This window comes from Phocoena phocoena, chromosome 5 (assembly GCF_963924675.1).
Source record: "Phocoena phocoena chromosome 5, mPhoPho1.1, whole genome shotgun sequence".
Classification (NCBI taxonomy): Eukaryota; Metazoa; Chordata; class Mammalia; order Artiodactyla; family Phocoenidae; genus Phocoena; species Phocoena phocoena.
The window spans coordinates 6,960,795-7,023,240 of NC_089223.1; the positions used below are offsets into that span (position 1 = coordinate 6,960,795).

The 62,446-nt window shown below is 40.4% G+C and overlaps 2 protein-coding genes across 3 annotated transcripts; one reads left to right on the forward strand and one right to left on the reverse strand.

Moving 5' to 3' along the window:
* Nucleotides 1-21,916: 21,916 nt before the first annotated feature.
* Nucleotides 21,917-49,902, forward strand: NUDT9 (nudix hydrolase 9). 2 transcript variants are annotated; one of them, XM_065877706.1, is made up of 8 exons: nt 21,917-22,259; nt 27,674-27,913; nt 31,301-31,396; nt 34,929-35,015; nt 41,243-41,354; nt 42,992-43,138; nt 45,049-45,133; nt 49,388-49,902. In XM_065877706.1, the coding sequence occupies exons 1-8, from the start codon at nt 22,153-22,155 to the stop codon at nt 49,564-49,566; spliced, it is 1,053 nt and encodes a 350-aa protein (XP_065733778.1). In that variant the 5' UTR covers nt 21,917-22,152; the 3' UTR covers nt 49,567-49,902. The 2 variants fall into 2 exon arrangements, with proteins under 2 accessions (XP_065733778.1, XP_065733779.1); XM_065877707.1 differs by lacking the exon at nt 31,301-31,396 and having other exon boundaries at nt 22,153-22,259; nt 49,388-49,566.
* Nucleotides 49,903-51,418: 1,516 nt separating this feature from the next.
* Nucleotides 51,419-60,460, reverse strand: SCPPPQ1 (secretory calcium-binding phosphoprotein proline-glutamine rich 1). The gene is made up of 4 exons (XM_065878119.1): nt 60,404-60,460; nt 59,363-59,395; nt 59,193-59,270; nt 51,419-51,442 (listed from the first exon to the last, which is right to left on the reverse strand). Exons 1-4 carry the CDS (start codon nt 60,458-60,460, stop codon nt 51,419-51,421), a joined length of 192 nt encoding a protein of 63 aa, XP_065734191.1.
* Between the last annotated feature and the right edge of the window lie 1,986 nt (nt 60,461-62,446).

Here is a 62,446-nt window from a genome sequence, read left to right on the forward strand (position 1 = left end):
ATTTAAGTAAAACAGAGAAGCAGTGGGAATAATTAATCTTTCCACTAAATAGATCATGCATAATGGATTTCAAATCTTGAATGCCTTGTTTTAATTAACATTTAGTCTTATTATCTATTGTAACTGGAGATGGAGACACCTATAACATCCTATTTCGTGAACCCAATGTGTAAGTGCCAATGGCTTGATTTGATTTCAGTTTATTTCTCAGTGGCTCAGACTATCTATGCCTTCTCTTGGACATTTATGACAACATGTGCTATGACCATGGGGAATTTATGCAAAACCACAGTTCCAATGGTTAAGATGAGACATACCTCTTTGATGTCCATTTTATCTTCGGTAACAGACTAACATTATCGGGGGTACTATGTTTAAATTTAGTGTGATCCTACCAAATCAGCATCTAGCTTAGGGAGGCACAAAAGAGAATCTCCCCCTTTTAACTTTTTTGTTCTATCGATTCTTTTAGTAAATTGTAGATTTCCAATTAGGTCAAATTGTGGATCTCTGTTCTAGTTTTGTATCCTCCCCAGATTTCTTTCTTTTCTTTCTCTCTCTGTCTCCCTTTTTTTTTTTTTTTTTTTAAGGACCCCCTTAAGGGTGAGCTGATTCGCAAGTAAAAGTATAAATGCTCAAAGTGCATGCTTGTTTGGGGCATCAGAGCCAGCTGGAAGCCAAAAACAAACAAACAAAAAATAGAGGAGAAGCACCCTGAAAATGGATGATGGTGAACATCACCAAAAGCCTGCTCAGAATGCTAAATGTTAGGACCAGGTTGTATTGCCACGGTGGATCCCCACTCAAAATTTGGTTCAGTGTCAGGCATCCAATGATGCTACACATAGCAGAGGAATATGAAAATGTTTACTACTCTTATAATAAGATTTATGGGGAGGGAACGGTGGTTACCCGAGTAGATCCAAGGTAACTTGAGAGAGAAAGGAGACTAGCTTGGATTTTTGTTTGTTTGTTTGTTTTGGTGGTTACTGTGTGGGGCTGGTGTCAGGTTTCTGGCACTACTGGGGTCTCGCTTGCTTTGACATTGCCCCCTGCACCAAAGGAGGCGCTCTCAGGCTTTCGCATCATCTTTCCCAGGTGTGCGGAAAAGGAAGAGAGAACGGTGAGTCCTAAAGTCTGGATGGAGACATCACCTCTATCTTTCAAGGCTGTTTCCCATAATAAAAACATCCTGGGAAGCAGTCTGGATCAGGCGGTTTTTCGATCCCAGCACAGGCAGAAAAGCAAGAGGCCCTCTCAGGATTGTCTCCGCACAGCTGTGTCTTCTCTCCCAACCTGGGACTTGTAATGTGTTTAAGAACAGGTAAATGTGTGGTTATAGGAAATATGCAAATGTTCACACATTTATTGAAGCTGTGAAATTATAGTTTTACAGGCTCCAACGTCAGAATTCCAGAAACACTTTACAGTTAATCTCCGCGTCCCTGTTAGTTCCGACAACATCTCTACTGCTATGGAAACGACACCACCACCACCAAAATAGAAAACAAAATGAGAAACTTTCTTCATGGCTTTAAGTAAAATAAGCATTAACAAATAATGTCTCGGTGCTAGATGTACGGACAGGTGTAAATATTTTACCTAGTGTCCATAAATTTCAGGAAGAAAAGGAAGCAAAATCACTGATCATCCTTCGCATCCGATACAGAAAGAGAGATTTAGGACCTCAGAAAATTTATCGGTGAAAGAGTGGATGTGCGGGACCCGTCCTTCCAACTGCAGAAGGAAATCGCGCCCAACTCACAGTCGAGATACACACCGATCCCGCCAGCCTCCTCCTTCAGCTCCAGCGGAACGGCAGCGCCCGGCCCGCAGGCCTCAAAATCCCTTCGGAGTAGCCCCGCAGTCCGGAAGCGGCTCTATCCCTCCGGGGCGGAGTCTGCGCAGGCGCCGGTCCGGGGCGGAGTCTGCGCAGGCGCCCACGGCCCACGCTCCTGGGGGCGGAGTCTACGCAGGCGCCCACGGCCCACGCTCCTGGGGGCGGAGTCTGCGCAGACGCCCACGGCCCACGCAGCCCTGCCCACCCGCCCGTCCCAGTACAGCCGGCAGCTGGCGAAGGGCGGCAGGCGAAGACCCCTGGGCCTCGCGCAGCAGGCTCCGGGCAGAATCTCTACGCGCTTGCGGGGAAGAGCTGCCTGCTTCTCGCAGACGTCACCGACTTTCTGTCCTCGGACACGAGCAGGTTGGGGTGCGCCGTCTCGGGGTCCAGGGTGTCACGTCCTGCCGGAACGTCTGAATGATTTTCTGCAGAGCCGAGTGCGGCGGGGCGAGGCTGCAGCCTTCCCGCCTCAGCTGCAAGGAGCAGACGTCGGGGCACCTCAGACGCTCGCACCTGCCCAGGACGCCCCCGATGCCGCTCAGCAGCCTGGCTCCAGGCAGCACGCTTCTCTCCGTCACCTCGTGCAGGAGGCCCCGCAGCTCGCAGGTGTGGTCTGAGAAGGCGGTGATGTTGGCGCCCAGCTGCTTCCGGATGTGCTGCTCCTCCTGGACCAGCCTCGCCAGGACGGCCTCCTGCTCGCCGTCCACAGCCCGGCTCAGCTGCCGGAACTCCGAGGCCAGCTCCAGCCGCTGGCGCTGCACCAGCTCCCGCAGCTCCAGCAACTTTCTGTCCTGCGCGGCCACCAGGCTGTGGACATCTGCCCCCCGCCTCTCCAAAGGCTCCACGTGAGCGCCGAGCCTCTGCCGGTGGTCAGCCGCGGCCTCGCCCACCGGCCTCACCAAGTGGCCCTGGTGCCCGGGCGCACAGGGGACAGACACAGCACCTCCAGGTGTTCCTCGCAGAAGAGGCTCAGGACCTGGCGGTGCAGCTTGCACAGGCGCGGCTCCTCGCGCCTCCTCCTGTTGCTCCGGCTTCTCTGGAGCAGCCTGCCCACCCGGATCATCCTACCCAGCTGGGCGTTGCTCCTTACCTGCCGCTCCTGGCACGGTGGCGGCACGCGGGGCAGGGGAACCTGCCTTCCAGGTGAGCCCAGGACCGCTGGATGCAGGAGCGGCCGGAGTTGTTGTCACACACAGTGGTGCCGGGGTCTCTCAGGCCCTCCAGAAAGACCGGGCATCTGGCTTCCGCCTGGACTCCATCCAGGGCCGCGGCCACCGCCATCGGGGCAGCACTGAGGTGGGTTTCTTAGGAGGCCGGGCTGCAGGGTCTGTGTGCTGAGCCGCAGGCGCACCCTCGGGTTTCCCTATTTGCCGTCCTTGACGCTGAAATTTTACAGGCCCTGCAGGGCTCGGTGTGCAGCCAGGTGCCCAGAGGGGCTTCCTTCACTCCTGCAGCCGATCACAGAGCATCTGGGCGACTTGCTGCCCTCAGCAGCTGGAGGTTGTGAAACCAAGCTCAGCAACTCTCTGGGTCAGAAAGCAGACACAACTCCAAAGTTCCTTTTCCTTCCTGGGGCTAAGAAAATAATCCTTCCTGTGAAAAGGAAGTGCCCTGTGTCTTGAGAGACCCTAACTGCCACAGTGAGGCATCCTCTGATCCTTTCCTCCACCACGACCCACCTACACCCACACGGACCACAGGTTGATGGGACCAGGTCCTGGGGCTGTGGAAAGTGTGTGGGCTTGGGGACAAGAGCCAGGCCCTGGGTGAGAGTCCCCACTCAGTCACCTGCTATCTGGGGACCCGGGGAGAGTTGCATAACATCCCAATTCTAAGAGAATCTGGTTAAAGGATAAAACTTCCAGCTTCAATCACTTCAATCTTCTCAAAAATCTAATAAAAGAGTGGTATTTCTTAAACCACAGATATTTCTGACAGCGTTGAACTCATACATCAACATTTACTTTTCACTTAAGCTTCTCAACTACAGGATGTATTAAACTGTGTGCGTAAGTGGATGGGATTTGGGCTAGATGGAATTTGCTCTGGGCCCCCTCCCAAAACTGACTTTTCACATCAAGCGCAGAATGAGATTGAGATCAGTATTTCAATTTGAGTTGAAGCGGAGAAACACACACATATACAAATGTACTCCCTGACCACAGTGGTGGGCTACCAACTAGTGAGGATTTGTGAGGTCAAGACCCTGAGCAGAAGGTGTGGTGCTTCCCCTTAGGAGCCGCTGCTGATCCTCAAGGAGGCTGAGAGGCCGACTCTCAGGGATGAGAACTTAGAGTTCAGGGCACCCACAGAGGATGTGTCCTGCTAGACACTCCAGACTGTCCACTGGGATCAGCGAAGTGATCCCAAAGCTGGAAGTGAGCGTCTTTGGGCGGAGCGGGGAGGGGTGTCTATTGATTTGATCGTCTCCAGCCCTGATAGGTTTAAGACAATCTGTGAGTCCAGAGACCCCAGAATGAATTTCAAAGTGTTAAGATACAGCGTCTTGGAGCTATGTGGTGTCACTGGATCACCTATACACAGCTGGTGAGAGGTAAGTGGGCGTAACCACTTTTTTTTTTTTTTTTCTTTTGCGGTACGCTGGCCTCTCACTGCTTTGGCCTCTCCCGCCGCGGAGCACAGGCTCCGGATGCGCAGGCCCAGTGGCCACGGCTCACGGGCCCAGCCGCTCTGCGGCACGTGGGATCCTCCCGGACTGGGGCATGAACCTGCGCCCCCTGCATCGGCAGGCGGACCCCCAACCACTGCGCCACCAGGGAAGCCCCGGGCATAACCACTTTTGAAAACTATTTTGCATTATTAACTATCTTAGAACATACACTCAGTTATGTCACTCAGGCTGTGTAACCACCCAGAGTATAAACTAGAAGGGCTACAAACTGCACAAAACTACATTTACGGAGGATCAATGGAACACTTTCCACAAGTCCAAACTGGAAATAACCCCAAAGTTCCACAACATTAGAATGCGTAAATGAATTACCACCTATTCATACAGTGGGACATTAATCAGCATTGGGTGGGCACTAAGTACGCTTCACCCCAAACCTGAAATGAATCTCTAAGATGTAACATGGTGTGACAAAAAGCCGGGCACAAAAGAATACACACCGCGTGTGCCGGAAAAATGACTTCCTGGTGCTAGACCTCAGCATTAGTGCTTGTATTGGAGGAGGAGGGATGGGCTAGTGATTGGGAGGAAGGTGAGAAGGCTCTAGGGGTGCTGGTAACAATGTATTTCTTCATCTGGGTGGTGGTGCAGGGTTACAGGCTTAAGCAGTTTTCTGTGTGCATGTCTAATAAAAGCAAAAGTGACCATAAAACCACAGACTATAGAAATAAATTATAGAGAAATATGTTCAATCTGTTTGGCCGAGGAGGCAAAGTTTTGAAAATCAGAAAACCAAATGATTGCTTCAAGCATTTAATTAGCTTATATCAAGCACACATAATGAACAATCAGGATACAAAAATGGGTGAAGAAGATTAACAGATGGCCAATTATGAAGTCAAAGCAGATCATTTTTAATAATTCAGAGACATCAGTGTGAAAAACAAGAGAGATTGTTCTTTGGGCCTCGTCTGATTGGCAGAGCTCTGTAAAAGACCACAGACAGGGTAGTGGAGCCAGAAGGAGAGGAAGCCTGGTCGGGTGAGCGAGCAGAGACTCTGAGCCAGGCTGCCTGGGTTGCAATCCTGGCTCTTCCATCTATGGCCCTGTGACCTGTGACAGCTCAGAAAGGATTTACAGAGGAGGGGAAATGTGCCTAGCAGCAGGCCTGGCACGTGGAGGTTCTCATGGTACTCAACTAACAAAACCCCAGACTTGCCATGCTCAGGATGCTATGGTCGAAGAACACACCTTCTGTTGTCCCCACTGACAACCTGGCCCAAGCCCCTACATGTTCCCCTGGGTGCCTGCACCAGCCTCTGACCACCCAGCTCACCACCACCCGCTGGGCCCTTCCAGTCTCCTCCCACCCACGCCAGGATCTAATCACACCCTCTCCTGCAGGACTGCTGTTACCCGCACAGGAACTGCGTCCTTCCCTCAGCTCCAGCTTCCCCCAGCACCAAGCCCTCTGCAGCGCTCAACCTCCTGCCCTCTTCCTGCAGGTTCAGCCCGCTCTGGCCCCAGCGCCTTTGTACAAGCAGAGCCCTCACTTGTCTCCTGTGCTGCCCAGCTCAGAGCTCACTTGTCTCTTCCTCCACATCCCAGCTTCCCGACTCCATGAGGGCTCACCTCCCCCAACAAAATGTGCCAGAGCTGTAAGGACAGGATCAGGAACTCTTTCCACTCTGGCTGTTGTAAATGTACCCAGGTTTTGGAAATCTGCCTCCCTCCCACACGTGACTGTCAACTCCGTGTTATCCCGCCACGATGGCATCTCCAAATACCTCAGTCCCCGGCTAAGCTGTCGAATGACTAAAGCCCTGGCCAGGTTTCTGGTCTCCCTTAGGAGCTGAGTGACTTTGGGCAACTTACTTGTACTCTCTGTGTCTGCAAGCGGGCAGTGATGAAGTTGAGGAAGATCAAGTTCATACTGGGCCCCACAGCTCTAATCCCTCTCCTCCCCACCTACACACTGGTGATGGATTTAAAGTCATTTAAAAATCAAAGTGGACCAAGGTGGCCATTGTCGTCGTGGTTTCAAATACCTCCCCTCATCACTGAGAACTTGAGTTTTCGGAGATGGTTCAAACTCAAGGACACCACCAGCCGTTTTCAAGAGTGTCTGCTAACAGCTCTAGTGGCAACCTTGCGGTTTCACTATCACAGCCACCCACCAACTATGTAATCGTCTCGACCCCAGCCAACCCTTCCTTGCTTAACAAGCACCTTTACTTCTTGCCAGCTCCAGTCCTAATTCTTGGTAACCAATTTATGTAATCTTGAAAGTTTTCTGCCATTATAAGCCTTCCCCATCTTGTAGCCTGGGGATGACAGTTCAAGTGCATCTTCAATCCGGGTCTCCAGGGCTGCAGTTCTAACAGCCCCCAAATAAACATCTCCAATTCAATCAGGTCTGGGTTTCTGAAATTTTGTTTGACACCACAAACTGCCTCTGACAGAGACATCCCAGAGGGGGATCCCACAGTGGCTTCAGACCAGCGTCTTCTGTCGCAAAAGGTATCAGTCTCTCCACCCTTGGGCCCTGGACAGGGCGGGAACTGGGCATCGGCGCTCTCGGCAACATTTAGGTGACCTAGGACGAGGCCCGCTGAGGGGCTGGGAAACCTAATAAGGACGTGTCCTTACATGAGCCAAACCCAAGTCTGGATTCCCTTGGAGGGGGATCCCTAGGCTGGGCCCAGCGCAGGGGATCAGGAAGCCCCCAGTTGTGCCCCCTCCTGGATCCCCACTTATCTGGGGCTGCGGTTCTTTCCTGGTTCACAGGGCCGGGTCCTCAGGCTGCTCTCCCACCAGATAGTGTGGTCCAGGATGTGACCCGGGCTTATATACACCCCCAGGAGGAGGATGGAGCTATTGGGGTCCCACCCTAAAGACCGTGGCTCCTCCCCCTGGGGAGTGGGGTCCTGTGAGGGAAGAGGGTGTTCAGACCTGCTGCCCAGAAGGGAGCAGAGGGCAGGGGAGGGGAACGGAGGGGAGGGTCTACTCTGATTAGGTCAGGCACGGTTGGCCTCCACTGCACCTCTGTGATCTTCTCATGAGCCTCTCAAGGCCACTTAACCCCATCTTCACTGATAAGGAACTGAAATCTGAAAGGCTTCTTCCCTGGGGAGGTGTGATGCCAGACCCTCGGGCTCCCCTGCTCTTCCCAGGCACAATCTCTGGCACCCCGGGCATGTGGAGGGGCCTGCACCCCTCAGGTTCAGGGGTCTGGTTGAGTCCATCCTATGTTCCCTGCGCCCATAGATCAAGTGGGTCCCTAGTGCAGGGTTGGAGGGCCCCTCATCCCAGAGGGGGCAGTGTACACAGACCAGCTCCGGACCTGCCTGACACACAGAAGAAAAACTGTGCAAAGTCCCAGCCCAGGAGACAGGTGTGCTGATGATGGTTCAGGTTTCCAGCCTGAAAAGAGCGTCCAGTATGGTGTAGAATGAAGCAGGAACCCCAGGGCCAGGGGGCAGCGGTGCACACAGTACAGAGTCCTCTGAGCGTCTGCTGACTCTGCTCCCTGCTTCCTGCTTGTGCCCCACGGCTTCACCGCAGCAGAGATTAGAATGACCTCGCCCTTTCCAGTCCTCAGCCCTGGACTTTAGGCAGGTCACAGCCCTGGCCAAGACCAAGTTACCAGCATGTTTTTTCTCACATCAGTAATATTCTCCTTTGCATAAATAAAGTCTGCCCTGGAGAGTGGAAGTGGCAGTGATTGGAAGAGAAATGATGATTTTACTTTTTATCTGTTGTGATGAGAGCTAAGGGCTTAGTCACACCTTACAGGAAAGGAGAGAGAGTGTTGGCCTTACAAGTGCACCAAGCAGACAAAATCAATTGACAAGGTGTGCACTGGACCATGGTTTTGACGTATAAGATTTGCATATTCTAGAATTAATTAGCTAGTTAATGAGTACCACAGATATTTACTGAGCGCTTATTAATTAATAACTAGGACCATTATAGGAGATGGGAATACAGTAATGAACAACAGCAATTCCCCACACTGTCTTGTCTCAGCATCTCAGAAATGATTTTTCCCTTAATAGGTAAAATGTAACTCTTATTTTCCAGCAACCTTCTCTGCAGTTCAGAAAACTACTCATTTCCTACTGTCCACATCTCAGTAATGGAACTATCATTTGCCCAAGTGCAAATGCAGAAATCCTTGGAAGAATCTTTGAATTCTCATTCCTTAATCCCAACCAATCAGTCCAGCTGCAAGTCCTGTGGGCATTAGATTGAACCTATGTCACTGCATCCCACACCACTGTCCTAGGGCCCCTGCTCTGGCCCCTCCTCTGTAACCCTCCCCTTTAAGGCCACAGAATTCTAGCGGGAAAAGTTCTTGTTCACGTGACTCCTGGCAAGCAGGGAACTGGTATAAAATCACAGTTGATTCTTGTCAATCTCGTGGCCAAGAACAGAGTCAATAAGCACAGAAAAGTAAAGAAGAACTGAAGTCAAGTGACTTGACTTCCAGATCACTTATGAAATTTCTGAAAAGTGTCAACTGAGTGATAAGGTCTGATGTCCGACTGCTCTGAGTCCAAGTGTGAAGAGGAGACAGACATGGATTCTTCAAATCACCTATCCTAGGAGATTCAACTTCAAGGAACGATTGGCCCTTGAAGGCATTTCATCAGGATTCTGGTTTTCCCTACTAATATTCTGTTAGTCCTCTGTTTTCTAACCCATATGGTATGACAATGTCATTAACCAGCCCAACAGGGAGCTCATGACGAATACCTTTAGCCTTTGAGAATACACATACTGTCCTAGGGAGAATGTTGGCAGAAACGTGAATTTTAAAGGTGCTTTCGTGAGAACTCAGGTGGAAATGAGGAACGTGTGACTTGAAACTGGAAGAAAGGTGATTCTTGGTATATTGCGGGAGAAAAAGACGGCTGAATTGTGTCCTACAGCTGTGTGGAAAGCAGAACTTGAGAGGGAATCGCCTGGATATTTGGCTGAGATTTCCAAACAATGTGTTGAGGGTGTGGCCTGGTTCCTTCCTGCTGCTTACAGAAAAATGTGGGAGGAGGGAGATCGATTAAGGGGACCAGTCAGAAGATAAATAAGTAAATAAAATAAAATAAAAGCAGGATTTCATGATTTTGGAGATCCTCAGCCTATCCAGATTGCAAAAATAGCAGAAATTAGGAGAGTCGCTGTTAAGACAATGTGTGCTGGAGAGGAGACCAGGGTTTGGCGGCACCACGTTGCTAGGACAGATTTGAAATCCAGCAGAACCAATTTCATGAGCTTTCGAGGCCTGGCAGTAACCCTGTCTGGCTGGGGACCCCACCCTCTGGGTCCAGATAGTTTATACTTTATGGAAATATGGTTAATATACCCTGGTTAACTATTGATGACATTTGATCCACTGGGGAATGTGTTCTTTAACTAAACAGAGTGACAGAATTTTGTACATATCAGAACCACACAAAGCACGAAATACGTCTGTGTGTGTGACTCTGTGTTTCCGGTCGGGACGTACCTCCACCCACCTCTGGTCTTCAGCACGTCACTCCAGTCATTTATGTAGCTCCTAGATCCTCATCCACAGAAGCCTTTCTCAGTTAAGAGATTTTTCTTCTTTCATTCCATTGTGTTTAGACATCACACTCCGTGATTTTTTCTGACGAATCACCAAAATTTCATAATAATAATGCTTTATAATTCTCCTAATGAAAACTGTTTTAAGGCTTATTTTACTTAAAAGAAATATCTTCCATGAACTTATTGAACAACTGCTATCAAATTGAGCCAAAATTATTAACAGTTTCTATGTTTATGTATTTATAAGTTGTATTTGGAAAGTTTTATTTCTAGCCCTCAGTATTAATGTAAATTTCATGAGTGTCTAATTGGACTCAAGAATTGTGGTTAACATCATTTTTTTTTACCTCTTGATACATATACCTTTACAGCCCCCTTGAGATGAGTGGGGCTTTGCAATTTGTTTCAGAGAATACAATAAGAGAAAATGTGGGTCCCCTACTGGTGCTGGCTTTTAAGCCTCAGTGTGCCATTTTAAAGCTCCCTCTTGCTAACCTGAAACAAAGAGATGGCCAGATGTTTCTCCAGAAAAGACGGGTTGGTTCTCACAGAATTGCCGTTTGGGATCTGCCACCATGACAAGCCATGTGCAAGTCCCCAGCACAGATGGAGAGGAGAGCTCTTTTATAGACAGAAAGGACACTGGGAGGGCTGTAGCAAAGAGTTCAGGGTTTCTCACTGATCAAGTCCTTGCCAGGAAAGAAGAGGTGTCTTTCTGAAACCGTGGCTTTAATCTATTTCACCTGCTTTCACTGATCAAGGTCGTTTTAAGACTTGCATGTCCTCCACAAACAGTAAGATGTTGGCCCCAGTGATTTTCCAGGGACTTGGAGTCAGCAGTGTCTAGTTCGATCTGAGCCAGTTAAGACTGGATGGGACCATCCATCAACAGATGAATGGATAAAGAAGATGTGGTGTGTATATATACATACATACATACACACACACACACACACACACACACACACACACACACACACACACACACACAATGGAATATTACCCAGTCATAAAAAAGAATGAAATAATGGCATTTATAGCAGCATGATGGCCATCATCAAAAAGTCTACAAATAATAAATGTTGGAGAGAGTATGGAGAAAAGGGAAGCCTCCTATACTGTTGGTGGGAATGTAAATTGTTACAGCCACTATGAAGAACACAAGGGAGATTCTTTAAAAAACTAAAAATATGATCCAGGAATCTCACTCCTGGGCATATATCTGGACAAATCTATAGTTCTGAAGGATACATGCACCCTTCTGTTCATACCAGCACTATTCACAAGAGCCAGAACATGGAAGAAACCTAAATGTCCCTTGATAGATGAATGGATAAAGAAGATATGGTACATATAATACAGTGGAATACTACTCAGCCATAAAAAAGAATGAAATTATGCCATTTTCAACAACGTGGATGGACCTAGAGATTATCATACTAAGTGAGGTGAGTCAGGCAGAGAAAGACATATCACATGATATCACTCATATGTGGAATCTAAAGTGTGATACAAATGAGCTTATTTCCAAAACAGAAATAAACTCACTGACATAGAAAACATACTTATGTTTACTGCACGTTACATTGCGTGGGAAAGGAATAAATTAGGAGTTTGGTATTAGCATATACAAACTAGTGTATATAAAATAGAGAAGCAACAAGGACATACAGTATAGCACAGGGAACTATATTCAATATCCTGGAATAAACAATTATGGAAATGAATATGAAAAAGAATAAATATATATATTTCATATGTACATATATATACATATGAAAAATAATAAATATGACTGAATCACTTTGCTGTACACCAGAAACTATCAAAACACTCTAAATCAACTATACTTCAATGTATTTTTTTTAAAGCAATGCAGTTATTGTCCTGTTTCGGTGTGGATGACCTTCCATTCGGGAGAGGGGGTAAGGCTTTTATTTTCATTGTGGACACAAATTCCTGTCCTAAGGACTTGTGCACTGAATGGTGTCTAGCACCATCTGCTGGAAAGCTTTTGAACAACCGAACTGATATGAATAGATGAAAAATAATGCAGGGTGTGCAGTCCTCTACTGGCCACTGCAGCACGTGTCAGAGCTGAACGTTTCCAGCTCTACGTCTATACTGGAAGTGGTCTCTGCGCATATAGGTGAATGTCCATTATGCCTTTTAAACCACAACTGAGAGGAGAAGTGTTCTCTAACCACACCCCTGCCCCTTTTCTCACTTAACTTTGGGTCTTAGAAATTATCCCATATCCACACAAATATTTCAATTTGGGGGGGATCAACTGTGAGCAAAAAAACTTAAATGGAAAGTGTTGTATTCATGATGGGAAAAGACAGTTTTTGGAGAAAGGATATCCTTTCGCTAGATCAGCCTTTCCTCCGGTATTCTTTGCTCTCTCATTTTAAAATAAAAGCTACCCTTTATTGAGTACTTTACTATAGTTTAGACCTTCTGCTCTATGCTTTAGTCAAACTTCCCATGAAAACTTTATGAGAATTCTCTGTTGTAGGAAGAATTGTCTCCCATAGGCAAAAGTAGAAAGGGAGGCTTAGAGTGGTGATTTACTCGGGGCCACCCGGAGGGAATCTCACTTCTCTGGGCTGTGACAACAGCCTGTCTCTTTCAAAATACTTAGATCTGTACCTTTACTCCTCCTTGACGTGCTAATTCCTGATTTGAGAATATTCTCCCCAAAAAAGTCCCAAAAGAGGTAAAGCATGATTCGTAAGACTTCCATACAAGGAGGATTTATGGAAGGATGAGAGACAAGCCATGTGCGGGCGAAGCAGAATGAGCTTGAGCTTTGGGGTGATCTCAGTTATCTGCCAAATAAATCTAAGTCAAAAGTCACAGCGATGTTGTTAATAGTAAGTGTAGATGTATATTCTCCACGTTAACGGGCACAAATCAGTTACTCTGTAAGTTATATTAGCGTTAGATCAGCCTCCCAAAAAAGAGAAATGTTAGGGAATTAGTAGATTATAAAAAACTCAGAGGACAAAGAGACCTTAGCAAGTATTGACCCCAAAACCTTACTTCTAGCTTTCGTTTTCATTTTTTTTTAGGTATGTTATCAACTATACACTTATAGAAATGCCTAGAACTTTGGTATATTTTTGCTCGATATGTACACATCAAACGGTGTTAAAATCATTTCTAACGTTCTGATTTTGAGGAGTGAGAGTGGGTGCAAAGATGGGAAGGAGATTGTTCCGCATAATTTAATAATAATATATCTTCATTAGTTTACTGTACGAAGTAACTCATACAATATGGTAGGGTATAATATTTTTAAAAAGTGACTGTATCTGAGTCTGTTCCAACTCACCAATTCACTTAATTCCAGGAATCGATCTCTCAAGAAGCAAACACTCCTATTTTTCCACACTCTTTTTAAAAATAATTACAAACCTACAGAAAAATGAAACGAATGGTGAAATTGACACCTATATACCTATCCCTCCAACTGTCAAATGGACGTGTTGGCCACAGTGTATTATTTCTCTCCATATATCCATTTTGTTTATCCCTTAAATTGTTTTGCTAAGGCATTTGGGAGTTTCAGACACCTGCTAAATATTCAATTTTAACATCCTAAAACTGAGAATGTCTCCTACACAATATCATTACTGTAACGAAGGAATATGTTTTTAATTAATACGTAACATTCATTTCTCCAATCGCTGCAAAGCCATATTTAAATTTATTTTCAAAATTCAGATCTCGATTAATGTTCGTACATTATCATTTTGTTTCAGCTATTTTAATCTAGAAAAGTTTCCCTGACTCTTTTAAAAAATACATTTATCAAGGTATGATTGACAAGCAATAAAGTACAAACTAAGGTGCACAGTTTCATGGGGGCTGACATGAGTATAATGCATGAAAGCACCAGCATCATCAAGGCAATGAAAACACTCCTCACCCCCCATATTATCTTCAAATCTAGAACACTGCTCCTGTCCCTCCCCCTCTTTGTCTTTCAAGACATTGACTTTTAGGAAAACTTCAGGCCAGGTGTCTCCTGCAGTGTTCCCCATTCTAGATTTGCCTGTTTCCTCGTGATTCAATTCTGATTGAACATTTTTGTCCGGGACATCATCTGGGCGATGTAGAGTTCCTCCCACTGCATCCCATTAGGGGACGCACAATGTCAGTTTGGGCACTTGGTTCAAGTGGTGTCTGGGCCTGTCTCCATGAGAAAGGTCCCTTTCTCCTTCATCGTCACAGGCCAAGTGGTCTGTCCCTGATACCCAGCTCCCTAACAAAGCCTTTGACCACCAGTGAGGATTCCTTCTGGCTCAGTGGTGGCATTGTGGGTAGCAGATGGTGGTTCTCTAATTGTGCATGCCCACACTTCACTGCTGGCATCCTCTCTAAAGAAGACCTTTCCCTCCCTGACTCCCCCTCTGGCCTTTTTAAAGGTACCTCTTGGGCTCATGAATTCTTTTTTCTCCAATGTGTATAATCCCTTATCTTCTTTGCTGAGGTCCAGAGTGCTCTGTATTGGGCCTGTCGGGGCCTTTGCCCTGCCTCTGCATCCTTCTGGCGGGTCTTCACTAGTCTCCGAACACAGCTCTGCTGTCAGACGTGTGCTTTCAGTCTCGTTCTTTCCAACCATTTCTCCATGACACCCTACCTGCCTTTACTGGTGAAGGACATTGAAAAATCAAGATCTGGGGAGTAAAGCCTTTACAATGTTTGCTGTAAAACATTTGAGAATGTACATGTTAAGAACTATGAAGGATCTGAGATTTGCCTTAGTTCTGAGCTAACAAGTTAGCCTGCCCCTGTGTCCTGGATGCTGGCGGAACAGTATCATCTTGGATCAGACGCAAAGCGTGTTCTCACTTGGGGCAGCGCGGGCAGCGTGAGCTCCATGCTAGCGTCAGTTCCCCCGTCCTTTCATCGTGGATGGGCCTAGACGGACGCTGTGCACGCAGCAAATTTACAGCACAGCCGAGGAACCTCCAGGCCAGGACATCCCAAGCTTCTCTACTGGGCTGCAGGCAAACGGGCCCAGTCTCTGCCTCAAAGGGAGGCATCATCTTTATTATGTTGTACAGCAATCTCTCCTCCCACTGCTCTGGAGGGTGATGGTATAGAGATTTTCCTAAGCAGTTCCTCACGCAAGCATCCTTGAAAAGAGAGTCCAGAACTCAAAGGCAGTCAGTGCCTCTGCTCGCAGGATGTTCAAACACTCAAGAGACTGATGGAGAAAACTCTCGTAATATTGAACAGACCGAGAAGAAGCGTTGCAGTAGGAACTGAGACTATTCTGTGTGCTTGGAAACCTGGGTCTCTGATGACATTATTAAGAAAAATTCGGGGAAGTGGGAGGTGGAGGTGTGGAGAAGGTACAGGGAGGACCCCTCTGCAAGCAGGGCCTGCCCAGGGTCTCAAATGTGCTGTCCAGACCAGCAGCATCAGAACCATGCACACATTTATTCAACCTACTGATTCTTAAGCCCCACTTCCAACCTACTGAGCAGAAATTCACAGGGTGGGGTGGGGAGTCAAGAAATCAATCCACGTTACAAAAAGCCGACCAGGTGATCCCAGTGCACCCTAACATTTGAGAATCATTCCTCTGTAAGTTGCACTTGAAAGAAACTAGTATATGTCACCACTATATAAATGTTTTTGACCTAAAAAATTATTCTGAGCAGAAAGCAATAAAGAAGAAAACCCAGAAAATTTTCCTTTTCTGCCTGGAGGTGGGATACAATTTCTCATTTTCATGGATGCAGATGCTTTAAGCCCAGAGTGGACACCAGAGGAATCTGCAAACCTCACTCCATTAATTCTCTTCTGTGGATTTAACTTCCCACATTTTGCTGCCCTTGAAAGCCTAAATCTGCTTCCCATGTCCTCTCTCTCGTCTACAAACGCACTACTCTTTGTTGAAGCTGCTTTATAAACTGGGATTCTAAGCCACCATCTGAAGTTCCTTTTCCTTTAGGTTGCTTCAGCTGCTGCCTTAATTCGCTGTTTTCCTCTTGCTTAGTTCTGTTTCTGTTTCTTTTTTTTTTTTAATTTTATTGAAGTATAGTTGATTTACAATGTCGTTTTAGTTTCAGGTGTACAAGACAGAGATTCCGTTTTATATATATGTAACTCTGAACACTCTGAACTGTTCAGCGCCTCCAACTCAAAATATGCACTAATTGGGGCCCTACGAGCAGGAGCACAAAGATCTCGGATGAAGCAACACTATCAATTATCCTCTTATCTGTACTCTTAATAAACGGGTCTTTCACCCTCACCACAACACAAGAACAACTATGATCGATCTTCCCATCATGACCACTCACCATGATATGATTTATTTCCACCCTTGCAGGAACTAACCGAGTTCCGTTTGACTTAACAGGAGGAGAATCCGAACTCGTATCCGGCTTTTAACTTTTTCCATATGATTAAGATAGAGGGATCAGGGACTTCCCTGGTGGTCCAGTGGTTAAGACTTCACAGTCCATATTCAGGGGGCACGGGTTTGATCCCTGGTTGGGGAATTAAGATCCCATATGCCTGTACAGGGCCGCCAAAAAAAAAAAAAAGAAAAGAAAAGTAAGAAAGAAAGAAAAAAAGACAGCAGGATCAGTGAAATCAGGTTCAGGAGGAGATTACAAATTATTTTCAGGGCAAAAGTGAAGATAAATTTACAATGTCAAATTGGTGATGGGCAGTAACTGGGAATCATATGCTCTATGTTTGTTTATCATGTGATCATCAACACATTAATTAATCCACGTTTTCCCCCCATCTATAGAATGGCAAAACTAGTAATTTTTTTCTACATGCTTAACAGAGATGCTGTAGGGGGCTGTTGCCAGCAAAATGCAACACAGATTAAAGGTACCAGAAAGTAAAACACAGCAAGCACTGTTACCTTATTTATATCCCACAGGACCAGTTTGCATTTAAGTTTGGCAAATTCATAGGCAGTCAGTCTCCCAATTCCGTGTCCAGCTCCAGTAATCAGGACGATTTCTCCGGTGACTGCTTGTCTCTTCTTCGGAATGAAAAGCTTCAGGAGAGACTCTTAAGGTGCAGACGAGCAGTAAGGGCAGAAGCTGGAGGCAGTCCAGAAGGAACTTCATCCTTTTGGTTGCTGCGAGGTTTTGGTATACTTTGTTTTACCAGTCACTCTAAATCGCTTCTGGGGGGTTGTTGCATCAAATACCAGAGAGAGTAAAAGCAAGAACAAGGAAGGGCTCCTTTATCAAAGAGAAACAAACAGCCCCGAAGCCGTTCCTTCTTTTGGGCTGGGCTTGGTTAGGTCTTCCGCGACTGGCTCAAGCTGCAGTGCAGAGCGACTGCTCCTGAGCTCAGAAATCTGGGAGGGACAAAACCCATAGGAGAGCAAAGCTTCCTAGTTCTGGGTGCCGCAGCCCCGACTAGGTGTGCAGCCAGAGCCATCTTTTACTCCCTTTCTCCTGGTCTCCTGAGCCGATCTTGCAGGGTTAGTTGTCACTTGTTTTGCTAAATTTGATAAATTCCTTTTAAAGTTACAAGGCTAATGGACAGCGTCCGCAGTCCAGATGCTTCCTTGAAACTTGATGGTTGCCCTTCCCTAGTTAAGGGACGCAAATGTAGTTTGCTGTCTTTTTTTTTTTTTTAATAAATGTATTTACTTATTTTTGGCTGCGTTGGGTCTTCATTGCTGCGCGTGGCTTTCTCTAGTTGCGGCGAGCGAGTGGGGGGGTGGCTACTCTTTGTCTCAGTGCGCGGGCTTCTCATTGCGGTGGCTTCTCTTGTGGCGGAGCACGGGCTCTAGGCGCATAGGCTTCAGTAGTTGTGGCTCGCGGGCTCTAGAGCGCAGGCTCAGTAGTTGTGGCGCACGGGCTCAGGTGCTCCGCAGCATGTGGGATCTTCCTGGACCAGGGATCAAACCTGTGTCCTCTGCATTGGCAGGCGGATTCTTAACCACTGCACCACCAGGGAAGTCCCCTGTTAATCTGTTTTAATTAATAAATAAGCCCCCCCAAAATTAAGAAGGGTAGAGAAAAAGGTTTTCCTCCCTTACATTCACAGTTGTATTCCCGGCATCTAGGGCAGTGCTTGGTAAATAGTAAGCAATCAGTTAATATTTGTTGTATACAAGATAAATGGAAAAGGGGGGAACAACTGGAATTCTTATTTTTAGCGTACATATCAATTCCAGTAATCTCATACAACGCTTTTCTATTTAAAAGTATTCCTTTCTCAGCATCTTTTGTCTGTTTCACCATTATGAGATGCCCTTAAATGTTCGTATGTGGTTTCTAAATAAAAAAATAAAATACAACCCAAAAGCCCTCACTTTCTTAAGTTCTGATGACACGCATTTAATTTGGGATGTGGGTAGATAAAGCGTAATAGAGAACAGTAAATATTCAAGATGGCATTTCTGTTCTGCCCAAGAGTGGGTCGCAGCACACCGCACTCTTGCAGACCTGGGAGTGCATGTCTCTGAAGGGAGGAACCTAGGAGGCCTGGCTGTCTGAGCCAATTGTGGCGCAGGCCCAGTGTCAGGGAGTGGTTTTGTTTGCATTGTTGTGTCGCTCTTTAAACTAAGTCCACTCCAACCTCCCCTTCAGGAATGCAGCGTTCGAAGACGGGCTTGAGGAACTTCCTATGAGAACCCGTTTCTCCCGTTCTTCGATCAGAGGTTTTGTGAATCACACTGCCTTGCTCCTCTTCTCCCTAATGAGTAATTCGTCAACTGAATTAATTTGGATGAGCTGAGCCTTTTTAAGAGCCTGCCTAATACATTTCCAGTGTTAAAAAAGGATCAGTAGGTCCAAAGTGGAGTCACTAATGCTAAGCCCCGCAGAAGCAAACTAAAACTTAACACCTAACTGCAGTTTCAGCCTCGCTCAGAAATGTAATTTTGGGTTTTTTTTTGACAGCATTGTACAGTATGTGGGATCTTAGTCCCTTGAGCAGGGATCGAACCTGCGCCCTCTGCATTGGGAGTGCAGAGTCTTAACCACTGGACCACCAGGAAAGTCCCTGAGAAATGTAATTTTATTTTTTATTTTTTAAAATTAATTTTTATTGGAGTATAGTTGCTTTACAATGTTGTGTTAGTTTCTACTGTACAGCAAAATGAATCAGCTATACATATACATATATCCCCTCTTTTTTGGATTTCCTTCCCATTTAGGTCACCACAGTACATTAAGTAGAGTTCCCTGTGCTATACAGTATATTATTAGTTATCTATTTTATACATACTATCAATATGTATATGTGTCAATCCCAATATCCCAATTCCTCCCACCCCCTCCTTTCCCCCTTGGTATCCATACATTTGTTCTCTACCTCTGTGTCTATTTCTGCTTTGCAGATAAGATCATCTATACCATTTTTCTAGGTTCCACATATATGCATTAATATACAATATTTGGTTTTCTCTTTCTGACTTACTTCACTCCATATGACACTCTCTAGGTCCATCCACATCTCCACAAATGACCCAGTTTCGTTCCTTTTTATGGCTGAGTAATATTCCATTGCATATATGTGTACTGGGTATATACCGAGAAATGTAATTTTAAACCAATCAGTTTGGAATTTCCTGATCAACACTAGTGAGGTGATCTGCATGATAAACCCCTACCCTTCTCCCCAAAGAAGGTGACCTTGCCTGAAATAATCCTTTCTTTTCTTTTTGACTTCCTTGTCTCCTCCTTCCTGCTCTTAAAAAACCTTTCATTGTACAGCTCCTTTCTATTTGTTAGATGGGATGATGCCTGATTCATGAATCATTTAGTAAAGCCAATTAGGTCTTCAAATTCACTCAGTTGAATTTTGTTTTTTAATACCAGCTGAAGCAGAGGTTAACGGCGGTCAACAACACTGACAGCAAAGTTTATCTGACTACAGGAAGCCAAGTCCAAATATTTATTTTTTAAAAGGCAAGCATATTTTAATAATAGAACTTTGCTACCTGGATGGATTGTTAGACATAAACAAAGCTGGACACGAAAGTGGTAAGGACATATTTTGTTCAGTAATACTACAGTATGAACTGAACTCCACTTCCCCTGAATCAGAAGGCTGAAGACTTTTCAAAGGCTGGAGTGTGCTAAGGGAAAGTCACTAAGGGGTAGTAAAGGGGTGGGTGGGTGATCCATGTGACTAGGCCATCTGGGTTTGTTAATTGGCATTTGTCAGGGGAGAAAGAAACTTCTATCTTTATGAGAGGAAGCAGCAGTGCAAGTTGAAGAAAGGTTGGTCCTTATTGCTCCCACAGGGACTGGGAGCTAGCACAGTTATCTCCCTGAATATCTGCATCTTAAAGAGAGGGGCTCACAAGTCCTTAAGGAAACAGTTCTGGGTGGTAGATTTATATCACAAAGGTCAGAGGAAAGAATTTACATTGCAAGCTTTCTAAAGTAGCTGCTCCAAGAGAGGGCTCTGGGGTCTGTCTGCCTATCCAGGTTCTGCCTGGAACAAATCACAAATTCTTCGGGCAGTGTTGAGCTTTTCTAGGCAGGTATTTTAAAGGGGTGGGGCACTAGGATCACCCTAGGGGCAAGACCTTAAGCTGCTAGAAGCCATAATAGAGGGCTGAAGTAAAATTTATATTTTAAGGCAGGACAAGAAAAAATTACACATAAAATTCTGTTTGGGCCTCCTCCCTCCCTAATGTGCAGTGTGCATGTTTATTACAGTTAACCAGAACTTCTCAAAGATGGGAGCGCCCGCTCAACCATAAAGATCATTTTTTCCCCTTTATTCTGACCCTAGCAATGTAACTTCTTAAAAGAACAGTGTTCTTTCCCAGCCCTTTAGGTGAAAGGGCGTGGGGTGGATAGGGTTAGATGCTTGCTTGGCATGTGCTTACCTGGACTATGTATCTTTGGTGAAGTTTATGTAAAATATTAGTCGGTCATTTTGATGTATGATCCTTTGTTTCAAAAATGTATATGCCTGTGCCTTCGACTTCTAACAGGCAGAAAGGTCCTCCGAGCTTTCTGAGGCTGCTTCCTGTGTTATCACCATCAGTTTGGCTCAAATAAAATTCCCTTTTTTTCTTGACAGTTAATTGAATTTTCGTCAGCAAGAGTTTGGACAAGTCTCAGCGCAGAGGTTCTGAGGGAGCCTTCATATGCCGAGAGCTCTACAGCCTTCAGAACAAGTTAAGGTTTGATAAATCTGGTTTTTGAGATGGTCAAAAGTTTTATACGGTCTGTGTCCACACCACACCACAGAACCAGCGGATTATGCACTTGCAAGTTAAATATTTCCACACATTAATAAGGCAACGAATATCAAACACGAAAACCACATTACAAACTTCTGAACAATCTTGATTTCCAATTTCCCGTGTGGCCAAGTTTTGCCTCTGCAGGTAGCTCGCGTCTTAACCCTCGGTTTCTCTTCCAGGCTCTGTGTCTACCTCACAACTGGTTTACTCCTCCGTGGGTTAGGGCTTTTACCCATTGCAGCGAACAACTTGGTAGAAAAGGAAGAGAAAAGCCTCGGATGCGGGGATTGCAAGTCTCTCACCTCCCTCCTTTCCCTACAACCACTCATAACTCAGATATGGCTGGGACACGCGTGGCTCACTACATCAGCCGCCTGTAACCCCTTCCTGCCGGAACAGCCAGGACGACACACTTCTCTCAACCCCCTTTCTTTCTTTCCCTTTCCAATTCTTCGGCTCCTTTCACTTTCCGGCTTTCTCTTTCGCTTTCTCAGCGCTTCCCCAGCCGCCTCCCTAACCCGGTCCCAAATACAGCTCAGCAAGGACGATAGGCTGAGTGAAGCCGTCTCTACGAAGCCTGCGCCGTCTTCGCTTTGCGGCGCTGTCGTAAAGTGCCGTCGCGCACCGGGGACGTCGCGCCCGGTTGGCTCTTTTCCCGACTGCTGGCGCTGGCCGTTTGGGCGTCCCTTGGGCGGCGTGTCGAGCTGGGCTGTTGTTTGGGGAGGGCGTTTGGTTCCCTGTGTGTTGATGAGATAAAACTGGCTGCTCCCGCTCCGGAACCCGAGGGCCGCCCGGTCCTAGTGCCTGCTGGATACCCGGGGCCCAGGGGTGTGGGGAGGCCGGAGGCTGCGGCCCAAGCTAACAGCGACCCCGCTCCGCACATCTCCACGCGGGCTGCTGATGGCCGGACGCTTCCTGGGGAAGACTTTAGCCACCGTGTCTCTCTCTGTGGCCTTGGCCTCAGTGACTCTCAAGTCCTTGGGCCGTTGCAGCATCGCGGCGTGCAGGTATTCCCTCTTATAGTGCTGGCTCCTTGTCCCGAGTCCTTGTGTTGTGAGGGGGAAGCAGCTTCTGGTCGGGCGGCTTCAGTAGGCTTTGCTTGGGTCCCAGCTCTTTACGGCCATATACATGTTTTTTAAAAGGCTCTAAAATGTTTTACCTGCCTTTTGAGAAAAACAAGCGGTAGTGACCTTTCTTATGATACTCGAACTTTGCCATCCTCCATGAGTCACTAACATTCTTGTCCCCAGAGAGTTTAAATAGCACATGTTTGGGTGTGGTGTTGTTCCGTGCCATTTTTTTGGTTTTTTTTTTTTTTTTTCCTGTGGTACGCGGGCCTCTCACTGCTGTGGTCTCTCCCGTTGCGGAGCACAGCCTCCGGACGCGCAGGCTCAGTGGCCATGGCTCACGGGCCCAGCCGCTCCGCGGCATGTGGGATCTTCCCGGACCGGGGCACGAACCCGCGTCCCCTGCATCGGCAGGTGGACTCTCAACCACTGCGCCACCAGGGAAGCCCCCATTTTTTTGGTTTTTTGGTGTTTTTTTTTTTTTTTTGGTTAATACTTAAAACATTATTGTTAAAATTAGCACATGCACGTAGTTTAAAGATGCTAACCGTATAAATGCTGTAAAAGGAAAAATATAAGTCGTCATTGCTCTCCTCCACTTCTCCATTTCAGTGTAGATAATATATTTATTAGTTACCTTTTTTTAAAAAAATTGCCTTGGATAAATTCAGGCATTTATGGTAGCTCACGCTGCCTCCTCCTTTTATTCCTCTCTCCTTCTGGTTTCTAAACACGATGTCCTAGGTACCATGCCCATGGTAGGCGCGGAGTAATAAACAAGTTTTATGAGGCTGCCTCTAGGAGTTTTTTTTTTGTTTGTTTCTTGTTTATTTATATTTTTGCTTCTCATGTCATGTTTACTTTCGGCACGAGGAAATTTTCTTCTATTTGTTTTTTCCCCCATTTTTTCTTCTGTCCTGTCCTTTTTCTCCACCCCCGGAACTCCAGTGATAGCTTTTGGACTTTCTGGGTAGTGCCTCTGTTTCTCTTTTTCTTTAATTTTCCATTGGTTTGTCTGTTTGTATGAAGTTCTTAGAGATTTTCCTCAAATTTATCTTCTAGATTACTAGTTCAGACTGCTGTCCTGTGCATTGTCATCTCTTCTATTGAATCGTAAATTTTAACAAGAACTTTTTCCCCCTAATTGCTCTCTTTAATATCCTTTTCTTATTTTATGGCTATAAAAGTCCTTTGAATGTGTAAAAATGATAATTAGAATAAAAATTATTTTCTGTTTCCTGAATTGTCTGACCCTTCTGGGTCACTGGTTCTGTTCCTTTTTGGTCCCTTTTCCTTGTTTTTTTTCTCAAACATCTGGCGGATGCTAGTTATTTATATTTTGATTAATGTAGATAATAGGCATTGTTTTCTGTAAACAGGAGCACTGATTGAATATTGCCCCCGGGTACCAGTGCACCTAGACCTGAGGGTTTCGGCTGAGGGTGTGTGAGCAGGTGGACAGGCTGGAAACCTCCCCCTTCCTGTTCCAGACTTTACACTGTGTAGCAGCTTCCCCGCTGAACATAGCTGCCCTAACTTTATTTCCTCAGTGTGAATTACGGAGATATTAAGCCTAAATTTCTGCTGTGTTCTCTAATACCTAATTCACAATAGAGGTTCTAGTCCTTCATTTTCTTTAAACTTTGGTTTTATCCTGGGGACAAACAACTAATACCGACCTTTTGTTTGTAGGGTAGGGAGGGAGGAGGGCTGATTTCCATGGTTACGTCCCACTGCTCACTTAGGACATTTGGGCCCACTTATTTCCAATGTAACTCTCTGGTGGGGCATGTTGGTATGGGGGGTGCTTTATGTGTGTGTGGTGGGGAGACTGGGGGTACATGGGAGCTCTGTGTTTTCTGCACAGTTTTGCTGTGAACCTGAAACAGCTTTCAAAAATAAAGTCTATTCAAAAAAAAAAAAGGCAGGTAGTATCCTTTCCTCGATTCACACAGGGACAGGTACATGGAAAATAAAAGACATAATGCTCTTGTTAAAAAGAAAAAAAAGTTGACAAAACCAATGGAAAGATAGTGTTTCAAGCAAGAATGGTTTGAATATCAAAGGAGTAAGGGAGGTCTTGGGGAAATTTTGATGAAGGCTTCTAATACTTTTGCTAAAATTATCCCCTCTGATTTGACTGTGAAGGTATAAAAGTGAAGTTTGCTGAATAATGTAGCTATAAATAAAATGTAATAGAAATATAATAAAAACAAATTTGATTAGTTCCTTGTTTGAAGACTTAGGTTATAACCAAATCTATATACTTATATACCTATAATATAAAATTTATTTTCATAATACTTCCCTTCAGTTTTATTGAGATAAAATGGATATACAGTACTGTATAAGATTAATGTGTACAGCATAAATATTTGAAATACATCATGAAATGACCTACCACACTATGTTCCTGTTACACAACATAGTGATGATATTTCCATACATTTTAACTTGATAACCAGGGTAAGTCTAGTTACCTTATGTCACCATACAAAGATAACATAGTTATTCCCCACATCTTACATTTCATACTCGTGACTCATTTATTTTGTACCTGGAAGTTTGTACCTCAATTAATCTTCTCCCTTTTCCACTTCTTTCCTCCCCCTACCACCCTCTCGTCTGGCAACCACCTGTTTGTTCTATGACTCTGTTTCTGTTTTGTTATGTTTATTTGTTTTGTGTTTTAGATTCCACATATAAGTGGAAAGACAGTATTTGTCTTTCTCTTTTCTCTGTGTGACACTTCACTTAGCATAATAGTCTCTGAGTCCAACCGTGTTGTCATAAATGGAAAGATTTCATTCCTTTTTTATAGCTGAGTAATATTCCACTCTGTGCGTGTGTGTGTGTGTGTGTGTGTGTGTGTGTGTGTGTGTGTGTGTGTGTGAGAGAGAGAGAGAGAGAGAGACAAACAGACAGACATAGACAGACATCTTTATCCATCTTTTGATGGGCACTTAGGCTGCTTCCATATCTTGGCTATTATAAATAATACTGCTGTGAAAATGGGGGTGTGTGTATCTTTTCTAATTAGTGTTTTTGGTTTCTTCAGATAAATACCCTGGAGTGGAATTGCTGGATCATATGGTAGTTCTATTTTTAATTTTTTTGAGGAATCTCCATATTGTTTTCCGTAGTGGCTGCACCAATTTACATTCCCATTAGCAGCGCACAAACGGTCCCTTTTCTCCGCATCCTCACCAACACTTGTTATTTGTTGTCTTTTTGATAATAACCATTCTGACAGGTGTAAGGTGATATCTCATTGTGGTTTTGATTTGCATTTCCATGATGATTAGCAGTGTTGAACATATTTTCATGTTCTGTTGGCCATTTCTGTGTCTTCTTTGGAAAAATATCTATTCGGATCCTCCACCCATTTTTTTAAATTGGGTTGCTTTTTATTGTTTTTTTTTTTTGCGGTACGCGGGCCTCTCACCGTTGCAGCCTCTCCTGTTGCGGAGCACAGGCTCCGGATGCGCAGGCCCAGTGGCTATGGCTCACGGGCCCAGCTGCTCCGCGGCATGTGGGATCTTCCTGGAGCGGGGCACGAACCCACGTCCCCTGCATCGGCAAGCGGACTCTCAACCACTTCGCCACCAGGGAAGCCTGGTTATTTCATTTTTATGGGATAGATTACCAGGAATGAAATTACTGAGTTGAAGGATATAAGTATATTCATCATGGATTGCACTTAGTTTTCATGTCTCTATCTGGAAGAGTTCTAACTTTATCGTTCATGACCTTAGTGATTTAAAGAGTATGGACCTTTATTCTGTAAGTTATCCTTTAATGTGGGTGTGTCATATATTTCCTCATGTCTAGACTCAGGTCATATATTCTTGTAGGGAATACCTCAGAAATGATTGCTCTGTGCTTTTCACTATATGATATCAAGAGGCACATGAATTTGACTTATTTCACCACCCCATAAAGTTGGTGTTTGTCCCATCCACCATTTGTGTCAGGAAGGGCAAATTGTTACAGTATTGTGAGAGCAGGGGAAGGGAGCTGTCATCAGTTTACCATGTTCTCAGAATCCCCTTTATCATATTAAATATCCTAATTTAGGGTCATTAGGAATTTTAATCTCTAAGAATAATGAGAAGGCATTTAAATTCTTAGGAAGAGAAATGAAAAATTTTTGTGTAGGCTGTGAGGTAAAGGTTCAGTTTTTTGTTTTCTCTTTTTTTGTATATGCTATCTAGTTATTTCAGCTCTACACCTCTTATTTTACTCTAAAGTTTATAATTTGTACATTTATCACAGTCTGACTTCAAGTAATATTACATTACTTTGTGTATAATGTGAGAATCCTACAACAGTATATTTCCATTTCCTGTTATTCTTTTGTGCTATTTTTGTCATACATTTTTTACACATGTATGTTAGACTGTAAACTATTTTTAAAATTGATTCCTTCGTGTAGACCTAAGAGTCTTCCTTTACATTTGTTTTTGTGGTTGAATTTTTATAACAAACTTATCTTCCCCAACATTTGTGCTAACAAAAGTAAACTTCTGTCCCTTTTTCTCAATGAAAATAAATTCAGTGAATAGGTTTCAATTAATAAGATTTAGCAATATTTTTTAAAAATATTTGTTTATTTATTTTGGCTGCACTGGGACTTAGTTGCGGCACTCAGGATCTTCGTTGCTGTGTGTGGGATCTTCGTTGTGGCATGCAGGATCTTTAGTTGAGGCATGCAGGCTTCTTAGTTGCTGCATGCAGCCTTCTTAGTTGCAGCATGCATGCGGGATCTAGTTCCCCAACCAGGGCTTGAACCCGCGCCCAGTGCATTGAGAGTACAGTGTCTTGGCCACTGGACCACCAGGGAAGTCCCTAACAATATATATATATATATATATATATATATTTAAATAAATTTATTTATTTATTTTTGGCTGTGTTGGGTCTTAGTTTCTGTGCGAGGGCTTTCTCTAGTTGCGTTGAGCGGGGGCCACTCTTCATCGCGGTGCGCGGGCCTCTCACTATTGCGGCCTCTCTTGTTGCACAGCACAGGCTCCAGATGCGCAGGCTCAGTAGCTGTGGTGCACGGGCTGAGTTGCTCTGCGGCATGTGGGATTTTCCCAGACCAGGGCTCGAACCCGTGTCCCCTGCATTGGCAGGCAGATTCTCAACCACTGTGCCACCAGGGAAGCCCCATAGCAATATTTTTATATTTGAAAATAATCTCTCACAGATTTTGGATCTTTACATTAATATGCATCAAATTAGAATTTTCTGATTTTTAAGTCTTTGAAAAGTTCTATTTTGTGGTCTGTGAATTAGGTTCTTTAATTAATTAATTTTGTACTTATATAAAACATTTTTCTTTTTCCTCCCAGTAACTCATTTTCATCCTGTGGATTTCATCTTAACTCCAACATGATGTCTGGTTCTGATGGTACCAAAGAGAATTCCCACAACAAGGCTCGGACATCTCCTTACCCAGGTTCAAAAGTTCAACGCAGCCAGGTTCCTAATGAAAAGGTAGGCTGGCTTGTTGAGTGGCAAGACTATAATCCTGTGGAATACACTGCAGTCTCTGTCTTGGCTGGACCTCGGTGGGCAGATCCTCAGATCAGGTGAGTAAATTAGTTGGTGTTAGCCGGGTGTAAGACTTTTGGAGAAGGTAATGGTTGTATTTGTAAATTATCATTTTATAGTTGAAAAATAGTTTTTATCCAGTGCTTGACTTTATTATAACTCAGTTTCCACATTTGCTTGAATTCTTTTTTTAAAATATTTATTTATTTTGGCTCTGCCAGGTCTTAGTTGTGGCACATGGGCTCTTAGTTGTGGCATACGGGCTCTTAGTTGTGGCAGGCGGGCTTCTTAGTTGCGGCATGCATGTGGTATCTAGTTCCCCTACCAGGGATTGAACCCAGACCCCCTGCATTGGGAGCACGGAGTCTTACTCACTGGACCACCAGGGAAGTCCCTCACATTTGCTTGAATTCTTGCCAAAGCTATTCAGTTCATTTTTGTTTATTCTTTTGGGGGTTTTATGGTGATCTTTCCAAATAGGTAAATCTATTTTGTTGTGGAGTTTTTTACTGTATGAAATGACAAGTGGTGGTCTCTGTTTTTATTTCTTTTGTTTGGGTTATCAATAACACCTTTTGTGGTTATTTTCCAACATAGCTAGACTTGTATTTGAATAGTGAATATTTTTCAGAAACTTTTTCCAGATTACTAAGAACAGGATGATGATAAAATTAGACCAGTGTGAGAAGATAGAAAAGGGATAGAAAAAGGAGAGAGAAAGAGGAAAAAAAAAAAGTCAAGCAAAAATGTTTTGACTAAATTCAGAGAAGTGCTGTGTTGATTCATGTTTTATATTTATGTTTCTTTTGATTAAATATAATGATAGAGTTGTAAAATGTGTTAACTGTGAGCTAGGCACTGTACTAAATGTTTTATAACCATTATTTTATTTTATTCTTATGACTATTCTGGAAGGCAGACAGGGTTGTTATTTCTACTTTATAGAGAAATAAACACACACAGAAAATGGAAGCACAGAAAGTTTGTCCTTTGCATCTGGTCGGTCATGTAGCTAGTAGATGGTATAGCTTGGACTTGAGCTCAGTCTGACTTCAGATTTCATGCCCTTAACTACTCTGCTAAGCTGCTACCCTAGTTTGGGAACATTTTATAAGTTTGATTTAATGGGTAAATTTATTATAAATGATCGTCCTCTCAAGGCCTTATTTAGTCAGTTAAATAAGAATTTTTGCTAGTTGGATTGATCCAGTATTAGTTCATTAGGTTGTTAAACTTTACCAGATCACTTATTGCTGTGACTTGATTTCTACCCACAGTTTCCTTATTTAATCCAAAGGTGTGTTTGTAATAGTACTTGGATTATTAATTAATCATGAAGCTAACTTGTGGAGAAATTATTAGCTGTAAATGAGTTCCATTTCACTCATTTTAGAGGATGTACATGTTTATACAAATATTATACATACACATTATGTACAATTAAAATTAATGTTGCCAGGGGTGCTATACAGTGTAAACAGAGGAAGACAATACATCTTCTTATTTTTCATTCAATTTGTGTTTTAAAAGTTAAATTTGTATCACTATCTAAATCAAGCTTTATTACTAACGTTAATGCTTCAATTATAACTAGAGTCATGCTTTATTTTTTCCCCCAGAAGATGGCTCCCTTTACTTATCTAAAATTTTATTATGAAACATTTCTAACATACAGAAAATTTGAAAGAACTTTATGGGGAACACTCATAAATCCACCACTTTGATTCTTTTATCAACATTTTATTATACTTATTTTATTCACATAAATATCCATCTATCCCTCCTCCTTTCATTTTTTTTTTTTTTTTTTGTGGTACGCGGGCCTCACACCGCTGTGGCCTCTCCTGTTGCGGAGCACAGGCTCCGGACGCGCAGGCTCAGCGGCCATGGCTCACGGGCCCAGCCGCTCTGCGGCATGTGGGATCTTCCCGGACCGGGGCACGAACCCGCGTCCCCTGCATCGGCAGGCGGACTCTCAACCACTGCGCCACCAGGGAAGACCCCATCTTGTTTTTTTGATGTATCAGTACATCTCCCCCTATATACTTCAACAAGTATTTCATTAACTAGTATTCAATGTTTATTTAGTTTCTTTTATTTTTAAAATTTTTATTGAAGTATATTTATTTACAATGTTGTGTTAATTTCAGGTGTACAGGAAAGTGAATCAGTTATACATGTACATGTATCCACTCTTTTTTAGATTCTTTTCCCATGTAGGTCATTACAGAGTATTGAGTAGAGTTCCCTGTGTTATACAGTAGGTCCTTATTAGTTACCTATTTTATATATAGTGGTGTGTATATGTCAATCCCAGTCTCCCAATTTATCCCCCTGCCTCCTTTCCCCCCGGTAACCGTAAGTTTGTTTTCTACATCTGTGACTTTATTTCTGTTTTGTAAATAAGTTCATTTGTACCAATTTTTTAGATTCCACATACACTGGTGCATTTCTAGAGTCCCAAGAGCATTATAAGTCTGGTTTCATAATTTCATGATTTTTACCATTTAATTATTTTTACATGTGTGTTCAATGGAAGAATGGTTAGAAGTCTTGAGAAAATGTCTGGATCATTCAAGTTGGAAATTATTTCCAAAACAGAGTACAAATATATCTATTCTCTTGCTTATTGGAATTAAAGCAAGAAAAAAAGTGAAACTTATGTCAGAACTGCCCATGAACTGTCCAGTGCTATATAAATATTCACTGTCAGTGCAATTATATCAGCGATTTCATAATGGGGAGGAAAGTAGTTTATTTATAGCTTTAAAAATTTTTTTTTGAGTATGACATACATGCAGTAAAGTATACATTTCTTAAGTATGCAGGTGTAGCTCAGTAAGATTTTATATTTATATAACTCTGTAATCCAGAGCTATGTCCAGATCAAATCTGGAACATTTCTAGCATATCTATTTTAATCTACATCATGGTTATTATGAAGTTTGTGGGTGAATTCATGTTTTGTGGGTTTACTTTGATCAAAGTATTAATCAGTGTACATTTGAAGAAATTAAAATTACTTTGAAACAGTAGAAATGACAAAATATCAGAAGGAATCTTATTTTTAGAACTATAGGAACCATTAATTGCCATATTGTGCCCACGGACAATTCCACTTTGCTAATAGTAACATAGACTTTCTTGTGGTATGTGGGAGGAGCTCCAGTGTGTCTGCCATTAGTCCTTCCCAGAGGGGTTACAACACATATCCTTGTCTTACAAGATGTTTTGGTTAAACAGATCTTCTTTTTCCAGAAACTGTTTTGAAGGAATTGATGAATTTGTAAATGAAAACTAACTAATGTTGTAACTAAAAATTTAGTTTCAAGGATACTGCTTTTATAAATAACTGACTGGCATTATTAAGCTGTTGGTAGTATTGGGTCATTATTTCTTATTTTGCATTGGTATTCTCATTACAGTGAAAGCAGCTTTTCGCCGAAGTTTAATGAAAAGGATGGGCATGTTGAGAGAAAGAGCCAGAATGGCCTGTATGAGATAGAAAATGGAAGACCTAGGTAGGTACTGGGGATGGGACATCTTACAATAATGGTCTTTAAAAGGTAGAAAATACTGTCAACGAAAATTCAATTAACAATCAAGGTAAGAAGAATGAAGGGAGGAATTTTATTCAAACGAACTGAGGATTATAACCCGGAAGACAGACTCTCAGAAAGCTCTGAGAACTGTTCCACCTGTTCGAAGATACAGTCATATACATTTTCGAGATGAAGGATTGTACATTAAAATGACATACCGATATTTTACATAAAGTTCACCGAAGATACATAGTCCAGGTGAGCACATGCAAAGCAAGCAGCAAGTCACCATGCCATCTTTCAGAGCCGGGAAAGAATGCCATTCTTTTAAGAAGCTACATTGCTAGTGTCAGAATAAAGGGGGGAAAAGTGGATTTTTATGGTCAAGCGGGCGCTCCCGTCTTTGGGGAGGTCTGGTTAATGCACAGTGCAGCTGACATTAAGGAAGGAGGGTGGAGGCCCAGACGGACACAGAAAATTTTATGTTTAAATTTTCTTGGGCTTCCCCGGTGGCGCAGTGGTTGAGAGTCCGCCTGCCGATGCAGGGGACGCAGGTTCGTGCCCCGGTCCGGGAAGATCCCACATGCCGCGGAGCAGCAGAGCCTGCACCTCCGGAGCCTGTGCTCGGCAACGGGAGAGGGCACAACAGTGAGAGGCCCGCGTACCGCAAAAAAAAAAAAAAAAAAAAAAAATTTTCTTGTCCTGCCTTAAAATATACATTTTATTTTATCAATATAATTAATGTTTATTGAGTGCTTGTGTATACCAGACATTGTAGGAAAGAATTTATGTATGCGATCTAATTAAATCACCACAATAACCCTGTGGGTGGATATTTTTAGTTCCATTTACAGGTAAGGAGAGAGAATGTAAGTTGTTTGCACACAGTGAGTAAGTGGTAGAGACAGGGTTTGAATGCATCTTCTTGTAACCTTACCTTGAAGTAGAAATAATTACAGTTGACTCTTGAACAAAACAGGGGTTGAACTACACAGACCCACTTACACATGGATTTTTTTTCAATAGTAAATATTACAGAATTGCACCGTCTGAGTGTGGTTGAATCCCTGGATGTGGAACCACAGATACAGGAGGACCGTGTATACAGAGGGCCGACTATAAGTTTATACGGGAGCATTGATCAAGGGTCAACTGTAATTGAATAAATTAACAGAGAAGGAAAGGATTAAAAACTGTATTTCAGTAGTTATTTATAAAATGAGATAATACCTTAAAGTAAGAATTTGTCCAAATATATGAGTAAAAATAAAAATAGCCCAACAGTTTAACATCACGTATCTTTTTGTACTTTTTTTATTTTTAATTTTTTTTGGCCTTGCTGCACAGCATGTGAGTGGGATGTGGGATCTTAGTTCCCCGACCAGGGATCTAACCTGTGCCCCCTGCAGTGGAAGCACAGAGTCTTAACCACTGGACCACCAGGGAAGTCCCTCTTTTTGTACTTCTAAAAGTGATTTTTCTACACAACTCCAATATTTTCCATTTTCCTTAAGAAGACATTATACAAGTTAGGAAGAAATGTACAAATTAGCATGCCTCAAATAAAACAAAAAAAGATCACAGATTTGGTAATCATGCCTATTACCTCGTAAAAATGTTGCAAAAACTAAAATATTTTTAGTTCTTCTAAGACTTGGAGATAGTAGAGCTCCTCTCACCCTAGCCTGGTCTTTCTTTTTTTTTTTTTTTATTTTTGCGGTACGCGGACCTCTCACTGTTGTGGCCTCTCCCGTTGCGGAGCACAGGCTCCGGACACGCAGGCTCAGTAGCCATGGCTCACGGGCCCAGCCGCTCCATGGCATGTGGGACCTTCCTGGACCGGGGCACGAACCCGTGTCCCCTGCATCGGCAGGCGGACTCTCAACCACTGCGCCACCAGGGAAGCCCTAGCCTGGTCTTTCTTGCTAAATTCTTTCTTTGTTCATTACTTACTCGCCTTTCTATGTTATTGAACCTTTTCAAGTCAAACTCTCCTTGCATTTGACTTACTCCTTAGATTCTTTTCTGGGTAAAATATATTAAAAGACATGTACATATATAAAAGGATAGTCAGCAAAGGCAAGATAGCCTGTTGTTTTAGTCAACTCTCTGACAAATGGAAACCAGCTCTAGCTTGCTTGAGTGAAAAAGTGAAGTTTACCACAGGGCTATAGGACCATCTCAAGCCCAGAGCAGAAATGCAGCTAACTTTAGGGAAGGGTGGAGTTGGAAATCCATTAGAACTGTCTCTCTGCTTTATGTCTGCTTTTCCTTATATGTTGCCTTTGGTTTTCTTTTTCTGCAAACAAGTTTCTCTGCTGCTCAGGCTATAGGATAATCTATGTGTCTTTTCTACAGCTTCTAGTTTATAAATAACAGGCTTGGTCATCTATAAAAACTAACATTATCTCTCAATATTGGCTTTGATCCTTTGTATTCAGGCGTGTATGGTTACATGGAATAAAACATAGCTGCTGACCACCCTGCCCCTCCTCCTGAATTTGAAAAGTAGAATTATCGTCACCTGGCCAAGTGTCTTGTCTTTCTGTTTTTATTTGCAAGTCTTGCTGAGATATTTCTGAGTCTAGAATAAAACAATATAAAGATTCACTCAACTTTAATAAAAGTCACAGGGAAGACCAGAATAAAAAGAGATGGCTGAAAAGGAAAGTTTGACAGGTTGTTTATTTACTTTTACATACTGGGAGGATCAAAGATATAACATTAAATAGGTAAGACTGCAGATTAGGGCATTTCATTTTACATAATGAAAGTTGAACATTTAAGGAATATTGGAAGAAACTGGAAGAAAATCACTCAGGCATGAGTGTTGCTATGTTTATCTGACAGACTTTTTAACATTGGGTGTGGCATTAGGTTAAATAGTAGTTGGCATTTTTATAAAATTGTTATAAAAAATTGAATTTGGTATATTTGAAAATGACATTGAAATATTAAATACTTCTACCTCATTATATGCTATAAAATATCTATTACTGATAATAAATATCTAGAACCCACTGTGAAAAAATGGACTTTAAAATGTAACCAAAACTATTTGGGTGAGACAGGTTGTAGGAGAGTGGAATGGGAAAAGAGGATGTTGAGAAAGTGAAGTGTGGGTGTCCTCAGTGATAAAGCATTGCTGTCGCAGAAGTAGACGATGATAGGTGCGGAGCATTTCATTCTTCCGGACTTGAGTCCAGTAAGATTCTAGTTTGAATTTTGAAGTACAGGTGAAAACTGAAACAAATTATTATATTGTAAAACAACTATGGAAATGAGATCCTCCTCCTGGATCAAGCCCCAAACTTAAGACAAGCACGAAAGAAAAGTTAAATAACACTATAAGGAAATCTGTACTTTGAGTGTCAAATATGTAATAGTGCTACTGGATTTGTGTAGAGATATTATTTCCTTCTTATTGCTCTTACTACCTTGTTTTGGGCCATATCAAGTTGTGTTAAAAAAGATGAGCACATTCAATTGATTTTATGGGGTTTTTTTCCAGAAATCCTGCAGGACGGACAGGACTGGTTGGCCGGGGGCTTTTGGGGCGATGGGGCCCCAATCATGCTGCAGATCCCATCATAACCAGGTAAGAACTAAAAACACATTTTAGTAGCAAAGAGCTAAGCAATTGGATAAATACAGACTGTAACCATGTTTTTACATATCCATTATACACACATGCACACACACAGATGTATGTATGTATATGTATGTGTTTTTATATAGAGTCATCCCTTGGCATCCTGGGGGATTGGTTCCAGGACCAGCCCCTGTGCCTCAAGCAGATACCAAAATCTGTGGATGCTTAAGTCCCTTACATAAAATGGGGTAGTACAGTCAGCCCTTCTTCTCCATGGGTTCCACATCTATGGATACAGAGAGCTGACTGCATATACGTGTATATATATGTGTGTGTGCACACAGACACGTATATATACATTCATATGCACACACATGAAATCTATATTTTAAAGGGACTTGATGTAAAATTACAGTGATGTGATTTAAGTGTAAAGCTGTAGTTTTATGTTGTGTGAGTAGGTTAGGCATCATTTAAACAAAGTTAGTTCACCACATATTTATTGAGCATCTGTTTGTTCTCAGAATTGAGTAAGTGCTTTGGTGCATATGAAAGAGTGTAACAGTCCTAAGTTTCTGCTTCCTGTCATTGAGGAGCTCTGTTCTCATTTGCAAGACAGAAAATATTAAATAAGGGAACATGTCAAAGTAATATGGATGATACAGGATGCTTCAGAAAAATAGAGAATCAGATGTGTGGGACATAATGATGGTAAACCAGAGCACCCAAGAAAGGTATTATGAAGAGGTAGCCTGGAGCTGAACTAGAAGCTTAGATAGGGGGACGGGAGGACGCCTAGGAACAAGGCTTGTAGTAATATCTATTTGCGTATTGAGGGACAGTGAAAAGACCAGTTTGGTTGAAACAGAAGATCCTTGTAAGAGAATAGTGGATGATAAATTAGACTTAAAATTAATTTTTATGCCATTCTATTGTGGAGAATATAAAATGCCAAAGTTAAGGAGTATGAAGTGGAGCCATTGAAGGTTCCAGGACAGGGGGAAGGCATTCTCTTCCCGAGGCAGATCCATCCGGTAAGCCAAATCATAGTCAGAGGGCTTCTCGGCCAGCATGAATCACAGTGCAGGAGGTAGGGGAATGTAGTGTTTAGATGGACTTAGCCATCTCCACTGGAGTCGTCTTCCCAACACATGTGGAATATTCCATCATCTCTGTCATTCTTTTATTTATTTTTTATTTTTAGGATTCCTTCACTGACAGCCTCTCTCCTCACATGTGATTGTCATTTTCCTTCTTTAAATAATGCAGATACCCTCAATATTCTTGCTTTTTTAGTTTTGATATTTTGAGGGCTTTCCTTTCTTACAGGAGACTTTGTTCTCTCTGATCTGGGATATAATAATGATTTCATAGTTTAACCCTAAGGAAGCTTATTTTCAAGTTTCTGGGGGAGACACCAATTCTCTCCCCATCTTATTCTCGTACTTGCCCGTCCAATTTCCTCTGACAAAAGGTATCTTTATCCCACACCCAACCGCAGTTTTATTTTCCATCTATCCATCCATCTACCCACCTACCTGCCTGCCTGTCTACCTACATACTGACCTACTTCTGTCCATCTAGAATTCCTTCAGAAACTTTATGGTTTAAGTGAGATGAGAAGAGTTAATATATTCTTATTAATGAATGTAGTTAAAATAATATAAGTAAATATTAATGGTAGTATCAGTTTCTTTTGACTTTGGTGAGGCTGTCTAAAGACAGGAAGGTGTGAAATATTTGAAGCAGGAATGCTAGCAAAGGGACAAGAAGCAGTAAAGGGAAGCCAGAGTCTTGAAAGTTAAGTCTCTAATTAGCTTATCTTTATCTGTGGTGAACCAAATAGCAACTGAGAGTAAACATGGTGATTGTGTGTCATTTTGAAATGGTAGACTTTTTGAACTTTATTGTTATACAGATGAGAAAACTGAAGGCTTAGAGATGGTCCAAGGCTATAAAAGAGCGCACAAGTGGCAGAAACTAGCTTTCAACAGTAATCTTAAGTTGATTTCTTTGCTATCTCAGTAATACATATATTATTAACTGATGAGTCCCTCCAGATAGATGAGTGGCAGTAGAAATGGAAGGAAGAGAGGAATGAAAGATGTTGAAGAAAGAATCAACAAGATTAAATGAACTGTTAAAAATATTGCTTTACTCCAGGCGCTTTGCTAGGTGCTATTATTAGTTTTTACATTTGTTTCTCACAGGAACTCCTCAAGGTAGGTATTGACATATCTATTTTATGGTTCTGAAAGTGGAGACTTACTGAGGTTAAGTGACTTGCCTAAATCATGTAGGTCTGAAATTTGAAACAGGGGTATTTGGCTCCAAATATTGTTCTTTCTCTTTTACACCAGTATTTCACTAATGAGTAATCATAAGAATCACACAGGCACTTTTAGAGCAAAGATTCTGTCCCCTTTTCTTCCAAGTACTTCATGATGCAAAATAGCATTGAATCGTGCAGAATTTCATGAACTTTCTTGTTCAGAATCCCCAGGGAAAGTGTTAAGTTTTTAGATTCCCAGATACCTCTCCTAGAGATTTCCCACATATAATGGGAAGTTTTCAGAAGTTCCTGTATATCTTTTAAAGTCGAAATGACAGGGGAAGTGTTAATATATTATTGTGAATAAACCCGGATCAAAAGTTAATGGCGGGGGCTTCCCTGCTGGCGCAGTGGTTGAGAGTCCACCTGCCGATGCAGGAGACGCGGGTTCGTGCCCCAGTCCGGGAATTTCCCACATTCCACGGAGCGGCTGGGCCCGTGAGCCATGGCGGCTGAGCCTGCGCGTCCGGAGCCTGTGCTCCGCAACGGGAGAGGCCACAGCAGTGAGAGGCCCGCGTACCGCAAAAAAAAAAAAAAGTTAATGGCGGTATGATTTTCTTTCCTGTTTGGTTAGAAACAGGAAGGTGTGGACCATCAGAAGTAGGGAGGGAATATGAATCATACATAGGAATATCATTAGCATTTAATAAACGTTAATGAGGTTCACTAGTTAAAATGAGATATTATTTCTGTTGTATCAAGAAATTTTGTTTTAAATTTAGTGACAATGTATTTGGTACTAACAGAAACATAACAAGAAACTACTCTGTTTAAAATCCTTAAATGAGTCCACTGAGGATAAAATCTGAGAATGTAAATGTGATACGCAAGCTTTTCATCATCTGCATGGTCCTGCCTTCTTGCCCAGCAGCATCTCTCTGCGTTCAGCTTCTCTTCCCAGGGCTCCAGCTGTGACCGGCCGGCTGGCTGGCCTGCTGAGCAGAGACTCTGTGTTAGTCTTCGTTTTCCCAGCTCCTTGCACGTGAGGTGTAGTAGGTGCTAGTAAACATTTCTGAGTGGGCAGAGCCATCATTTGCCACCGTATCCCTCCTCTTACCTAATTCGTGTAAATTCTGTTTGTTTAATTTAAGTAAAATAGTATAGTGATTAAGAGTGCAGATTCTGGAACCAGATTGCCAGGGTTCAAATCTTGGTTTATACAACTTTTTTCCTCTGCAACCTCAGGCAAGTTATCTACTTCTCTGTGCCTCATTTTCCACATCTGTAAATAAAAATAATAATACAGCTACTTTATAGGCTGGTTTTGAGGCTTAAGTGGATAAATACATTAAAGCACAACAGTATCAGGTCCATAATAAGTGCTATATAAATGACGTTTAAAAAGTAAAGGCTAAAAAAGAAAAAAGTAAAGGTAAAATCTGTCTTTTCTCCATGTTCACTGTCTCTACCTTCAGTCCTGTGCTCATCGTCTTGTACCTGGACCCTGGTAACAGTCTTCTGGCTGGTTTTCTTGCCTCCAGTCTTGCTTCCCTCCAAACCAACTTCCAAACTTTTGTCAAAGTGAGTGAGCTTTCTAAAATACAAATTGCTAATGGCTTTTCCCTGCTTAAAAAATATTCTCTGGCTCTCTAAGCAGATGAATTTGATGAATTCTTTGCATACTTCTCCAGCCTCACCATCTATCTTTCCCTCACTGATGCTTATGTTGCCACATATACTTTCAGTTTCTTGAATACATTATTTTATTTTATAACTTTGTTTCCTCTCTCTGGCATCCTTAAAAACAGATGTTGTCTTCTTATACCAATTATTCTTTCATTTCTATTTACTGTACTCATCAAGCTGTCACTCTTGTAGTTTATTCACATACATGTCTAGCTCCACTGCTAGACTATGAACTCTTTTGGGGCAGGAATTATGGGTTAGATATGGTATTCAGCCACAATATAAAGAAATCTGGGCACTCATATCTAAACTACTATATTCAAAAAAAATTTTTTAACATCTTTATTGGTGTATAACTGCTTTACAATGTTGTTTTAGTTTCTGCTGTATAACAAAGTGAATCAGCTATACGTATACATATATCCCCATATCCCCTCCCTCTTGCGTCTCCCTCCCACCCTCCCTCTCCCTCTGCTCTACGTGGTCACAAAGCACTGAGCTGATCTCCCTGTGCTATGCAGCTGCTTCCCACCAGCTATCTGTTTTACATTTGGTAGTGTATATATGTCAATGCCATTCTCTCACTTCGTCCCAGCTTACCCTTACCCCTCCCCGTGTCCTCAAGTCCATTCTCTTCATCTGCATCTTTATATCTGTCCTGCCCCTAGGTTCGTCAGAACCTTTTTTTTTTTTTACATTCCATATATATGTGTTAGCATATGGTATTTGTTTTTCTCTTTCTGACTTACTTCACTCTGTATGACAGACTCTGGGTCCATCCACCTCACTACAAATAACTCAATTTCGTTTCTCTTTATGGCTGAGTAATATTCCATTGTATATATGTGCCACATCTTCTTTATCCATTCATCTGTCCATGGACACTTAGGTTGCTTCGATGTCCTGGCTATTGTAAATAGAGCTGCAATGAACATTTTGGTACATAACTCTTTTTGAATTATGGTTTTCTCAGGGTATATGCCCAGTAGTGGAATTACTGGGTCGTATGGTAGTTCTATGTTTAGTTTTTTAAGGAACCTCCTTACTGTTCTCCATAGTGGCTGTATCAATTTACATTCCCACTAACAGCGCAAGAGGGTTCCCTTTTCTCCACACCCTCTCCAGCATTTATTGTTTGTAGATTTTTTGATGATGGCCATTCTGACTGGTGTGAGGTGATAACCTCATTGTAGTTTTGATTTGCATTTCTCTAATGATTAGTGATGTTGAGCATCGTTTCATGTGTTTGTTGGCAATCTGTATATCTTCTTTGGAGAAATGTCTATTTAGGTCTTCTAAACTAGTATATTTTATTGAGTCTCATGTGGAGTGATGATTAGATCATAGGCTTTCTTTTTTGGTTTAGTACTGGAAGTTCAAAATCTTTATCTTTGCCTAAGAGGCTATTAAAACTATTCTTAAAATTCGGCAGGAGGAAGTAGATGTGGTGGGTGTAGGGAAGGAGAAGGGGAGATTTATCAACATCTTTGTGAAGGAGGCTGTGGTTAGAAAAAGCACATTCTGAAATTAACGTCACCTCGATGCTTTAAAAAAATGCAATTCAATTTGAGATATAAAATTAAATGATAGTGTGAGACTTCTTTTATCAAAAGCAGGGATAAAGATTGAGAAGCACTTTTCTTGAGATCAGCTGAACCTGTATCATATAATCCGCTTTTCTGAAAACGTAGGACGAACTGTTAAAAGCAAATATTATAGATCTTTTTCACTACTTAAAATTCTTAAAAAGGATCCTTGGATTAAAAAAAAAACTTTTATGACCCTTCTTTTTTTTTTTTTTCTTTACATCTTTATTGGAGTATTATTGCTTTACAATGGTGTGTTAGTTTCTGCTTTATAACAAAGTGAATCAATTATACATATACATATGTTCCCATATCTCTTCCCTCTTACGTCTCCCTCCCTCCCATCCTCCCTATCCCACCCTATGACCCTTCTTTTAAATTCTGTTCTGCTTTTAATTTTTTTTGATAAATCTTACTTTAAGTAGTAAAAACTGTTTATATCTTGAATTTTTATTATGGAGACTATAATATCCTTTATGGAAAGTAGACATTTGTCTTGGTTGTAACAGTGCTAAATAAAGAATATTTTTAATACAAAACAATATTTCTTTACAAAACTAGCTGATTTGAGGTAAATTTATATATACTCTGTTATAAAGAAAAATATATCTTTATAGCTTTGTCTTAAGCTTGAAATAGAACCTTGGTCTTTGTTCTAAATCAGTTATGACCTTACATTACTGTTATAGGTGGAAAAGGGACAGAAGTGGAAATAAAATTACCCATCCCATTTCTGGGAAAAACATCTTACAGTTTGTTGCAATAAAAAGGAAAGACTGTGGAGAATGGGCCATCCCAGGGGTAAGCATTAAAATTAAGTCAAATCAGTGTTGTAAGTTCTTTTTAGTTGCTTTATTTACTACAAGGTTATTGTGTATGGATCTTTTCTACTTCATTTATTCTCCATTCCTCCCCAGTGATTCTTTTGCAATGAAGTATCATTGTCAATGACAAATGTAGGATAATACAACAAAGCTGTTAGAATCTGAGTCTAATTCTAAAACCTTTGGGAAAGAACGTGGACTTTGGAGTTAGACCCGGGCTTGTGTTTTGACCTTTGCACTTTGAGCTAGTGATATGGAGTTCAGACCTTTGTTTTAAAAATAATCATATATATTTCACAGGATTATTAGAGATAGCATATAAAGCACCTGGTATAGTAGATACTCACTAATATTGGGTTTCATCTCAGAACTCAACACCTACTCCAAGCCCAAGGTAAGATTTTTAGTATTTTTAAAAAGATAACACTATTACTGTTCCTTGTAGTTTTTTGAGTTTTCATAATATCATCAGGAAGAGTATACTTCTATTGAGTTCGTGTCAGTAGTATATTTCAAGGGGCTTTTAAAAATGTGTATGTGTTCAGTAGTGGGTTTTATATTTTATGCCATCTTGTGAAACGGAGATAGTTTGATGAGAGGATGGCTCTTTATATACACATTCTCCTATCTGCAGGAATGGCTTTTTTTCTTTGTCGGGTAAAATGGAATGAAAATGAAGGTTGTAGCTGACTGTGACAAAAGCTTAGGATAATTATAAGAGCCAAATAGTCAAACTCCACTCAGTGCTGAATGCAAAATACAATGATATCATCACAGGATCTTATATTTTTATTGTCATTTGAAATTCTGATCAGTCAGGGAACTGTTGTCGTTAATATAATTTTGAGAGTCGTTGATCTACTCAGTATATTTTGAGCATCTGCCTTTTGTCAGCTAATATTTTAGACATTGAGGATACAGCAGAGCAACATAAACAAACATCCTTGTCTTCCTGGAGCTCACACTCCACTGAGGGAGACAGATAATATAACATGAACAAGTTACTGTAATGTTAGAAGGTGATAAATATCAATATTAAGGAAAAAACTAAAGCAAGGCAGGGGATTAGGAAGTGTTTGAGAGTTTGCAATTTTCAATAGGGTGGTTAGAGAAGGTCTCCTGAGAAGGTGACATTTGAGTAAAGATCTGAAGGAGGTGAACGAGTGAACCATGTGGAGGGATATCTGGGGAAAGCATCTTGGGCAGAAGTCATAGCAGGTACAAAGGCCTTAGGGTTGGGATATGTCTGGCATATCCTAGGAACACTGAGGAGGTCAGTTTGGCTGGAATGGAATGACCAATGGGGAAAGTATCAATTTGCTGTATTCTTTCTTGCCTGCATCCCTTCCTTCCCATAGCTTGACTTTGGAAGATACCAGGAAAGGAGTCTGACTGGCTCAGTTGACCGTAGGCTAACTTTGGACTAATTACTATGGTTGAGTATATGGGATACGCTGCTAAGCTGCTTGTACTAGAAACAAATGATTTAGAGAAGAACATATCACAGAAGATTATGGGCAGATAGAGCAATATATGTCCACTGCATCACTCAGTAAATATCTATTGATTGAATTGAAGCTTATTACTTTTTCTAAACAAAAATGTGCCTCTTAGGGGATGGTGGATCCAGGAGAGAAGATTAGTGCCACACTGAAAAGAGAATTTGGTGAGGAAGCTCTCAACTCCTTACAGAAATCTGGTGCTGAAAAGAGAGAATTAGAGGAAAAGTTGCACAAGCTCTTCAGCCAGGAACATCTAGTGGTAAGAAATGAAGATTTCCAGGAAGGATTTAGTCCTGGGGATTAATGAAAATTACTTAAAGTTCACCTGGAAATCTGGTAGATCATTTTCTGAATAAAGTGAAATACTTGTATATTTGAAATACATGTTCATAAAAACAAATTAAATTGTAGCTCTTCACTGTAAATAGATTTCTACTTAAATTTTTATAGTCCAACTTTAGGCCAGTTACATCATTTACTATAATACATTTTTTCCTCTTAATTTTTCTTTAGGTGTGAGCTAATGTGACACTGAGTTCACCCATCTAACGGAAAATCTTTTCTTTTTTAAAAAATTTGCATGAATTCAGCTTTTATGAAAGGACATTTACATTTTAAGTTATGTTATTCAGAGTTTTTCTTATTCATAACCATTTAAGTCTCATGGCTGTTTTGTCTACATACCTTTTGTGATTAAAAAAGATCACTTTATAAGGTATATGTGCACTGATAATAAGGAAAAGGGTAGATTTTCTTTTCTTTTTTATTGGCTTTTCTTTGAATTGCTTTGTTTTCTTTCTAGAATTAAGATTTCTTAATTATTTATCAATATGCTGTCTGGGTTTCGGGTCACATTTGTCTTAGATGGCTAGATCCAAATCTTTTCACGTATTAATAGCTTAAATATTAGTCTTTGCTAACCTTATTTATAGATTTCTAACTAGAAGAATCTATCTTTGTATGTCGAAAACTATAATCACAGAAGTTATTAAAACAGAAAAATACTTATAGACTCTTAAAAAAAATCATATGGCCCAAATATGACTATTCTGAAATTCTGAAATTAGAGTCTGAGGTGTTGAGGGTTTTATGAATTTTAAAGCTGCCTCAAAATGTTCTTGAGAATATTGTTCCCTGGGAAATTTATTTATTTATTTTTTTAAAATATTTTATTCTTCTGATGCTATTGTAAATGGAATTGTTTTCTTAATTTCTTTTTTTTAAAAAAAATTTATTTATTTTTTTGGTTGCGCTGGGTCTTAGTTGCGGCTCACGGTCTCCTTAGTTGTGGCATGTGAACTCTTAGTTGCAGCATGCATGTGGGATCTAGTTCCCTGACCAGGGATTGAACCCGGGCCCCCGCATTGGAAGCGTGGAGCCTTAACCACTGCGCACCAGGGAAGTCCCTGTTTTCTTTTTTTTTTTTTTTTTTTTTTTTTTTTTTTTTTTTTTTTAAATTTTATTTATTTTTTAATTTTATTTTTGGCTGTATTGGGTGTTCATTGCTGTGTGCAGGCTTTCTCTAGTTGCCGTGAGCTGGGGCTACTTTGGTTGCGGTGTGTGGTCTTATTGCGGTGGCTTCTCTTGTTACGGAGCATGGGCTGTAGGCTTCAGTAGTTGTGGCATGCAGGCTCAGTCGTTGTGGCACACGGGCTTAGTTTCTCTGCGGCATGTGGGATCTTCCCGGACCAGGGCTTGAACCGCTGTCCCCTGCATTGGCAGGCGGATTCTCAACCACTGCGCCACCAGGGAAGTCCCTGTTTTCTTAATTTCATTTTCACATCGACTGTTTTTTGGCTGAGCTGTGCGGCTTGTGGGAACTTAATTCCCCAGCCAGGGATTGAACCTGAGCTCTGGCAGTGAAAGCACCGAGTCCTAACCACTGGACCATCAGGGAATTCCCTCCCTGGAAAATGTAAAACAAGCGTATGGAATGCTACATTAAAGGTCCTGTAATGTTTACATTTCTCTTTTTTGGGGATAAAAAGCACATAACATATAATTTGCCATCTTAACCATTTTTAAGTGTACAGTTCACTAATGTTAATTAAATGTGCATTGTTTGCAACAGGATATTTCTGATTCTGATGAAGTTAGCATGCTCTTCTCTACCTACCCATTCCTGTTCACCCTGCTCTTTTTTTTCGGTCTGTCTCCTTTTAAAAATAGATATATAAAGGTTATGTTGATGATCCTCGGAACACTGATAACGCATGGATGGAGACAGAAGCTGTGAATTACCATGATGAAACAGGTAATCTTACTTATGTTTATTAAGCTAACTGAATTAGAGGATCCAATTTAAGTGAAGCAGACTACTGGGGCACGGTTAAATCTGGACTATTTTAGCATTTTAAGTCAATCAACTACTGGTTATAGGATAATATTTGTATGAAAGCAGATTGTTTATATTATAAGAATATGTAGAAGAAAGCTTTAAAAGTGTTACCAGTAACTAATATCCTTTAATCCATTGGTAGCATATAAAATTAAGGTTAAATTTATAGACTAAAATTATGTGCCCTAAAGTTGTTTGTATGACTCCATTTGTGTAAAATAAAAACAAAAGCAACTGGAGATTTGGGTAGGAAGTATGGCTGTGGTAAAGGAAATGGGGTTTATATCTGTCTTAGTGTTTGAAATAATTTTATAAGAGCATGCATTATTAAAATACAAAACAATACCAAAAAAATTCCAAGTACTGAAAAAATTTTAAATGAACGTTTTTTTCTGGTCAATGGATTTAAAAATTTTAGAGGGTGGGTGGGAATCTGCTATCTTAAAAATTAATTATGATTTTAACATACATTGAATGGCTGGCTTCTTTTGAAACATATTTTATTGCTGAATTGGATGACATTTTAAATATTTTGTTTTCATCTGTAGCATAATGAAATGAGGGTACCATGTCAGAGAACTAAATGTTCCATTCATGGCTCCTTTCTAAGTTGTACTGTTGCAGGAAAAATAGGGCCCGAGTGGATGGTCATATCCCAGGTCTCAGGCGAGTCCCTGGGACGGGCTGCCAAGTGAGTGAGGGTCCTTGGCTTCATGTGGGAAGGAATACAAGAGCAAGACTAGTGAAAGCAGATTTATTCAGGGAGATACACACTCCATAGACAGAGTGTGGGCCATATCAGAAGGCAAGAGGCCTCAAAATATGGGACATTTAGTTTTTATGGTCTGGGTAATTTCATAGGCTAACGAGTGGGGGGATTATTCCAGCTATTTTGGGGAAAGGGTGGGGATTTCCAGGAATTGGGTCACCATCCACTTTTTTCCTTTTATGGTCGGCCTTGGAACTGTTATGGCACCTGTGGGTGTGTCATTTAGCATGCTGATATATTACAATGAGCGTATAGATCTAGCTCAAGCGTATAGATCTGAGGCTCAAGATCTAGTGGAAGTGGAATCATCTGCCATCTTGGACCTAGTTGGTTCTAACCAGTTTATGTACTGTCTGCAATGTTTTTGTCATTCTTTTAAAGGTTTTGCCCTGCCCCCTTCCTGTCTCAGTATAACCTTGTGCAAATCACATGTTCTCTTGGACTCAGTTGTTTCCTTACAAAATGGGCTGGAACTAGAAGATCTGTCACTTTTACATTCTTGTTGAACTTCAGAAAACTCCCAGCACCAATTTCATTACTTCCAAACAACAACTCTAACCAAAGTATTAGGATAATTCATCCTGGTATTGAGAACTTAAAAGAAGCATTTCAGAAGGAGAAGTATGCAAATACAATTTACAAGCAGGTCTCTACAACTTAAGTACTGATAAATTTGTTAGCTGCGTATTTTTGGAGTTAAAATACAATGACTGACCCTCTAGAGGGTGATTTTATAGTGTTTGAGTTGTTCAAATCACTGTTTTCACTGTTTTATTTTCTCTCTGAACTTAATAAAAAATCTGTGGTCTGATAATTCCAAATCTCTGCTGTATCTGAGTCTCACTCTGATGTTTTGTCTCTTCAGACTGTGCTCTTTGCCTTGTAGCATACCTTCTAGTTGTTTTGAAAGGTGAACATGATGTATCCAGTAAAAGAGACTGAGGTAAATAGATCTTTAGTGTGAGGCCTTATGTTTAGTTGACTAGGAGTTAGGCTGTACTTATTTGCTGTAATTGTATGTGTCAGAGGCTAAAACTTCCTCCGGTGTTTTTGTTTTTGTCTCTTCTGTTGTCTTTGGGTTTCTCTAGAGACTACTTAAATAAGGTCTGGGCCAGGCAATTCTTTCAGTTACACTTCCTGTTATTTTATGGAATCCCTATTGCTGTGGGATTTGGAGGGGGTTTGTGGGCTTTTGGAGGAGAATCACAGGAGAACCCAATGATTAGGACTTAGTTTTTCAGTGAGCCTGGGCCCCTGGGCTGTGACCTTCACTGCCACTTCTCAGCTTCTTCCTTCCACCCTCACACTCCTTAGGCGAGATAGGAAGGCTAGAGTTGGGTATTTCCCTTCCCCCAGGTTGGTTAGGACTGGTGAAATATTTTTCTTAAGGGCAGAATGCTCTGTCTTATTTCAGAATGGTTACTTTTCCCCTCTCCCTGCTGCAAGCAAGTGGGGATTTTTCTTGTCTTTACTCTGAGAACCTGGTGGCATTCCTGGAGGTAAAACTCCTGAAAATATGACCCTCCCACCCCAAGACTGTGCCTCCAGGAGATTTTCTCTCTCAAGGCAGTTCACAGATCAGTTTCCAAAAATGAGTCAGTTACATTTTTAATGTTTCTACCACTTGAAAGCTCCAGAGGTGGGATTCTGTTCCTGGTAAGTTGTGATTCTCTGTATTTGCCTGTCTCTCGAGTTTTTAGGGTGGTATTGTGCCCTGTGACCTCAATTCTCTGATGGATCCAAAAAGAGTTGTTGATTTTCAGTTTGTTCAGATTTTTTGTGTGTGAAGATAGGAGTGATGACTTCCAAGCTTTTCACGTGTCAGACTATAAACTTTAAACTTTTTAGAATTCTGTTTTGTGTAATTTATTAGGTGACCAGAAGGGGAGGATGCTTTTCAGACATTATTAGATCTGATAAAGAGCATGTTAGAGGACACTGTTATTTAGATAATCAGATATTTTAATTTAACTTTTAGATTCAGGTTTACTTCTTAATTCTGGTTCTCCATTGAAAATTGGATGTTGCAGTTGCTGTGAGATACACAAAGAGCTGTCATTTTAGCACTGGGATTTAGAAACCTGTTATGCTGAAATATTCAATTGATTCTTTTCTTTTAAGAAGTAGCTTTATTATTTTATTATTTTAAAGGTAATCATTGTAAAGATAAAGGATATAGTGTTTATAATGAGTTATTTAGAAAATAGGTGACATAAAGCGGAAAAAATTTTAAAGCACCAGTTATTTCATTTCCCGAAGATACCACTGTTAGCATTTTGATTTATCTTTTTCCAGATTTTATATAGCTGTTTTTAAAATAAAATGGGCTCACACTGTACATTCTGTTTTGTTACTTGAATTTTCACTTAAAAATATATTATGGACATATTTCCATATCAGTATTTATAGAATGGCTTCCCTTTTAATGGGAGTGCATTTTTGTAGCTGTCTTATCATTTATTTAATGATCTGTGCCCTCTAGATGGAAAGTTCGGTTATGTCCCATTTTCTCTTTTTGGTTATAAATAATGTTGCCTTGAATACTTCAGTAGCCTTGTCTTTTTATTTCCTTAGGATAAATCCTTTGAAGTGGAATTGCTGGGTTGTTTATTGTATCCCCAGTACAGAGTCTGGTGCATAAGAGGCACTCTGATATTTTTTGAATGAATGCTCATCAAAGAGCATTTGCCTTTTAAAAGCTCTTGATAAACATTGCCAAATTGTCCTACAGAAATATGCCATTTAGATTGCCAACAGTGATTGAAAGCATTTCTTTTTAATTTTTGATAATTATAAATATTTTAATAAATATATATGTATTTATAAATATAACTCTAAATATTTTTTGAATTTTATTTTACTTACTTACTTATAAGCAGGTTCTTATTCTCTGTTTTACACATATTAGTGTATACATGTCAGTCCCAATCTCCCAGTTCATCCCACCACCACCTCATCCCCCCACTGAATATTTTATTTTATGGTTTCTGGTTTGGTGTCATACTTGGAAAAGTACACTTACCTTAAGACTCTAAAGTGAGTCATCAATAATTGTTTTCTTTCATTTTTTTTAACATTTAAATCTGTAATCCTTCTGGAATTTTGATGTGAGTTTTCATGTTTATTTAATGTGAACTCTTTTTTTTTTGTTTGAAGGGTAATATTTTTACTTTTTAAAGAGAAAAGCTTTCTTACTGGTACCGTCACTTAAAATTTAGGAACTTAGTTAAAATTGGGGCATTTGGGAAATTTGGAATATTCTAGTTTTTAATTCACTTGGCCACTTAATATAATGATGATTTAAGGTTATTATAGTAGCAATACTTGAAGATACAGAATTATGCTGAAAAAGAAATGAATAAATTACTTTTTCTTGATGATGTTTTTTCTTTGGTAACCAGGTGAGATAATGGATAACCTTACCTTAGAAGCTGGAGATGATGCTGGAAAAGTGAAATGGGTGGACATCAGTGATAAACTCAAGCTTTATGCTAGTCACTTTCAATTCATCAAACTTGTGGCAGAGAAACGAGATGCCCACTGGAGTGAGGACTCTGAAACTGACTGCCATGGGTTATAGCTCGCAATCTCCATGAAAGCCAAATGGCAACAAAGGAACATGTACTGAAAAGAAGGCAGCATCACAGAACTCATATATAAAAAGGGCAGGGGTAGATCACTTGGAAATTATTTTATTCACTTTCAAAATGATTTGCATTTAGAAGGTTTTGCTTCAGAATAAAGTTAGCAAATATGGTGAAACAGAACACAGAATTTTCTGCTTTCCAGTCAGAAGAGCTATAAATAATCATATTTTGTATGCGTTTTATTTAAGCATGGCTTAAACCAAATTTAACAACTGATGCTCTTTGAAGAATCAGAATCTAAATAAAGGTACATTTCTGTTCAGCCATAACTTCTGCTTTCCATGTAGTTCTTGTTTGTCTTTTTTTTTTTTCCCCATTGATCTTCTGAGGTCTGAAGGATGTTCCTGTCACATCAAGCTCCTTTCAGAATAGCACCGATCACCACTGTTTAATCTGATTTATCTTTCAGTTATTTGCTTTGCATTTTGCTTTACATGATCTTGTTGAAGCTGCTTTCAAAAGTGGAAGCCTCATGTATTCTTGCCTTTAGAGTTGTAAGTTTTATGAGGAAATTTCGGTCATTCTTAGCTGGTAAAGGTCAGGATCAGCGAACAAGAAATCATGTTCTCATTTCCAAGAATTATGACTTAAAAAAATGTGTGCAGGAAACTAGTAATTTAAATTGCTATATGCATTTCACTCTACTGTAACTGTATGTGCCATAAATGAATTAAAAATAGATGTTCAGAAAGGAACTGAAATCAGAGACAGAGGAGGTCTTTGGGAGTTTGGGTGTTTTTTGTTAGGAAGAGATTGTTAAAGACTGACATAGGTTTTTGAGAGACTCACTATTAACATTGTAATTCCCAGAGGAAAGGAAAGAGTTGGTGTTCCACGTGTTCCTGGAAGCAGGGAAGAGGAAGGAAAATAACACTGCCTTGTCGCATGTGTATCACGTTCTGGCCAAGATGTCCAGTGGGAAAGTCTCGTGATACTAATTCCTGTCAGCCTGAGGCAGGGACTGCCATAATTCCATCTTCATTCCAGTTGGACTACAGGTGGGGCATCTGAAGGAAAGGAGGGTTAGGGGATAGAGACCTGGTTGTTTCCTTCAGATATTTGAAAAGAGTATCAGGCTTACTCTGTAGCTAGAGGACAGAACTAGGGCTAAGGTAAATCAATCGAAAAGGTGTTTTTTGTTTTTTATTTTCTCTCCCCCCAGCCCCGAGTTAGTGTCAGAACTCCTTTGGGGTAAATTTGAACTGAAATGACAGGAGGCTTTTTTCCCCTTAGTGTGACTGTAAGTTTTGCTGAGAAATATTAGAATGTTTGATTTCAGGATGCTGCCTCAAACCTCTCTGGACGAGTTACAAGGTTTATGTGCAGTATTAAATTTCTAAAATCCATAAAATCCTGGTCCTTGGGTACATAACAAGGGACTTGTACTTGACAAGAATGATCTGCTCATTGGATGAGGGGTAGGATAACCTTGTCCCAGCATGAAAGAGTCTGATTCTACGTTTACTGTCTGGTAGCAAGAAATTGCTTCTTCCTGGCATGGAATAGAATTCTCTGAAATTGAAACTACTTACAGAAGCTCTTGAGAAAGTTTGAGCAATTGCCTAAAGAATGACATTTACTTCTGTTTTAATAGTTTTGACACATCTACCCTGACATTAGTAAAGATATTAGGTTATATGAAAATTTTACTTAATGAGTAAAGCACATGGTCCGCAGATAATCAATGTTTTGGTGGCATTTTGTAGTTTTCATTGGAACATTTACAAAGTATGCAAAATGATAAAGCTACTATACCCTACAGATAGGGTAGAAGTAGATAATCTTCTAACTGTACGTATCCAGCACCATCTGTAATAGAAAAAAACCAGATTAAAATTTTAGTTTAAGACATTTCTGGAGGAATATCTGCTCCTGTATCACTAGGTGATATTGCCTTCATATTTACTTATATTTCAGATATAAGGAATATTTTTTTTTTAGAGACAGTTAAAACAGTGATAGATAGCATTTATTGAATAGCTACATTGTATCACTTAATTCTCACAACACTCCTGTGAGGTTAGGTGGTATTGTTCCTATTTCACAGATGAAAATGATATTTAGAAAGGTTGCCCCAAGGTTTACTCAGTAAGCAACAGAGCTGGATTTGGAATCCCGGTCTGCAGGGTTCCAGAGCCAATTCTCTGTCTGTTGTATTCCCTACTACGTTTATGAAGCTTTTATGATTTCTTACTTTAAGTTTGTAGTTTGGAAGATTTATATTACTTAAGCAATACTCATGTTATCCATAGTAATCTGTTTATGGTTTGTGACTTGAAATGTAAGGGCCACGTCTGATTTGGCGAGCCTTGTTAAACTGGTTCACATAATTTTGGTGCAGAGACAATTTATTGATAATATCTTAACCTAAGGATGAGCGGCTGCAATCCAGGTGTCTTGCCTGCAGGTGTTCTTGAGATTTCAAAGCATTTCAAACTCAAATAGAAGCGAGATACTAAACATGCTAAAGAGGGCACCTAAAATTTCTAACCACTTTTAGAGGCTAAATGCTACTCTGTCCTACAGTATAAGGACTTATGATGGTTGCTGTTATTTTCTAAAATATTTGTGAAGTTTGAATAAATAAACTGATTTCAAAACACATCATTTGAAGAAAGCACTTGTAATTAATTTGGTCTTGTTTACACCTCCTTTAATCATATTCTTAACTTACCAATATCTATCTAACTTAACAGCACAATCTGAAGCTGTTAAACTCTTAGGATAGAAGTATTTAAAAATGTATAATAATGCTCAAAAGATATTTGGAGATTTTACTAACCATATATAACTTCTGACATAGTAGTAAGAGAATTATTTCTGCCAAAATAAACAATACAGATCATAGTTACTACATGAAGGTATTTTTGCCGTATTTTTTCTTTGCCTCCACCCATGTCTCCCATATTATGTTTATTTAATGTTGATGGATTAGTATGGGTACAATCATGTAATGCTGGGACGTAGCAAATAATGTGGTTCTGTTATACCTAAATGCTGAGAAATCGAACCATCAACTGTCTTTTCTGCAACATAGAGCTTAATTTCTCCCACTTCACCCTTGATGGGCTGGTAAGAGCATTTGAATTGGTAAGAAACACAGAATAAACACTTTAGGGCAATGAAACTTTTCAGAAGGAAAACGCGTGAAATCCAATTTCTTTCTCAAAATTAAGATTGAGAATATTTTGATTCATCAGCTTCTCTCAATGTAGGTTAAAATACATACTGACATTTAATTGACATTAATTCGGATATTTTAAAAAGGAATATACCTTTTTGGTCTCTCTCTCTCGTATATATTTTAGATGAAAGCAAACTTGGGTGAGAATCAAAGCAGAAGTCTCAAGGTTTGTAGCCTTTCCATCAAGAGAGCTGATGCCTTTGTGTTAAGGAGACTTGTTGGCTTGCCTTGAGATTAGAGCATTTCTAGATTTGGTAGTTTCACAGCAGACTTTTCTCACTGTTTGCTATGAATTGTCCATAAGACAAAAATAAGCTTGAGGTAAAATTTACTATTTGAAATTTCTTAACCTAATTTCTATAAACTGAAATTTTGTCAAATGCTATGGGCATTATGAAAAGAATACAGTTTTAGACCTGCAGAAATTCTGATCTGAAGATTTTGGAGGAGGGACTTCCCTGGTGGTCCAGTGGTTAAGACTCCACGCTTCTAATGCAGGGGGCGCAGGTTTGATCCCTGGTCAGGGAACTAAGATCCCACGTGCTGCTCGGCGCAGCCAGAAAAAAAAAAAAAAAAGATCCTGGAGGAAATCAAGTTTATAACTCATGAGATTTAATTTGGGTAAATCACTTGGGCTCCATTCTGCCATATGGTTTTATGGTTCAGAAGAATTATTCTTACCTTTTCTGAGATTAAATATCACTTGCTTTTATCAATATAACCATAGCAAAAAAGTTTTACCCCAAAGAAGCCCTAAATATTAAAAAAAATAAGATACTATCTTCAGTCCATTAGGTAGATTTGTAGTTTATAATAGCTTAAAAGTTGTGGACTTACCCCAAGTTGGTTCAAAACAGAAATGATTGTGAAAGAAGAAAAATCAATGATCAGTGATATCAATGGATTTACCTTTTAGCTTATTTTTAACTTAGTACATATATAAGCTAAAATACTTTCTATATGAAAATCTTTGTTTTTATTGAAAAATTAATTCCATTTTTACTGCTTTGTGTTTTATTTACATGAGGTAAGATTTTTTTTTTTTTTTTTTTTTGCGGTACGTGGGCCTCTCACTGTTGTGGCCTCTCCCATTGCGGAGCACAGGCTACGGATGCCCAGGCTCAGCGGCCATGGCTCACGGGCCTAGCCGCTCCGCGGCATGTGGGATCTTCCTGGACTGGGGCACGAACCCGTGTCCCCTGCATCGGCAGGTGGACTCTCAACCACTGCGCCACCAGGGAAGCCCATGAGGTAAGATTTTTAAGTGAATATGCAATATTTAGATTTAAATTCCCTTAATTCACAGAAATATTTTCTTGTAACTGCCTTGTAACAGTATTCACTATATCTGAAATATAGAAAATTGATGTGAATGGTTGAGAAACTCACTGTAAACACTTCCATACAAGTGCTATCTTTCTTAAATTATTTGAATTCCCTCTGTGAATGATACTTGAACCAGAATTTTAGGACAGCTATGACTTTGCTTCGAGGGTTTGCTTACACAAGCAATTTCACTGGTTAAGTATTGTTTTATAGCTTTCCTGTGGTCCTGTTTTAAGAGACTGGCAGCTTGCTCAAGGAATTGACCACTATGTCAAAAAGGTGAATCCCTCTGTTTGTATGTAGAGCTGTCCATACCAGCATGTGTGCAACAATATGTAAGCTAAACACTGTCCCGCTTGTTCTTAGGCAAGAACAATTGCCCTGAGGTAGCATTTGTTCCCTTAGGGTGCATTTTCCTGCTTCTTGGTTTAACCACAATCACTGGGAGAAAAAAAATTCATATCACTGTGAAGATATGGCAGTTCTATAGGTTACTCTGTCAGGATCCTTTCTGGATGGCTTGTGGCCAACAGCACTTTCAATAAAGTTCAGAAAAATAAAGTATAAATAAGTATTCAGATTTGGTAATTTGAATGAGTCATATGTCTGAGGAGTCAATATTTTACCTGGAAGAGACTTTGGAGGTAAATTAATACATTTACCCAAGGTCACAGAGCGAATTTAATTTTTTTTTTTTTTTTTTTTTGTGGTATGCGGGCCTCTCGCTGTTGTGACCTCTCCCGTTGCGGAGCACAGGCTCCGGACGTGCAGGCTCAGCGGCCATGGCTCACGCCCAGCCGCTCCGCGGCATGTGGGATCTTCCCAGACCGGGGCACGAACCCGTGTCCCCTGCATCGGCAGGCGGACTCTCAACCACTGCGCCACCAGGGGAGCCCAGAGCTAATTTAATTTTAAAGGTGAGCTTACAATCTAGGCTTTCCCATCACAGGCCAGGGCTCTTTTAGCCATGTTTTGATGTAAAGATGAACTTGCTAATTTTGTAATCATCAATAATTAATTATTGACGGTAGTTTCCTAAAACATTTTTAGAATATATATTCATATATATATAATACATTCTAATTAAAAGATGCTAGAATTTTTACAATTTGTCATTTGGAAATGGACTATAGAATCTCTTAAACAGTGGATTGTGAGAAGAACCCTAGCTATTTGAACTTGACTTAGGTTTTTTTTTTTTTGACTCTGTTTCTTATTTAGTTTGACCTTAAAGTTTCTGGCACATTTAAATATTCTTCAAGGTGATTGATTTTAAATAATCTGTAGTGAAGAATCCTGAAAATTTTTACCTCAGGCACGCAATGGTTTACGCCTAACTTTTTAGGCCTAACTTTTTGACATTTTTACGAATACTGCAGGTCTCTGAGATACCATCAACTGTAAAGTGTACCATTTAGTTAATGCTGAATCTTAAAGAAAAAGGAGATTCTAGGTTAAATGCATCTGTTGTGAGATGTATCTTGATTTCAGAAAATGTTTAAGTGTGAAAAGTATATGGGAAATGAAACTTTTAGTGTTCTCTTTTGTAACTCCCTTCAAGTATTTCTCCTGTGTTTTTATAAACTAATATTCTGAATAACATATATCAATAAAGGGCCTTGTTAAATAGTTGAATTATGAGCAGTTCAGTAAAAAAAATTATGTGTTGGAATTTAGATTTGATCATCTTTAATGTATTATGCATTTAAGCTAGTGCTTCGTTAGTGAAGAAATGAACTAGTCTGTTTCATCTCTGCTAAAGTAATTTATTCCGTAGCTCTTAAGTCTTTTAAGACTCTTCACCTTCTTCCTTATCAATGATAGAAGAGGTGGTTTTGTCAATTTATAGTTTGGATGAGTTGAATAAATGAATGTAGAACTGTTTGCATGTATCGAGTTAGTTGTTTTGGCTTTGAATTTAACAGCTGTTCTTAATTTTGTTTCCAAATGAATTGGACTAATAAATACAGTAATTTTTCTGATGAACTGGCTCTTCTTAAATGGAGTGTCGAATGTAATATTTTTGTAAACTTTATAGATCAACAGAGCAGTATTTACCACTTTAAGATCATTAAGTGTCAGGACCTAGAAAAAAGGAAAGACAATCAAATAATCAGGGAGTTGTAACGCAGTATTTTATCTATCTTTTCTATGTGATATATTTTCTGTTAGCTTGATTACTGAAAACATGCTTTTTAGAATTCTTAGCATTTATAAAATTACATCAGTAAGATTCACATTCGCTAATATTTTAAGTACCCCTCCACCCTTTAGTACCCACCCACCCCCTTCAAATCTACTATCTCAGGAAACACTAGTCCACATTTCTGTGTGTATGTGTGTGGACCCCAAACGTTAACAGGGACTTCTTGGAAAGATAATTAAACTTATGCTTACAAGGTTGGAAAAAAAGACTGTATTTGGGAATCCCCCCCCCCCCGCTTTTTTTTTCTGGCTGCACCACATGGCTTGCGGGATCTTAGTTCCCTGACCAAGGATCAAACCCAGCCCAGCAGTGAAAGCCACTGGACCGCCAGGGAATTCCCAGGGATTACTTCTTTATGAAAAAAAACGTTAATAATATCATCTCCTACAGTTGCAACCGAAGTATCATTTAAAAATTTAGAATTAATATGCTATGTTACACACAATCTATTTTTTTGCTTGTGACTGAGTCAGTCTTGTTCTCTGTAATTTCCCCTCACTTACTAAAATCCTGTCAAAAGTAAAATTCAAATAATCCTTTTATACCTTGACCATAATCTTAAATCTAGTTCAAAGACTTCTGGGACAGATTCCATTTCAGTAAGAATGAATTTTCCCCCCATTAATAGCAAATATAAGTACAAAATTTTAGAGGTGAAATGGACTTCATAAATCATTCCTTTTCACTATTTTATATTCTAAAGGAAAGTAAGACACAAAGGAGTTTAAGATTACTCCAAAGCGTTAAATGACAGAGCTTGCATCCCCAGATTATTTGACTTCAAATGCTTTTCTACTGGTCTCCTGGGTTCCCTCCACATGATCAAGGAAAGTTTCAGGTCTCAGGTTTCAAGGATATATGAGATTTTTACATTAAATAACTCAAATCAGACAAAATGTCAATCACTAATTGTCCCCAAAGGAGAATAATAACCATTATTTTTCATATCAACTTCCTTTCCAAATAAATCTAAAGAATTTTCAAGTTTTTGTTTTGTATTCATTTAAATACTTTCTTAAAGGAAACTTTAAGTATAATTACCTGATTTGGATTATTAGGAAATGGAAAAGGAATTGGAATCTACAAAAAGGAGGAAAAAAGTGAATTGTGAATAAAATAAGGTGCTACATTTTGTTTTAGCTTTCTTGTATGTTCATTTACTCATCCCTCCATCCATCCATCCCTCCATCCATCAGTATTTATTGAGCAATTACGTGCTCTCAGGGAGTTCACCTTCTAGTTAATGGAGATTAGATTCTAGTGAATTTCAAATCATGTTTTTCTTTCGAGAAGTATGCTTATTTTGCTTAATTAGTCAAACCTAAAGCCTAGGAATCTGTCTTCTGTGTTGATAGTTCTTGCAAATCAGTTTTTCTACAGTAAGCCATCTTTGCCTGATTTTTCATACTATTCGGCCATCTGGTGGAAGGAAGAGCTTCTGTTTCATATACTAGTGATTCTTTTTATTGCCACAAAAATTTACATAATTTTAAGCATAGGACGTTAGTAGCAATTCCTAAATTCTAAACCAAGACTCCAGAATTTTGCGTTAATTTACAAATTAACGCAAAATCCAAATCGTATGGATTTCAGAAAAAGAACCAACGCACCTTACCCTGACTAGAACCAAAATAATTAGCAATTAATTATAAATGCAAGAACTTAGAAATGTAGTGTCTAACAGTTAGGCCATGTGAAAACATTAAAGGGAAAGAATGTTCCATTGAGGATTGAGGACTGTAGCTTTAGTGACAACTTCTAAAAGACTACTTAAAGTTGAGAAGTAAACAGTTCGAAATTAAATATAAGCAAAGGGAAGGTGTTTTGTTACATTTAAATATAAAAACAAAAACTATGCAAAATTGTGTTCATATTTTAAAACTTTTAGATGATAGACAAGAAGTTAAACAAGTTGCTTATTTTAAAATATGTATGAACTTTTCAAAACATCATTGCCTAAATACTGTTTATTTAACATGTGCCAACCTGTGTGGCAGCCTCATTGCCCTGGTCATTCTTTCCCCAAGTTGCCATGTCCTTCTCAGCACTTGCTGTTCCCTCTGCCTGGAATGCCCCTTCCACTTCTCATGACCTGGCCTGGCTACCCTTCCTCTGTTAGGAACTCTTTGACACATAGCCTAAGTCAGCTGGTTTTGTATTTGCATCTAGAAGCACTTACCAAATTACATTGTTTTTTCATTTATAAATCTCTCTTCCTCATCAGATTGTGAACTTATTTATACTTTTTGTTTTTCCAGCACTCACTGTAGACCCCATTATTTGGTAGACACTCAGTAAATATTAACCAAATGAATGCTGTCTGTACCAAAAAGGTAACTCTATTATGTATTTAGCATTGTCCTGGCCTTTATTAAAAAGATATTATAAGAATTCAGATATTAGGAGAGATTGGAGAGGGTACAAGAAGAGCAAAATAATTATATTGTTTGACCTGTGAAAAAAAGCTGGAGAGCTGGGGAAAAAACTTTAGAGAAAAGAAAACAGCAAGGCTATTTACAAAAAGAAAAAGAACAGGTAATATAGAAAAACGTTAGTGTTCCCTTCATGAAGAGTAACTAAGCTCCTCATAGTCGGGGTAATTCAGTGTAAACATCTTTTTGATAGCAAGTGTAGAGAGACATTGGAAGAAGTCACTGAAGTTTTAGAGGGAAAGTTGCTACTCCTTTGTCACACTTCACCACAAGCTATGCAGGGAGGGTAGTGTGAATAGCTGATGCCTGGTGGCCTCTTATATTTCTGTGTCAAAATTTGGAAAATGTTGTAACCACCATCCAACTAATAAATACTTTTTGCAGTTTGGGATTCCCCAAACCCATGCTTACCAGGGGCAATTGTGGAGGTGGGAGAAATGCGATCTGAGGAAAAAATGGTGGTCCTTGTGGTAGGTAAAAGTTAAATCTCTATAATAAGAAACATGATGTCAGTCATTCCAAACATTTGAAAACTTTTAAAATGACGAACATGTCATTTGAAAATACAACCAGAAGTTTACCTGACCACTGGAACTTCCTCCAGACTGTTCAAGCTTGTAAAACGATAACAGCAACAAGGTAGAGCAACATGTGGCAATACGTTATTCATTACAAAGAAATTTTATTCTGAATGAGACTAGGTAACAAGCCACTATTGAGCATTATACGCATCAGTGACGTAGCTGTCCTGGAATAAAAAGCAGTTGAGTCTAATAGGGAAGAGTTGAATTAATTTTGTCCAGTGATTTAGAACTTGTACTTCTTACCTTTAAACTTATTTCCAAAGAATGTTTTCTCTTTTTTTTTTCACATTTTGTAAGATTAATTACATATTGCATGCCTCTTCATCTTCAAATCAACAGTGTTCTCAGTTTAATTCTCAGCATTTATCAGTTCAAAGTGGAGAGAGTATGGAAGTGTAAATTTAAAGTTTGTATCCCCAAATACAGATTTTGAAAGCTCCCTCACTTCTCTGAAGGCTCCTTTGTTACAAAATGTTTAGGGGACAGGTGTTCCTGCCTACTAGGTACCCTACCTAGTCAGACTATAATAAGCAGAGCTTAAACTCATAGATATCATTCATATAGATGGGAACGCATGTCTGTAATCAACATGAGATGGTTTGGGGTAAGGGTATTGTAAACGAAACTCAATTCAAACTGCCTAATTAAGACTTAGGTCACTGTGGAATACTTGCTCTATATTGCTAAGTTTATTTGAGAGCTTCCTATGTTCCAGTTTGGACTCTTAAGTGCGTTAGATGCATTTTTATCATCCTTGCACAATTCTGAGGTAGTTCTTACAACTCATTTTACAGTCTGGGAAGCCATGGGTTAGTTCCTCACTGAAGGTCATGCAGCTTGCAAATAGCATGTAGAGCTGGGATTTGTGCTGGGAAGACCCTTGGGCTGAAGAAGAGTGGTAAATTCCTGGTTCTACAACTTTCCTGGAGTCCACTTTCCTCTTCTGTGAAATGAAAAGTTAAAGGTAACACTTTCTAGCCCAGAAATACGATGTCTCTAGAATGGAAATGGAGTGGAAAACTGAGGAACAGTACTCACAGGGATGGGCAGAGCAGTGGCAGTTATCAAAAGGCCAGCAAGGATAAGAAATTTCATTCTGAAGGAAGAGTCTGGAACTGAAGGGTTAGGAGATCATTTTTAGTTTTTTCTAAGTCTTGTTCCCGTTATTAATAGACTGTTTAGTTAGAGGTGTTGAATAGTGGTCAGACTAAATTCTGTCTCTAGATCCAGGTTTTGTAAACCTACATCAGTGCCTTAAAAACAGTGTTTAGGGACTTCCCTGGTGGTCCAGTGGTTAAGACTCTGCACTCCCAATGCATGGGGCCCGGGGCTTGATCCCTGGTCAGGGAGCTAGATCCCACATGCATGCCGCAACTAAGAGTTCCCATGCCGCAACTAAAGATCCTGCATGCTGCAACAAAGATCCCGTGTGCCACAACTACAGAAAAATAAAAAAGATCCCACATGCCGCTGTGAAGATCCCGCATGCAGCAACGAAAATCCCGTGTGCCACGACTAAGACCCAGCGCAGCCAAATAAATTAAAAAATGAATAAATAAATAAATATTTTTTTAAAACAACACCTGTCTTTAGACAAGACATGCATTCTGTGGCTCATAGCATTGCATATACTTACTACTCTTCCTTGTAATCTCACAGTTCAACCTGTACTGTTTGGTCCCTGAAGTTATTTGAACTTGTGATCTCTACCCACAAGTCTTCAAACACCAGTGTCGTATCATACTTAGGATCAGAGATATAACACCACTGGCCCAAGTGAGATTTCTTATATAATATACAAATAAATCCACCTTGAACTTCTACCCCCCATGAGATCTACCAGGTCTTCACATGGTCTGGATGCTGTTACTGACAATTGCAATTTTTCAAGAAGGAAATGATATAGGAAAATTCTTGAAAGGCATGATGGCTTGGTAGAGCATAAACACAATATGAATAAATTCAATGAAGCAAATCAATGTGATCTTTACTGGCCAGCTGATTCTGAAAGCAAAGCTTTATATAGCCTTAAATTACATTTAATTCAAATTAACTTACCTTAGGAGTTTCAAACTAAATCACTGTACTCTGGAATTGGAAGAAAAATCAACTTCATCATATTCCTATTAAGACCTGTCCCCATCATCTGAAGAAAGTCATATCCCTTTTTGTCACTCTTCAACTATTTTATACATATGTATTTGAAATTCAACTCTGATTTATCTTCACGCTATTTCATTTTGCCTGAAATTAGGCCGCTTATCTCCCTTTCCCTTTTTCGTGTTTCTTATTTGTATTTTTTTTTCCTTCTGGATTCAAACCCTTGGCTTTACTTCTTCCTTTGATAAGTGGACCTATTCATTAAATTATCCAAAACAATACTTTTACCTAGTGTGATAGAATCAGTCCAAATTATACTGTGTCTTTTCAATTACCTTTGCTTCAAATGGTCCTTGGGCAACAAATTCAAAGAGCAGTGTGATCTAGAATCTCTATGCCCATCTCGTATTTAAGCGATATTACTAATGTCTTTGTGCTCATGGGTAATATGAGTCACAGAATTTGAAGCAAAATTGAATAATTGGTTTTAGACTAGGAACACCAACTTCTAAAGTATTTCAGTTACACAGAGATAGGCTTAAAGACCGATTACTGAGCAATAACTTCATCTCCTTGGTTGGGATTAATGTCTTTACCGCGAACAACTCACAATTAAGAATGATGACCACTAAGAATATTAAAGTGCTTTTACAATATATCATCCAGCGCAGCTATACATGTGGAAGCCTTAACTAATAGAAAAATTTAAGGTTCTAAAACTTTCTATTATTAAATAATATTTTTATTTCAAAATGAAATTTATTTTCAAATAAAACATTTTTACTGAATAGGTAGTGTCCTCAGCATTAAAATCACTTTTCACTATTCCAAAACACTTAAAGTATTTAAAACATTAAACATAGTAATTTAGGTCTAATTAATGCCTCCAAATTTAATTTCACTATTCCGAACAAATGTACAATTAGAAACGTGGTTTCGAATTAGTTAGGACCTCCCATGACATTTCTTTGCAGGTACACG

Excerpts from the sequence above, each read along its gene's own strand:
- SCPPPQ1 (XM_065878119.1), bottom strand. The coding sequence starts at position 60,460 with ATGAAATTTCTTATCCTTGCTGGCCTTTTGATAACTGCCACTGCTCTG. Across the intron at positions 59,396-60,403 it reads CCACTGCTCTGCCCATCCCT|CTTGAACAGTCTGGAGGAAG; the intron begins GTGAGTACTGTT and ends TCGTTTTACAAG. Across the intron at positions 59,271-59,362 it reads GAGGAAGTTCCAGTGGTCAG|AGATTTAACTTTTACCTACC; the intron begins GTAAACTTCTGG and ends TTCTTATTATAG.
- NUDT9 (XM_065877706.1), top strand. The coding sequence starts at position 22,153 with ATGGCCGGACGCTTCCTGGGGAAGACTTTAGCCACCGTGTCTCTCTCT. Across the intron at positions 27,914-31,300 it reads TGGGCAGATCCTCAGATCAG|TGAAAGCAGCTTTTCGCCGA; the intron begins GTGAGTAAATTA and ends TTCTCATTACAG. Across the intron at positions 31,397-34,928 it reads ATAGAAAATGGAAGACCTAG|AAATCCTGCAGGACGGACAG; the intron begins GTAGGTACTGGG and ends GTTTTTTTCCAG.